The sequence below is a fragment of the Glycine max genome, chromosome 4 (genome assembly GCF_000004515.6).
Source record: "Glycine max cultivar Williams 82 chromosome 4, Glycine_max_v4.0, whole genome shotgun sequence".
In the NCBI taxonomy this organism is placed as follows: domain Eukaryota; kingdom Viridiplantae; phylum Streptophyta; class Magnoliopsida; order Fabales; family Fabaceae; genus Glycine; species Glycine max.
The window spans coordinates 49,843,579-49,894,871 of record NC_016091.4 but is presented as its reverse complement, the minus strand read 5'-3'; the positions used below and the strand labels follow the sequence as shown (position 1 = coordinate 49,894,871).

Here is a 51,293-nt window from a genome sequence, read left to right as displayed (position 1 = left end):
AAAAAAAAATCCTTAGAACAAAAATAGGTTGTCCTCTTCTCTGATCTACAAAAGCTTCAAATTCTCCTTAGGTGCGTACTTCAAATTCTTCTTCTCCTACTCCTAGCTGCTCTTTTTTTTTCAAATTCTCTACGTGTTTCTAAGGATTTTGTGTGTTTTCTTCTTCACTTCGTTGCGTGTTTTGACTTTTACTGTTTGTGTGTGTGTGGCAGTTTGGTTTGTTTGTGAGTTTGGAGTGTGATGTCGCTGCTGACGGTGGTAACAAAGGAAGAGGGGCGAAGCAAAGATGTCTTCGTTGATGTTGAACTCGTGGAAGTTGAATTGCCAGATTCAGGGGCTCTTTGTGCCACAAGTAGGGAGGTTCCCGTAGTTATACTCGTCCACAGTTTCACGGATCAATACGAACTCCTCCTTGAGGTTATCGTTCCAAACTTCCCTGATTTGAACCGAATTGCCTTTCGATAAAATCGACATCTCAAACGAACAAATCCGAGCAATAGAGACAAACATGCAAAAATGGTTCAGATCTCAAAATCTAACAAATTCAGAACGAACATCAATGATATTCCAACAAACGAGGAAACAAATCTAAACAAAACCAACGAACTGTGATACTTGAAGAGGATTTGAGTGAGGTGAGCTTCAAATTGGAGGCGCGTAGTCGAGCTTCAAATTGACGACGACGACAAAGGCTAAGTTCCAAAGAGTGTCTAAGACAATGGTGGCCATCGCCTCCCACACCACCATGGACAACCCTCCCTCTCCTTTTTAGCTTTCATTTTTTAAAAATTTTAAAAAATTAATGACATGAATGCTTGTGTCTACATCTTTAGTGACTGAGCATGATGACGTGACACTTCGTTTGTCACGTCATCACTTGACAGATGCAGACTAACAGCATGTATTAAAATGAAAGCAAAAATTTTACAGGTATCTAAGAAAAAAATGAATGTTAAGTAAGTTTTTTAAGATAGACTATGTTCTAGGTATGAAAAACTTAATTAAGCCTTAATTTTTTTATATTCTATTCTATCTTTCTTTGACAAAATAAGACAATAATCTTTATCATTTTTCCAAAATTTTGTGTGTTTTTCAATCTAAATAAATCAAGTTAATGATCAATCATTCTCAATTTTAAATTGATACATTTTAGGTTTCAGTATTTAAATTTTTCATCTATTTTCATTTTCTATTATTATTATTATAATATTATCTAGTGTTATGATATAATTTTTAATTTGGCCATGGTTGTTATATAACTAGTATTTTAGTATTACAATGCATAAAATAAATATTTATTTTATATAATTAAAGTTTATAATAAATAAATAATTTTGAATACATAAATATATTATAACAAAAATTGATAATAAAAAAATATTTCTTACATATAAATTATATGTTAACCCTTTAAAAAAATTATAATTTAGATTTATGATAAATAATTTTTATTGAGATAAAAAATAAATGTTATATGTTAAAAGTGATATTATTTAAAATTAATAATAATAACAAATGAAACAAATAAATAAAAAGTTAATTTCTCTCCCTTATTTTAACCTGAGTTTTAGTTTTGTGTTTTGTTAAAATTAAACCCGACTATTTTCTTTATTCAACGAATACACCAATCTAGCTCATTAAAACAATACAAAGTTAAAGGTTAAAATCGTATAATAATTATATTCATATATTGATGCTCATTGATTTAATCCTTTTAATTTTATTCTCATTGGTACTGTCGACTAACTCTGATCTTGGTGCGTCATAGACTAAGATTTGAATATTTAATAGGGTAGTGATTGAAAAATTCAAAGTAATTTTTTTCATAAAAAAATATAACACTTACTATTGTTATTTTTACCAAAGTTTCTAATAAAAATTCCCTACAACCATTTGTGTAAATTATAATAAATATCTTAAATAAAAGTGTTTTTAACTTATCATTCTTGAACAGGAGCATTTTTAGTTGTTTTTCTTAGACAAAAACATTTTTACTTTTTTAGGGATTTTTCTTGACATTTTATCTCTTTGAATCTATCATTTTGAATATCCTTAATTTTAACTTAAATTATAATATTTTTTAAAAGAAATTATCAATAATTAAAAATATTATTATATCATAATATAAATCATTTATCATAAATATAAAATATAATTTATATATTAAAAATATATATTTTAAATAATTATTTATTATGAATTTAATTTTATAAATAAAATTTATTCTGTATAATGTAAATTCTAAAATAATATTTATTTATTTTAATCAATATCTTAATTAAAATATTTGTTTTACTTTACGATATTTATATGTTATTTTCCGTTGTCTTGAATAAAATACAATTCACCAATCGAGTTGAAGAAAAACAAAAACACAAACTGTTATTACTTTTTTTGACAAGAAATTGTTATTATTGTAACTTGAAAATATTCAATTGAATTATCACAATCATAAACATAATTCTCTACCCAAAAAAGGATAATAAATATAATTATCGGATAGTAATATTATTCAAATATTTATTCTCTCTAATTTGATCTTTAATTAAATATACGGTGGGATGTGCTAGGCGAGGAATTCTACTTTCACTGTTTACATTGGTTTTTGTTCTAATGATATGATTATTTATCTTGAAATTTGCACAAATTATTGGAGAGGTGAAAGTAGGGTGCCCATGGTTTGGTTATTTTGATAACCATAAAAATAAATTTGTCATTGATGACAAATAAAGCATTTTCTGCTATATTGTTAAGTATCCCCCTAAGTTTTTCTCAAGATTTAGCTTCTAAATATTACTTCTATACAATTTTATTGATTATTATCCTAAAATGACAATTAAAAGATTAAAAATAAAAAATATTAAAATTTTAAACATTTAATGTTGTTAATATAATTTTATTATAATTTTTTATAATTGTTCATAGAGTAGTAATAATTAAGTAATGGATGTGAGTCTTTAATTAATACTACATATGATTAAGATTATCTGATGGATGAATGCCCTCATTTTAGGTACACGTTGGATGTCTCCAAACATACATTTCTGCAACGACAACTTGATTGACCTCCACAATGCAAAAGCAAAGCAGAGATATTAAGTCATTCACACAAAACAAATTGCATCATATCAATTCTTTTGCATAAAGATTACCAAGACGCCACCTCCCAGCAAATTTATGAAATCCAGTTTCCTGGTAGATTCTGTTGAGGTAATAAGTTATGGTTTAACCAATGGATGAATAATTGGTTTGGTTTAATTTAGTATATAATAAAAAGATAAAATTATATATATATATATATATATATTATAATTAAAAAAATTTATTTATATTTTAAATTTTAAAATAACAATTAAAATATTAAATTTGATAACATAAATTTATAAATAATAATTTAATAATATAATTACACGGGTTTCAAACTTTTTTTTGGAGTATTTTTTTTTTGTTTTTTTCTTGTAAAATGAGTTTTAAAAATCAATTTGGATTGTCAGATCTATTTTAAATAAGTCAGATCAGGTTAATCTAATAATTAAATTAACCTGATTATCCTAAGTGATTTCAATTAAATCGGTTTGATCGGACCAAATTTTTAAACTATACCTCAAAGTCGCCACCCAAGCCGTCCAAGACATTTCCATGCCAACTTAAAATGCCCACACGAATTTTTTTGGTAATGAAATGGTCACACGAATGAACAAGCTATAATATTCTTTTTTAAAATTGACATTCAAATAATTTTCCATGTCCTTATTAATAATTTAATCAGCTGCCGAATAATTTTTTTATTAATTTTTGTAACTTTCATATTTTAGTCATTTTTCAAGATTCGTTAGAAGTTGAGTCCTCTAGTGTATTCTAATAAACATCAACGCAAAAATTAAAATAATGTTTTCTAAAAAAAAAATCAACTACCCTTGCCATTGAGCTTGAAATTCTGTAGGGCCTTATATTCAGGTGCTTCCAAGACATGTTCTATGATTATTTTCAAAGGAGGAAAAAAGAATCTAGCCTGACACAAACAAAAAAAGTTGTGATAGTATATTGCTATGTTATAGAAAAAATATCTGATATGGTTTTTAATTAAAGGGCATCCCGAAATATTCAATTAAAGACGAGCTAAATCCATCACTCAACCAATTAATTTAAGAAACCATCGACATGGAACTGATGTTGAAGTAGAGGACACATATGGACATAACATAATAACTACTCTATCGTCTATACCGTTTGTGAACATGATTACAGATTATTAATTGGTTAACTAATAATTAGAGGGGTGACCTCCATCACGGAGTGTAATTGCAATTTGCAGCCCTGAGATGTGACCTTGCTTCCATTTTTGATAAGGAGTTGATTGATAGTACTCATAAATCATAATATATAGCACTGGCTAAGTTCACAATAATTTGCAATCGAGACACAAAACCAAATCAAGGAAATTGTGTTACAGCGAGCCAATACTGCCCCTTTTTTGGGTTTGTTTCTTCCATTCCCCATGCTCGGCGTTTTCTGCTTTTCGGGGCGGTTTCGGTTTTTCACAAACACAAACTTGTACTCCCAATAATATTTCATCAATCACTCATTTTTATTGACTCAAGTAACATACTTTTTTTTAAAAAAATTTATTAAATTTTTTCTAATATGTTCTGATTTTAAGTCCACGAGACATTAAATCTTTAGTATTTGATGCATTATTCGTTTAAGCACTCGATCAACTGTTATGATTTTATTTTTAACAAAAAATATCTTATTAAATTAAAAGAAAATGATATTTACAAGCTGGAGTCAAATCTAAGTGAATTGAGATTTTGTTTCTATTAAAACATGAAAATCACTCTAAAAAGAGAAAAAACCCTTTTAGCAGTACCTCATGTTATAAACACAGAAAATTTATAACCATAAAAACTATTCTATATAGATGCAATGCAACTATATAAAAAAACATATTTTTAAATCAGGATTATTAATCTTTGAAAAACCACAATAATAAAATATTAAACTTGTCTTTTTTAAATAATGTATAAAAGTTATAGTTCATCATATTCTCCAATAAATCAGTTTGCATATGGTGAATCACTTAATAAGTCTCATTTAAAAGAAAGAGATAATTTGAGAAATTTCTTTCCTTTTTTTTTTCTCAACCAGACTACTGGAGTCTCCGGTGCTGACCTCCATTTTGATAAAAAGTAGATTGGAGTACTTTACTTGGGACCCACTTAACCTGTCGCTGCCGCATTGATCATACGTACACGTGGCAGCCTAACATTGCTTGCCTCTTTCTCTGGCTCTCCCTTTCCTCCTTTTTTAGAGCTTCCCCTCCCACACTCAATTCCAGGGAAGCACAACCAAGCTTCTCTGTTAGAACAAAAAAAATAAGAAAAATTGGCGTCATAAGGGCCAAAGGTATGGCCTTTGTTCCTCTCTGATCACATTCATAGTCATGTAGTATTTTTGTTTTCTGTTTTCATGTCTTTGATCACAAAAAAAAAAGTTTGGATTTTGATTTTAATTTACCCCAGTTTCGTTTCTGATTGTTTTTTCTTTCTTCCTTCCCCTTTTTATGATTTTATTTCTCGGTTTTAATTTCATATTATGACAAATCTATATAATTATACAAACTTTATTATAAAAAAGGGGCCTTTTGGGACATCATTCCTATGAATTGATCTTTCTGTTTAGCCTAGAAAGCAAAGTTTGAGACTTTCAGTCAAGTCTTAATCATGTAATTGAGAAACAAGTGACGGGTATTTATGTAATGTGCTGAATCCCTCTAATAAGATTATGGCCTTTATTTTATTTTACTTTATAATTGTATTTATCTTTCTGTTGTTTTCTTTGCAAATTGCCTCTGGGGGACCTTGGATTTTTCTTGGTTTGTGGTGATTATCGTTTTGCTACAAGCTCTATTTTTCGATACCTTAAATCCAAGGACTCCCTATGCCTTATCCTTTGTATATTTTCTTTTACCTTTTGTGACAGGTGGGAAAGTTGAAGTTTTTTGTTGAGGTGAAAGTGAAATGGTTGGCAAGGATAGTCTGAGGGCTGAGGACTTGAACTTGTGCTTTGAGAAACTTATGATGGTGGCTGGGAGTGGGAACGGTGAGAAAGGGGTGAACTCGAAGGTTGGGGTGATCACCGAGTGGAAGGACATTCCTGTGGAGCTTTTGATGCAGATTCTGTCCCTTGTGGATGATCAGACGGTGATCACAGCTTCTGGAGTTTGTCGTGGATGGAGAGATGCTATTTACTTTGGACTTGCTCGTTTATCACTCTCATGGTATATTGTTTTCCTCTCTTGAGGATGTGTGTTGGCCTTGAGGCTCCTTTTCTGTTTCTCTCCAATTGGGGATTTTGTTATGGTGGAAGTTTTCTTGGTTCTTTTTGCTTGTTTGTGTGATTTGATTTTGCCGTGCTGTAATTTGTGATACTGGTAGAGTAGTAGTGTGTTTTTTTTCTTGCTTTTATCAAGATTTCTTTGTTCCCTTTTGCTTGGCATGTTTTCAGTTGTTTAAGAATGAGCTGGGATTTTCTGTTGAGAATGTGATGTAATATATATGGGGTTAAAAAATGGTGTTTTACTTCCTAAGTTTTTATTTTATTTTATAGACGACAGGTGTTCTCCACTTCTAAGTCGATTTAAGAGGTGTCTTATAGGTTTAAGCTCTCTAATCTATCTCTTTCTGCCCCATATGAATTAAAATATGCAAAAGTTGTGTGTCTTCTTGTTGATTTTTTAACATGAAAATCTTGAGTGTTTTTTTTTTTTTTTAAAAATAAAATTCTAATGCTCCTTGCAAAACATGGCTAACCGTTTTTACTTTTAAGTTTAAGTCAATTTGGTATTATGACTTTTTGTTGGGTAAGTAAAATCTATTTCTTAAAATTCCTTCATTTGTCTCCAATTTTTGGCCACTGGTCAGAATATCTTGATAAAAGTAGTGGTTTTACAGAATATACTTATTTTGATTAAGTGGCATGAAGTGTTTGTAAATTGTAATTATTCTTTGTTGGTAAAGGTACTGATATTTGAAGTGCTTGTAGTTATTGTGGACTTAATGGAATGTAGTAATAACAGGTTTTTGTAATTTATCTCTCTTCAGGTGTAGCAAGAGCATGAATAACTTGGTCCTATCTCTTGTTCCGAAATTCGTAAAACTGCAAACTCTAATCCTCCGTCAAGACAAGCCTCAACTAGAGGATAATGCTGTCGAGACTATTGCAAAATGCTGTCATGAACTGCAGATTCTGGATCTCAGCAAAAGTTTCAAGCTAACTGATCATTCACTCTATGAACTTGCCCTTGGTTGTCGTGATCTTACAAAACTCAACATCAGTGGTTGTTCAGCATTTAGTGACAATGCTCTGGCTTACCTTGCCAGTTTCTGCAGAAAACTGAAAGTTCTAAATCTTTGTGGGTGTGTTAGAGCTGCATCTGATACTGCATTACAGGTATGAATGATTGTGGTAAACTAGTTGGTTTCATAATCATATAAGAATTATAACCCATTGAGTAAATGAACTGCAGGCTATTGGACAATACTGCAATCAGCTACAATCTTTGAACCTTGGATGGTGCGATAATGTTGGCGATGTTGGAGTAACTACTTTAGCATACGGGTGTCCTGATCTTAGGATAGTTGATTTGTGTGGCTGTGTCCGTATAACAGGTATTTTCTTCAAAATTTCAGTAGTTTAAATCCGGAGTTCTGTAGCCAAACTCACTGTTTTTCCTGTGACATTTTACAATATCTGATTTTCATGATATTACCAAACTGACATGGAAAGCCCCTCAGAATTTGTTTAGACATGCCATTGAACTAGTTAGAATAAATCTTACAAACTAACAAGTCACAAACATGTGAGTAAGAAAAACTCACTCAAGAATAAATTGGAATTGAGGTCCATCTTTTAGGAAAGACAAATAGGAAATATCTACTTTTTAATACAAAGTTTTTCACAGTTTGAAAATCTATATTCTTTTGGTCCTTGAAGTTCTTGCTTTATGCAAATGATAAAAGTTGCTCCATTTGGTTTTAACACTTTCATGGTTCAATGATGAGTACACTTTTAAAATTGGATGTTGATATTGCAGATGATAGTGTGATTGCTTTGGCAACTAGATGCCCCCATCTGAGGTCCCTAGGACTGTACTACTGCAAGAACATCACAGATAGGGCAATGTATTCCTTGGCACACAGCAAGGTGAACAACAGGATGTGGGGATCTGTGAAAGGAGGAAATGATGAAGATGGGTTAAGGACTTTGAACATTAGCCAATGCACTGCACTCACCCCATCTGCTGTTCAAGCTGTTTGTGACTCATTCCCTTCCCTTCACACATGCTCAGGGAGGCACTCACTCATCATGAGTGGCTGCCTCAACTTGACTTCAGTGCATTGTGCCTGTGCTGTCCATGCACACCGTGCATTCACCACTTTCCCTCATCCTGCTCATTAAGAAGCTCATGCTTTGATGTTGAACACACTTCGAGGATGTGCCCTTTCAAGGGCTCAGAGAAGTGAAAAAGTGAAATCCCTCCCTGGTAGATATATGCCTGCAAATAGAGAGACTTGAATCTAGTTGAAGAAAAGATGTACATATATGTACATCTTTTCTTCAACTTTGTGTCTTAAACTCGGTTTGTTTTAATCCCCGAATTGTGAAAGCTCGAGACATTTTGGATGCTAAAACTGGCTTGTACCTAGTAAGCTATTTGAGTTTATGGAAAGACATGGACTTCTAAATTTGTATGGTTTTATGGGAAGTTTATATGCACATTTTGGTATTTTGTGTCGTCGGCCTCACTTCAATTCCAGAACACTTAGGTGGGATTAGCATTTGACTAAAGTCCAGATAATTTTTTCTATAAGTATTTTATAGGAAAGAAAGGAAGTAAAATGATTCAACTTTTGGATTTCAAGAAGTTAAAATTAATTTTACATTTCAGCTTTTGGAAAAAAATGATGAGTTAAAAAAAGAAGTCTTAGGGTATTGAAAGATTTATTTTTATTTTTATTCCTTTTGTTTTCTTTTATAAAACAAGTTGAAGAAAAGAAAGTCATATGCATGCGGAAAAGTATAAGGATATCTCATGTCTGTTTATGAGCTGTTACAGTAGGTCTATAAGTCACAGAAAATTGACTTGAAATGGAAAGGAATAAGGTCTACAACTCATGGAAAATTAACTTAAAAAATAAGGAAGGTAAATTTGAGCAATGATATTTTAATACCCACTTCTTTTAAACATTTATTCAATCATCAATTTCTCCGTATTTCTCTTTTTCTATCATATTATATTACCGATATTTTTTATATTTTTTTTTCTATTTTATCACTTTCTTTAAGTGTATAATAAGGTTTGGGTGTCAAAATATTTACTATTAAAATTTAATATCATAATATGACTTACAAAGTCATGTATATCAGTAATCTAAAATCGTGCATACAGAAAACTCTTTCAAGGAAAGACAAAACATGAGATGATTAACGGTTTGCGGCATTTTATTACATACCTATTAGTAAAATGTTGAAAATTAAGGGCTGATTTGTTTTTAAATTATAATAAAATCAGAGCCCCTTCTGCTCAGCACTGCTTCGGAATGTTGACGGTTGACCATTAAAAATCAAATATTTTGGACAAAATAATAGAAAAAGGTCCTACCGGGAGTCGAACCCAGGTCGCTGGATTCAAAGTCCAGAGTGCTAACCACTACACCATAGAACCAGTTTGTGTTGGCTTGGCGACACTGATTATTATTATAAAAAATAAATCTATTTCCTTTATGTAGTAAGTAAACCAAAATAAAACAAGTAAATAATCCAAATCGCTAATCATTTTTAAAATATTAAAATTAATGAATTATAAATAACTTTTATAAAAAAGTTCACAATTAAATTAATTTATGTAGGAACAAACAAATGCTGAAAATCACTTTGAGAGATGTTGAAAGCTCTATCCATACACTAAGAGGAATTTGTTTTAATTGTTTCAAGTAATTGTTTCCATCTAATCATCTCTATAAATTATCTGGTGACCTGCACCCAATTATTAGAGTTTTTTTTTTTAAAAAAAAAACATTTTTCGTAGTACTCATATGAAATGTTATTGTAATTTTTGTGCGCCTATGATTATATTCTTTATTAATCAATAATAATTTTTTATATGTTAGTACTAATAAATGAATTTGCCCGATTTAAATTTGGTTATCCTAAAAGGCTTGAGTCCACCATCAATTCAACCAATCATTTGTTGGTAAATGTTAAAATATTTGTGCATTGAAACCTAGTATTTAATTATTAAGTGAATTCACTTATAAATATTACATTTCTTCCCTTTTTATGTTAAAATATACAATTTAATCCATTTAAATTAAGCACCACAAAAATAAACTACACCCTCTTTCTTGAAAGATGTTGATATTATATTATCATCCTCTCATATTAAAATATAGAATAAATTACACTTTCTTCTTCTTCTATGATATACAGGTATTATATTCTCAATCCATTCTTATGTATATAATATATAGTCTAGTCCATCTAATCTAACAATTAACACCATAAAAGAATATTCTTTAAAAATTCAAAGTATAATTTAATTAAAATATAAACTAAAATAATTTTAATTTACCAATTTATCCTTTGTCACTCACTGAAGATATTTTAAATTATGTAATTTATCATTCTTTCAAGTCACACAATCACCCTAGAAGCCCATATCAATTAATTCTCCCTTCTATAATAATTTTGAATGAATCCATATCACTTTTTGGGGTTGAGAAGAACATGATCCTAATTGATCATGTTGGCCTAAAGCATAATTGAAATCATCAATTATATCCTAGGGATAAGAGTTAGCAACTAAGATATCCATAAGATTAAGGGTGACAAAGTGTCCAACCCAACCTATTATGGCCTTTCTTACCACCAGTCTATCAAAATTAAGTCGGGTCGAGATGACCTATTGAAAATGAAAAAAAAATTGTTTTTATTTCATGAAACTAACTAAAATTTACAAATTTAGCTAAAGAACCTAAAATATATTAATAACTTAGCCTAAATTTTTTTTGAATATAAAATTTCCTTTTAGTATTAGAGGAATTGAGTTTATAAAATAAACTAACAACAATAAAAAAATGTTTATTTTGATTTTGAAGAACACTAAAAACATAAAAAAAAATACATAGAGAAAACCCTAAGCCTAAACACCTAATAACATTTACATATATTTCTTTTTAATAAAAAAATACATAATGGCTTGGCAGGCCAATTCGCCCCTGCCCCTCGATAGGCTACTGGGTTGCTAAGTTAGGCGAGACATGCTAACAGGTTGAACCACTTAGCTTGACCCACCATTTTTTGCAAGTTAGGGTTCTTACCACCCGATGAGTTACAAACTCTTTGATTCCTAACATATGACACTTGTACCTATTGACTTGTAACTAATTCCTTATTTTGAAAAAGAGTAGACCCCACATGATCACCAATGACATTGTTGATCCTAGGCATCATTTCTTCAACTTTATTGGCTATTTCTCTAACCTTTAATGACTCAGCCCTAACCTTACTGACGTACTCCTTTGACTTATTCACTTCTGAATCTGTCATGATCCTATCTTACAATCAAATTAAACACTCATCGCTTCCAACAATGTTCTTGACAATTGCATGTGAAATGATGTTGCTAACTTCCTTTTTGGGATTTTCTTGTTTTTATTTTTGCTAAACTTGCAAACAATCATCCAGGGCACATAGGTACTATGTCAACTCATTGGCAAGTGCATTAAATTGTCACAACTAGTAAAATTACTCGAAAGTCCGAGTGTCAAATCCATAAGGACTTTGTTTGTACTTGAGTTGGTGTATATACCAATTTTTAAGCAAGAGAAGAGTAAAAAAGATAAGGAATTGTAGATGTAAAATTTAAAGAAAGTAAAGGATAAGAATGATAAGAAATTTAAAATAGAAGATAAAGAGAGGTAGGAGATAAGATAAAAATTTAAAGAGATAAGAGATTTAAAGATAAAAAAGTAGAAGATAAAATAGATAAAAGATTTTAAGGTAAAAGATAAGAAAAGTAGAAGATAAAGATAATGATAATACATTTGAATGCTTAAAGATAAATTCAGAATTTAAAATATGTTGGGACCTAACATGCCAAAATTACATGTGATGCAACTTTAATAATTTTTCTCTATCTAATATTATCTCAGTTTTGACCCATATCTACTATGGTACTCTATCTTTGTTTCCCCGCATGAAGAACCTAATTTATCTATTTTCTCTTCCAAATTTCTTTGCAAAGATAAAATAGTAAATCACATTAAGAATAAGATGCATGAAATAGGCTAAACAAACATCGCTCGATTCCTAGCAATGATTTCATTTAGATGTTCTTTCCCAATTCTTTAGAAACAATAAAGTACAAAAAAGAACAATAAAAACCAGAATTGCATTAAATAGATAGTAATAAAGAGTTACATTGCAAGAGGTTGCCCTGTCAGGCTTCCAACAATGAGAGTTTAGCCTCTCAAAGTCATGAGAGACTTTACATTTAGGGATTGATGAGAATAAAAGAAGAGGGATGGATAGAGGAGGAGAAGGAGATAATGGATATAGTAAGAGAGTTTTCCCTATCTGAAATACTCATGCTTTGGATGTATTTATTAGAGAGCTTTGAGTCTCAGTGTGTCTTTTTCCTTTGCGTCTTACTCATTTTATAGGCAGATAGCTTAAAATTCACGCGACCTCGTGATAAACAGGCCTTTTGGGTTTAGTGAGTATGACGATGATCACGTGCCTTTGAGCTTCTTCTTGGGCCTTTTTCGCGTTAAGCTTGTGCTAGTCCAATATTTAACTTTTTCTTCAAGGTTTTTTCTTCAAGTTTTTGCATCAATTTTTCCTCAAAAGCACTTGTAATTTCCTTCTTTTGAATCCTGCTGGTAAAAAATTAAAATAATATTAAAATTCTCATTATTTCATTAAAAATAACAATAAAATAGAGAAATTTTAATCATTCTTAATCAAAATTGAATATCCATTAAATCTAAATTTCGCATTTATCATAATGCATTCCTCATTTAACACATAATTAATCTTGTTGCTCAATAATTGGTCTTGAGGAATAACTAGGGCTTACTTCAACCTTACCATTACCTTGACTTGATGTATGCTCTTGCACCACTACCTCATTGGCCTTCGTACATTCCTCCACATGGTTTTTCCTTATTTCTCCCCTAAAACAATTCATTGATCCTTTTAGTGAACGAAGCAACCCCCACAAAAGCAAATTGTATGTAACCCTTCATACTAAAGTTGTAATGGTAATCCTTGGACAAAAATATGTCTCCAAAGGTTTATCGAGGTCAAATATGACACATATAAGTACAAATTTGCCATGAGAATGTACGAAAGTCAAATGATCAACTTTAAAAAATTGCCTAAAGTAGTCATACCCACCCTTTTGAGGAGATTTTCATTATAGAACCCAATAAGAAGTTTTTGAATTTAAATCCACATTGTCACTTTGCAAGATTTTTTTTTTTTTTTGCATTCATTAAATAGAAAAATTTCCATCCTTGGATAATAAGATAATGATCCACCACCATCCATAGACCTTCAAACAAGACAAATTTATAATCGTCCTCACTACTAAAAACTAGTTGATTGTAAATCAATTATTTGAATTTTGCAATTCTTTGTCCAACTTATTTGTAGTTTTACCTCAATAGCATGAAAACTCACCATTTTCCCTAATACATTCACCACCAAAGTGTTGCATCAAGGCTCCACTCAACTTAATAGTTTTCCATCTTAAATAGGAATCACAAAACCATATGCATTTTCACTCCCTCCTTGCTTCTCTTTTGGAACATCCTACAACAAATCATTGTCCATACTCACGTATAATAATGTTCAAGGGTCGGTTTGGTTTAAATTTTGGGGAAAATGAAATCAAAACAAATTGATTTTCATTGATTTGGTTAGGTTTGGATTTATGAAAGTTTTTTTGGCCTAACCTAAACCAACCTTATGAAGAACAAGTTGATTTGATTTGGGTCATCAAATTTCTAATTTTTTTTAAAAATATGTTTTTGAAAAAAATAAAAGCCAAAATTCACAAATAATGATGTCATAAAATAATGTAAGCAACACATTTATAATGAAACACAATCAAAATGACACAACAATGAGTTACATTGTTACAAGCATTAACAAATATAATATAAATAATAATAGAAATATAGTTGGTTTAGTTAAGGTTTGTTCAGGTTTGGAAAATGTAAACTTGATACCTGAACCAATCAACATTGATTTTTAATTCATTTGGTTTGGGTTGAATCTGAACAGAAAAAAATCCAAATTAATTTAATTGGTTCGGTTTGAATTATCGAATTTGTTGAGTTGATTTGAATTGATGAACACCAATAAGTGTTAGTATTTTCATGAATAAAACCTCATCTTCTTACAAGTTTTAGTAATTTATCCTTATACAACCTTGTGATCACCTCTGTCGTGCATCCCCCCACCCTCCTTCACCTTCTTCGTGCTAATATTGTAAGAAATCTTCTTCTTGATTAGAAACACCTTTACTCGCCTTGCCCTTCTCTAAAACCCTAGCAAAGTTCACTATCTTTTTCATACCTTCATAATCTAATCTCATCATCCTTCACTTTATGGTCAATCTCATCTAATTATCATTCAAGTTTACAAGAATACATAGGTCTAACTCAATTGCTAGGAATAATTCTTTTTCTGATTTATTTAGAACCCTAACTCCTTTGGGTGGATTTTAATTGAAGAGAAACATTAAGTTCTAGATGTCAATTATAAGAATGCTCATGAATCCTATCCTATCCCAATTAAGATGTCTGAAACATGTGATTCCTAATTTACATCTGGCCTCGTTAGCAATTTATATTGCAATATATACAAAGCCAAAGCACAAGTAAACTATATGGTAACCAATCAAAGAAAAACATTAACAACAAATGATTCAAATCTACACGATTAATTCAATTTCATCAATGATCGTTAGAACTGATCCTAACCTTGAGAAATCTAAATATTTTCTTTGGGTGATTGACAAATTTGGCGCTCTTTTGTAAACTATATATTTACAAAAGTGAGACTATTTTTATATTGAAAAAAAGTGAGATTGTTTTGAAACTAGTCACTGACATATGGTTGTTTTAATTAAACTACTAGCGATTCTTTTTCTGGCAGCAGTCACAAGAAGCTGCATAGATTGTTATGACAATGTTGTGACCAACCATTTGTTTTTACCGGTCTCATAATATTAGTGGTCATTTATTGTCAGGCTTTTTGAGTTTGCCAGAAAATCAGTGGAAAACAACCCTTTACTGGTGGTTAGTTTTAAAATAATTTCGTTTTGGTAAATAATTTTAAAAGCTAGAAACTGGTCAATCAAGTCCCCCCCCCCCCCCCCCCCCTCTCAATATATATACAGGGAATGTATTTTGTTAGAGCTTTTATTTTTTATTTTTTATCCGAGAATGTTTAAAATAAATACTGATTATAAGACTTCATCATCAAAATTAAAATAAATAAGTTGAGAGTTTTTTTTTAAATAACATAAAATCTAAACTATTCATATATATATATATAAAATTGAATGAGACACCCGGACCCAAATGGCATATTATATCCGTGCCACGAGTACGATAACTATGAAGGTTAATTCATTTATGCATGATTTGTGATATACTTTTGACTTACTTTAAATTGTTGGTTGTAACGTTTTGTGTAAAGTTTAGTAAAATCAGGGCATTTATTACAGTGATTTTTAAAAGGAAGAAAAATACGAATCCTGCCTGCGTGTTCCCACTGTTGATCCTAATCGGTAACTCAACTTTGATCCCTGAATCCTTCAACCGTTACTTGATGCAACTTGGCCACCCATACTCAGACTCAGAAAGTAATGAAGGAAAAAGATAACCGATACTCAAAAGAATGAAAATAAAAATCAAAGCCCCATGAGTTAGATAGACATTTTTGGACTGACATATATATTTCTAACTTTGTTTAATTGCTCTCAAACCTACGTGTCTGTCTTTGCGAACAAGATAGCATGCAGACCGCAATGTGGGATTTACTAAACTATACAAGGTGGCCGGGATGCAATCCCTAAATGACGCGAAAGTTTTACATCCAAACCGTAACGATAATCTTTTTCACCTACATATAATATTAATGTATATATTAAAAAAAATACTGATTATCAAATTAATAATACATATAATATTTAAATTATTAATTAATTCAAATTATTATAATTATGTTTTTAAAAAATAAAATAACATTTAATAATCTCGGTATATGTACATGATGGTTAATGTATGTAAATTAATTTTTTATAATATTATTCTTTTCTTTATTACATTATTTATTTTATTATATTTATTTCTTTCTTTTATAAATATTCAACAAATACAAATTAATGTCACTATTTTATACAAGATTGTCTTAATGAATATATTAAAAAATATTGATTATAAAATTAATAATTTTTTAAAATGCAGTCAAAGTATATTAATAATGTTTTTAATTTTATATTTAATCAATATTATAAGGATATTTATTAGTATTTTTAATATTAAATATATGTAAGTGTTAATAAATAATTTAAAAATCTTTGTTATGACCACCGACCGAGGATGCGGACAAATTAATCTAAGATTATTTTAACTCAACCAATATATAAGTTTAAGTTTTAAATATATAAGTGTTGGTTTATAATAATTTTATCTAATTGAAGAAAGATGGCTTCTTGTAAAATATAGTTGTGGCCTTGCATAAAAAGTATCAAATTAAAGTACTAATTATCAAATTAAAATTAATTATTTTCACCAAAAAAATAATATTAAAGTATTTTGACTGTAATTTTTATGAACATTTAATATGATTTTTAATAAAAACAATTTATGTACACCAATACTACTTGCTGACACTGACACCCAAGGTTAAAGTTGGAAGCGAGACTTTGTTTTTATTTAATATATAAAATCAATAAGAGAAATCATAATTATACAACAAATTTTACTCTTTGGATTGAACTTATCAACAAAGTTGACAAATAATTAGTTAGGTTTCTTAACTATAATAATTAGTGTAAAAACGATATACTAATTAACGTTAGATTCTTAGTTGTATATATTAAAAATATTTTTTTCAGAGACAAAATTTATCTGAGTTAATAATTTAATATTTTAAAAATTATTAAACTAATCCAACTGAGTTAATTAATTCAATATCGACTTAAATTAGGTTAGAAAATGAAGTTTATATTTACATTTGATTTATTAATTTTTTATAAACATTTGAATTTTTAAAATAGACATATATTTATTATTTTTAAATACTAAAAATCAAAATAAAATAAAATATATATTTTTAAAAAAATCAAAGGCTTTGAAATGGGTAAAAAATGGATAGTCAAATACTTGATTAAAAATGATAACGTTTCTTTAATTTTTCACACAATTTCATTTGATCACTCAAATTAAATATTTTTATTTATTTATTTAATGACAATAGTTTATTACTACAATCATTTTATTACCCAAAAAGATCTATGCTCATTTATTGTCTTATTTTGAACACATATCATGAGATTTTTCCCATTAATTCAAGTAAACACTAATTAATAATGATAACTTTATCTAAATTATTTTTTAGATTATACATCACTGTATATGCTTTTTATTGTTTACAACAATTTTTTTTTTATAAAAGTACATGGTGTGTAATGTGTTTTTGGTTAGCAATTTTAGTATAATATTTATGAGATACCAATGTAATATATTTCATATAATTAAAGAAGTGAATGTAAGAGTAGAAAAAAGAAGGATATTAGGAAAAAATTAAACTCGGGTGTGTTGGCGTAACTTTTTTCCCAGGAAGAAACTTGAGAACGGCTAACAAATAAGTTAGTTGTAAATAATCCAAAAACAAAAACTAAAAACTAATAAAAGGTTAACCATCATCAAACTGCCAGATGTATTGGAATTTTTTTTGATGTCCAAAGTAAAATTTCTTTTCTTGGCTAGCTCTACACGTTTATATATAGAGCTCTCTCCTGCTGTAAATGCTAGACAATGAAAAAAAATCTATTTTTGACCAAAAGTAATTGAAATAATTAATTCTATTCCTTTTATTGTGAATTATTTTCAGAGTATAATTAATCTCTTAAAATTGAGTAAAATTGAACACATCAGCATAGACAAAAACCTACACCTTTAATTGAATTTTCTATTTGACTCATGCTTTTTGACAAATATATAGATTGATTGTAAAAAAAGTAAAACTAAAAATTAAATAGATTCATCACTCTGGTTGGTGAGTTGGCAACTCAGCAACACTGCCAACCAAACCAGGTTATGAATAGCCAGGCTTATAAAAGCAGCACCCAGCAAAGAGAAGAAAACCACCAAAGCCACTGCATTACCAATTTGAAACCAAAACACCAAAACCAAACCATGGAAATTGAAGTTCCTGTTGTGATTGTGGGTGCTGGCCCTGCTGGCTTAGCAACCGCTGCATGCCTTAACAAATATTCCATCCCCAACGTTGTTTTAGAAAGACATGATTGTCATGCATCTCTTTGGAGGAAAAGGACTTATGACCGCTTGAAACTTCACTTAGGCAAAGATTTTTGCAATCTCCCTCATATGCCCTTTCCTCTAGATTTTCCTACCTTTGTCCCTAGGGTTGACTTTTTACGTTACTTGGACAACTATGTCACCCGTTTTAAGATTTCCATCCGGTATACCCGGAATGTGGAATCTGCTTCTGTGGATGAAGAAAACAATGGGAAATGGAGGGTTGTTGTGAAGGACACAACAACAAATGCTGATGAGGTTTATGTGGCAGACTATCTGGTGGTTGCAACTGGGGAGAATGATGAAGGGTATGTGCCCCAGATTGAAGGGCTTGAAGGGTTTGAAGGGGAACACATGCATTGCAGCCAGTACCTGAATGGAAGACACCTGTATGGAAAAAATGTCCTTGTTGTTGGCAGTGGCAACTCTGGCATGGAGATAGCTTATGATCTCTCAACTTGGGGTGCAAATACCTCTATTGTTATTAGGGGCCCTGTAAGTCTTTTTTCTCTCTACATGCCCTTTACGTGGATTCTGCTTATTACAAGACAAAATATATAAAAAGTCGTGTAAATTAATCTTAAAAAAATGTAAAGGATGATACTTTTTTAGTCCAACCGGATACTAAAATACTTTTTAAAGAAAATTAAGATGGGTATTTTTGCTTTGAAATTATTTAATGATAATTTTGTGAATAAATTAATGAGAATTGTTAAGAACCTAATTGTTTCTAAAAGAGGAGATTCGTGGGAAACAAAAAATAAAATAAATGAAAAACAAAATTATATACCATGTTTTTTTTTGTATGCTTTAGACTAAAATATTTTAAAAAATTAAAATGATTATTTTTGCTTTGAAATTATTTTAATGATAATTTTGTGAATAAATAAATGAGGATTGCTTTGAACATGATTGTTTCTAAAAGAGGAGATATGTGAGAAATAAAAAATAAAAAACAAAAATATATGCCATATTATTTGTTTTTATATGTTTGAGATTAAAATATTTAAAAAAAATTAAAATGAGTATTTTTGCTTTGAAATTATTTTAATGATAATTTTTTGAATAGATAAATGAGGATGGCTTCGAACAGGGTTGTTTTGAAAGAGGAGATTGGTGGAATAAACAAATAAATGAAAAAAAATTATATGCCATGTTTTTTGTTTCTGTATTTTGAGACAAAAATATTTTTAAAAAATTAAGATGGGTATTTTTGCTTTGAAATTATTTTAATGGTAATTGTGTGAATAAACAAATGAATGAAAATTATGTTGGCCATCCATGTTTGTTTTCCTATTATATGTTGGCGATATGCATGCTTCAAAAAGGGCTTTCAGAATTTTATAGATCTAAATTTTATACATCTCTCTTTGTATAGGTTCATTATTTTACCAAAGAAATGGTTTTCGTGGGAATGTCCTTGCTGAAATACTTCAAAATGGAGAAGGTGGACAAGCTTATGTTGCTCATGAGCAAACTGAAGTATGGAGACATGTCCGAGTATGGCTTGGTCAGGCCAAAGGATGGACCCTTCTTTCTGAAGATAAAGGGTGGAACTACCCCTACCATTGATGTGGGTTGCGTTAGTAGGATTAAGAAAGGCGAAGTAAAGGTAGCTATATGGACTCACTTGATCATATATCTGAAAATACCGTTTATTTCATATTAATTCCTTATACTATTGATTTGGTTGTCACTTTTTGTATTCAGGTTTTCCCTGCTATTTCAAGCATCAAAAAGGACAAGATGGTTGAGTTTGAGGATGGACAAAATGGTCAATTTGATGTCATCATCTTTGCTACTGGATACAATAGCACTGTGCTGAAGTGGCTTAAGGTGCATCATAACATATGTTTTTCATAGGAGCATATAACTATTTATGTCCCAATAAGTTCAATTGTTGATTTCAGAACGTGCCTGAGACATGCCCTAACTGTTGTTTGTGTGACTTGGTTGTGTCCATGCAGGATTACAGAGGGCTGTTCAATGAGAATGGAATGCCAAAACCAAGTTTTCCAAATCACTGGAAGGGAAACAACGGTATCTACTGCGCTGGATTTTCAAGAAGGGGATTAGATGGCATTGCTTTTGATGCCCAGCGTATTGCTGATGACATAAAAAAGACTCTGAATGCAAGGAACTTACCCGGTGATGAAGAGGACAATTTTGCTTCCCTCAAACTCTTAGGAAAATAAGCACACACAAAAATAAAATAAATGCTGTAGTACAAGTATGGTTAAGTAATGAGTTTTACGTTTGTTTGTGTGTGGTTAAGTAATGAGTTCTTAGTATAAAAGACATAGCTGCTGAAGTACTTTTCCTGTCGATGGATCTTGAGTGTGGTTAAGTTATGAAGTATGGGATTACATGACCCATATATGTTTTTTATTTGGTGATCAGCTATGTCTCGTTCTAATTAAATAGAAGAAAGAAATATACAGAATGTAGAAGTTGATAAATAATATATTTACAATCCTTTTGTATTTCAATGCCTATGTTTTTTACTGCTACTTGCTCAAATTTCTTCTTATTCTTATAGATAATTAACACAGTTTAATAAAATTTACGACCTCGCATATATGCACAATTATTTACCTTTTCAAGCTGCTAACCTTTTCTTAAATGACTTATGACGACTTGTTTCTACGTGTACATATCTACCTTATATTTGTTCCAGCTGGCGGTAAGCTAAGACAGTTAAATGGAATGGCCCTAATATTACAAATTTAAGAAAGTAGATGCAGCTGCAAGAAAATCTTCTACCACATTTATCCCAGTAAGATTTTTTATGGGAAATATCCTTCACCTCGAAAACCAGTTCAGAATTTTTAAAAATTGTTTTTAATACCCTTAGTTTTTTTGCCTTTACTTCTTCAATAGTGTCATCAGCATTTGAATCCATTTCCTAGCTACATAAAGAGCGCTTCTCAAACTGCGCTCAACCCCTCGGCAACAACTCCATCAACACATAATTGTTCTTTAAATATCGAGAGTAAGAACAATATCAAAATCCAACCATTCATAGCAATAGCGCCACACGTAAATGCACACCTATAATTAAAATTATTACCTGATGATGTGATTGTTAGAAAACACAAAACAATTGCTGGCGTTCATGTATCATGATTTTCCTTAATTAAACAACGTACGTTCTATTGTTAAAATTTGGAGAGAATTAGTTAAGTACTTTACGATCTCAAATATAATCAAAAGAAAAGAAAACTATTTTGATGTTTACTAAAAAAATTAATTAAACATCATTTAATTATATCAATCTCATTTTATTTTATTTTTTCTAAGGTATCCTTCAATATTAAGAATGAAAGGAGTCATTGAAAACACAATAGATAATATTATTGGAAACACTTCATTCTAAATTTTATATTTGATCAATATTATATGAAAATGTTAATAAATAATTTTAAAATGTTATTTATAACCATCGATTGAATTTTCAGATAAATTGATACAAAATTATTTCAACTTAATTAAAAGTATGTTCTCATCTTAATTACACAATTATATTAAATATTGAGAAACAGAGTTTTGTGTGTTATATTCCCTCAAAATCCACCGACAGGGTGGAGAAGGTACTTTATATATATATACAAGAAAAATATTAATAATTCGACAAAATACTTAATTAAAGATACAGTGAATTGATATTTTAGAATATATTATAAGTACAAGCGAATCAATTGTAAAAGATGGGCATGTTTACCTTTCCAAGCAGCTAACCTTTTCTTGAATAGCCTATGGCGACTGATTTCTACGTGTACATATGTACCTTATATTAGCTCCACCCGGTCGTATGTTAAGAAAGTTTAATGGAATGGCACTAATTTGCAATTTAAGAAAGTAGATGCAGCCGCAAGAAAATCTTCTACCACATTTATCCCAATAAGATTGTTTTTGTGGGAAATAACCTTCACCTCTAGAATCATTTCAAAATACTGTAGGAAATAAAGTAAAGAGATAATACTTTTAGATTTGGAGCCTTGAAAGCAATAAAGTACATCAAATTAAAGAGATGACTAATTTTAGCAAATCTACTCTTCTATCTAGAGTGATATATTTATTATTCCACGATAATAATATACTAGCTTTATACAACATCCATGGGTTGTCAAGTAGTAGTCTTTTTTTGTTTTTTTTGTTTTTGGTATGCCTTGATAAGTAATCAAAGATATTTAAAAATTAATGAATCCACCTTACAATTTAGAGCTTTTGAAGCCTCAATCAACCACCCATTGACAATGTTTTCACCCACTAAGCCACTTTTTTGAAAACTAACCTTTGAACCATATATACAAGCTCAATTAATTATACGACAATTTTAATAGCCCAAATATGTCCCTAGCATTTATCACCAATTATGAGAACAACAATGCTATATAGTACAAAAGATTAAAGCACGAAACTTTCGAAAAGCTGCCTGTAATTAATTTTAAAATTAATAAATTAAAAGAAAAATGCTGAAAAGGAAATTTATTAATGGTTTAAGTCATAAGTGTAATTTCAGGTAGTTGTAGAGTCGATCACCAACAAAAGCTACATCCTGTTTGAAAGACAAGAATGATCGAATGACACCACATTCTCTGTAACCTTGATTATTCAATATAAAATCAAACTTGAGATTAAAAATCAAAACTTCTTTGATAGCATATATCAGTGGTAACAAGAGTGAGAACAAAGCTGAGTCATTCAAGAGCATTGAAATTGAAGTTTCAGTGTCACTAAAGAGGATCAAGCAAGGAGATGACCACGGATCTCCGATAGGAAATGAAATTGCCAGTCTTTCTTCTATTATAATTGAAATATCATACAAAAAATAAACTAAAACTGAAGGAGTAAGAGTATCACCTCGCAGTAAAATGAAACCCACGTTGGGAAGACACTCATTCGTGTAATTCGTACTAAACATCATTTGTTCCATTGAGCATTTTCCTTATGAGAATGTCATTAGCAAACTAAAGATTTGAGATATTTAATTAAGATCTACTTGTTAACTAATTGGAAACTGGACTAATTTATCCCAATAGTATTTTAAAATGGTAAAACAAAATATCATCTCCAGAAGGATTTTGTTTGTGCTCAACTGGTGTGTATTCAATTTGTGTGCAATTAATGAATGACTTGGGAAAATGCTAAGTAAATCATTTTTGGTTGCAATTTAGACGATGATGTGGTTTTAGACTAAAACTGAGAAAAGAAAACAAACACTGAGATTGATGACGAAAAGCGAATACAGGAGTTGATTATGTCGGGGGTTCTTTACCGAAACTTCTCTTGATGTAATTAAGGTAATTTTTCTCTATTTGATACTATTCTAGTTACCACCTACATTCGTGAAATTACTCTAACCGTGATTCCTCACACGAGAGAGTCTAATTTCCCTAGTTTCTTTCTTAATCCCTCAAAAAATAAATTAGTTGATCTGCATGATTAATAGAGAGAAACAACTCAGCTAAATTACCTCACACTATCCTTAGCAACGAAGTATTTTAGATGCTCTTCCAAGTTCTAAGGATTAACATCATTTCCCAATGCTTAAATCCTAACATAACATGTCAATGGATGATCAAACAAAGTACATGGAAATAAACATAGGAAAGAACAATGAAACTAGCAATAATATTAAATAGATAGTAAGAGTCTTTACATCAAAAGAGTTTGATGGAAAACTCCCAACAATGGGTTGTTTAGCCTTTCATGGTCATGAAAGACTCAAATGTTCAAAAGGATGTAAAAGGTGAAGGGATAGGGAATGAAGGTGAATAAGGGAAAGAGAATGGATTCCCAATGATTGTCTTCTTCCTCTAGCTCAAACTTTAAGGCTTTTTCTTGTCTCTGAATGAACTCCTCTTATTCTCTCCCATTTTCGCTTAAGAACCTTTCTTGAGTTTGAAATCCCGCAACTACGCGCTGAGCGCGAGTAAGTGATTGGGTGCTAAGCAAACCATGTGCACTAAGCATCCCTTCGCCTGACTGCAGGTTCTCTATGCTATTTCTTCATGCTGAACGGACACCCTCCTGCTAAGCGACAACAACTCGCTAAGCGAGCCTCACGCTCTAAGCGTGAAACATTAGACTTCAATTTCTTTCTCTATTCCTTGCCTACACATCTGCAAAATAAAATCATTAAAACAATATGAATTAGCAGTTTATGACACCTACTGCACAAAAACTCAGAGGATGTTAAAATTCCAACGATTCACACAAAAAGAAACAATAAAAATGGAAGGATATTGTTAATTCTTATATTTTAATTACATAATCTACTTATGCACAATAATTATCACTACTTTCCAATAGAAAAACCTCTAAAAAGGCCATTATTTACAATCTTTTTGAGCATGGCACTCAAATCTCTATTCCATCCCTAGCTTCATTACGGTTCAAAACCCATTTGTTGTTATACCTATTGAATAATACGAACTTCCTAAATCATATTCATACACTTTCTCTGAGTCAAACTTAAAACATACCAATTCTCATACCTTCCTCTTGAATTCATCAATGGTCTTATTTGCAAAGTTTATCTCATCCAGGATTTGTTTGCCCTTTATGAATGCAATCTAGTTCTTAGATATGAACTAGATTTCAATTTAAGAGATAAAATTAATTATTCTCTCATTCCTTCTTAATAGGGACATCTGACGAAGACTAAAATAATAAAATGTAATGTTACAAGACTTTAAAAATTACATATTATAAGAACTAAAAGAAAAACAAGTGTACCTTATAAGAATTAATTAAATAGATATTTAATTGTATTTTTTAATATTTTTTGTAAAATAAAGTTTGATTACTAGTCTGAATGATCTTAGATAATATCTTTTTAAATAAGATTTTGAATTTGAATTTTATGAATAAAAAAAATAATTATAAATAAAGATTAATTATTAATAAAATTAGTGAATATTTCACACATTTGAAAAAAAAAGTAAAGCATAATTGCATACATTCATCTTTAGCTGGATTTAATTCACTACATACATTTGCATATTTATTCTCTGATACGAACATAAATGTGTGTGTATATATATATATATATATATATATACACCCAGAAATCAGTAAACTGCAGAAGATATATGAAGATTCGTATAGATATATGCGTGATGCTTTATATCTAGCTATTAGATTAGACATGGTAATCCAGTTGAACATCTTTAGCCTTCAAAGGCTCATAGCACTCATACACTTCCAAGTGATATGACAAAGCAGACTTGTCAACAATCTCGCGGTGGTAGGACTTGCAAACAAAATACATCACAGTTTGGATAACAAGCATCAGCAAGAACAAATGAGACAGCAGCAAGAAACACACAATCCCAAACACTGTTCTGTCCACCGACCCCAAACCGAACACCTTCCATCCGTTCACCACCACCATCGAGAACAAAAACTGTGTTAGAAAGAACAAGAAGTTGAGCTTCAAAACAATCATCACGGACAGACCCATCTTCCCCTTTATCAACTCCTTGCTCTTCATCATGGCTTCATACCCATAAGAGTCTTCTAACACTGTCACAACACTCGCTAATAGCCACACCACGGTAAGGTACACCGACCCCACTAGATATAATATCGCTAAGACCGACAAAATTGCACCACCACCATTTCTCACACCAATTGTGAGTGCCCATATGCCTAGAACCAACACTGCCATAACATTGTAAACGAAGAAAGCAACAACGGTGCACAAAAATGTTACCATGAGCCTCTTCCATACCTTAGGGACAACGCTTAGGACCTTCTTGAAGGTTACTTCTTTGCCGGTGTAGAAGGAAGCGACGGTGTAAACAATTGCGGAGGTGGAGAGGAGGGAGAAGATGAGTAGGGAAATGAAGTAAAGGAGTTTGAAGAGAAAGAAAGTGGCCCAATCGGAAGAGAATGTGTCAAGGAGCTTTTGGTGTTGGGGTGTGCCGGGTAGGGTTTCGGTTAAGTCCTTGGCGTCGTGTGTGATTTTCCCGAAGAGGAGATCGGATACTTGGATGTGGATGAGGAAGATGAAGGAGAGAGGGAGGATTAGGGTGAAGGTGATCTGGGTGAAGATCTTCCTCCATGAAAATATGAGCTTGTAGGATTCTTTGTAGATGCCCAAGAACCCGAGAAATTGCATGTTTTCTTGTTCTATTGTGTCCATGGTTCTGTTTAATTATGGGTTGTTTGGAGAGGTGGAATGGGTACGGATTTTGCTAGGGACGAGTGACTATGAGGTTCTAAGGTGATTGTTTTATAGTGGAAGGGGATATCAATATGCCAAACAACTATTTGAAATTTGATTTACCAATTCGTTAAATTCATAGGACTTTAGCTTGGTCGACCAAGTACAAGTTGTAATCGACAAGAGGTTAGGTTCTTTTAAATAATATTTTGGGTTCTGTACAGTTGTATGAATAAAATAAATGTGTTGGAAAAAATTTACTTATGGAAGAGACCAACTCCAAAATTAAAACTAGACACGAAATTAAAACTAGACTGACAATGAGGTAGGAAGGGGAAGAGTATTGCCTCCCCGGTCCGACCTTGACTTCCCAACATAACTCGTACTTGACTTCTCAACATAACTCGTACTTGTATTTGACGGATTAAAATTTGTTATCTCATTTCTATACTTGTTGGGTATCAGGTATCTTCGTCCCCATCCCGTTTCCGGTTTAGATTTGTAAAAAAATTATATTAAAAATCTGATTTAAAAAAAATTAATTGTTATACATTTATTTTTAATTATTTGTATTTACAGAACATTTGTTTACAAAAATTATCAAGAAAAGAGTATTAAATTATATAAAAATTAACAAATAATTAATAAAATTTTAATAATTTCATCATGTGGGTATGCGAATGAATATGGGACAGATAGTGACATTCACATCCCCGATCTCAATTAAAAAAGTTGAGTAATCTTCGAATTCAAACCTGTATCTAGTCAACTCGAATATTCTCTATCAAAATTAAGATGGATTTAGATAGATACCCACAAGTATGATTTGATTGTCATGCCTAATTAAAACCAGGTACATTTGCCAGGTGCTACCTATTATTACTTATGGAAGAGACCAAGTCAGACTATTCCGAAATATATATTCATGAAAGGATAGCGAACCAAAGACTACGCCAAACAAAGGCGAAGGTTACGAGTAATAAGTATATGAATGGTTCTACTTACGCTGGTTCATTCCAATACCAAACTAAGGTCTTGCCCCGTTGTTCACGAACTCATACTTCAAAGACAAATTCTGCCGTATCAAATAAATTAAGGACAATACTTCCCTCTCAGACATTGACAATTATGATTTTAAAGAAGATATTTTTATTTATTTATTTATTTAATATACTTGTGTTGGCAGGGAATGATGCAAGCTTCAGATTAGGATTTCATACCAAATATTCAAAGCTCTTATCTCTAACACATGCAACGACTTTTACTTTGTACAACATAAAAGAAGTATTTTCTTCCATTTCTTGCGCGCCACGCTCACGTGGACACAACCTATATACTTGATTACCACATATCATTGCAACTTGTCTCTAATTAATATATAGCTATATACTATCTAAACATTATCGACGTGCAGATTATTTTCTCACTTTATAATAAAAATTTCTATAAGATTTGCTTTTAATCACTAGTTATGTATATATAGGCAGGCCCTCATACCCAATTTCAAATTAACTTGAGTTTAATGTAGTATATATTTTCCCTTTTGTACTTCTATAATCAAAACATATTTATAAAGCTCTTTTAAGTCAGGCTTTTCTTAAACCTTATTCGAATCACTTACAATGTTATAAACTGAACAGTTAACCACCCATCATTCAGCTTTCTAATCGTAAAAGAAAAGCATTGGGCTTTCTAACGTTTTTGAATTTTTGACTTTCTTGCCTTGTTATTCATATCCACCACTGTTTTTAGCTTAAATATATTAGATGCTTATGTGAATAAGGCAATTTTTATGTTTAATTATTGTCATTTTTTTGTTTTATATTTTTATATGTTTTTTTAACTTATTTTGGTCTCTTTTATGAATATGTTAATGGTTAGCAACATGTTTTACATCTCTATAAATATATTAGTTTTTTTATTACAACTTTTTTATTTTTATGTTTCTGTAAAATATAAGAATTTTGTTTTTAATCCCCGTCAGTGAATTTTTTTGTATATGATATTAGTTATTACATTCCTGCAAAATGTAGCAATTTATATTTTTAATCCTTAGCTAGCTAATCATAGGAATAATCAAATCAAGAGAATATTGCACGGAATAAAAAAAAATTATAAAACTAAAAAAATATATATTATATTTACACGGAATGGCAATGCGGATGGAACTAATCAAAAGACAAGTCAACGCCTGTTTTATATGGAATATAAATATATTGTTTTATATTTACAGTTAAATAAAACTTAATTTAAAATAAAGAATTTTCAAATACAGATTGGATTTGTATTAATTAATAGGGTTAATTATATTTTTAATATTTGAATTTGAGGCAAATTCGTTTTTTATCCTTGAAATTGAAAAAAAAAATATTTTAATCCCTAAAATTTTAAAAAATACACTTCTAGTCACTAAAATCAGACAATTTTAACAAACGTTGTGAAAAGTAGCATTTTAGTGTTGTAAACATTTGACACATGCCTATTTTTAAGGTAATACTACCACTTTTGTTAATGTGCATCAATAACTAAAAATATTTTTTAAAAAAAATATTTGAGGAACTAAAATATTTTTTTTTAAAAAAATAGATTCAAAATTGAATTTATCCTCAATTTTAAGGAATAAAAATATAATATTAATATTTGAGGAACTAAAACATTTTATTTTTAAAATAAAGCCTAACTAATATTAATATTAATACAAAAAAATCATTTTTTTTATATTTGTTGCTAGTTGCTACAACTTGCCTGTAGTTTTTTTTAAGTCAACTTTTCTGTAGTCTGAAAGTCCAAAATTAAAACCAGGTACATTTGCCAGGTGGTACCTATTATTACTTAGGGAAGAGACCAAGTCAGAATATATATATATATATATATATATATATATATATATATATATATATATATATATATATGCTAAACTAAATTAAACCAGCCTGCTTAATACCGCAAAAATGATAAAAAAAAAATCACAAGTAATTAACAAACTGCAGGCGTGAACAAAAACTAGAAGAATTTATTAACACTAAGTGCAAAAGGAAAGGCACAGTTATCTGCTTGATTTAATTACACAGAGATATTTCTTATGACGCCAAGAAATTAATTTAACTATAGCAGATATATATAAACAAAATGTATTTATCTATCAGACATGACACTCTTCCATCTGAACATCTTTAGCCTTCAAAGGCTCACTCACCATGATACACTTCAAGGTGATCCAACAAGGCAGATTTTTCAATATTCTGATGGTGGTAGGACTTGCAAACGAAATAGAGCACTGTTTGGATAACAAGTTGCAAGCAGGTACAATTGAGACAACAGCACCAAACACACCATTCCATAAATTGTTCTATCCACAGACCCCAAACTCCACCCTTGCACCACCGTTTTCTTGAACAGAAACTGTATCAACCCGGAAGAAATCATGAGCTTCAACGTTGGTCTTCATCATTGCTCTTACCCCGTACGTGTCTTCTTCCAACACGGTCACCACACTCCCACTTCCCAAATCACGGTTAAGTACACAAACCCCACGAAATACAACCATTACTGCAAAACAGGCATTTAACGATGATTGATAGTGATATTTAACGACGGTTTCAAACCGTCTTTATAATGAACGTCGTTAAAAGTTTACGACGGTATTAAAATAATCATCGTAAAAAAGCCGAATTTTTTAAAACGGTTCTAGATAAGAACCGTTTTAAAAAGTTTGCTTTCTAAAACGATCCAAACAAAAATCGTCTTAAAAAATTTATTTTCTAAGAAATTTCTAAGACGACCTAAATAAAAACCATTTTAAAAAGTCAACTTTCTAAGACGATCAAGAGAAGTCTTAAAATGACTTCTTTCTAAGACATGCTTTAAGTTTGGTTATGGTGGTTTTAAATGGGTAAAAGCACAATGGAAGTAGCAAATACCACTAGTCATTGAAACATAAGAGTAATTAGCAAGAAGCAAGAATCTAAATTTACATCGTACATAATCCAAGTCCTAGACAATGAGAAGGTTTCTTATAAAGCAAAAGTAGAACATAAAAAGGACCTAATATTTTCATTCCACAACAATAATAAAAATTAAAATCCTAAATGTTCCTCAATCTATTACCGTATCACTTGGAGAAAGCAGAATCATCTACTTTGATGCATTCACTTTCATTAATTCTTTTCATTTTGAATATAATGTATGTGTACGTTATGTCATTAGCTTAATCCAAGCTACTTTCACAAAACATCATATTTGACCATATTAGAAAACATTGTAGAAAGGAAGGTAGATGAGTTAAAATTCAAAAGCACTCTGCAACTCAGGGGTGATGGTTTGGCCCGGCATATTGAACCTGACAGATTAATACAATAACATAATTCAATTTTATACTCCAACTTAAAAAGCAAAAGAGATCCCAAAAATTATATCCAATAATCAGGTTACTATCACTACATCCAGCTAAGCTATGCAAAAATGAGATCCGAAAAACTATATCCAATAATCATGCACAAGAAGAATAAGAATCTCAACCAGATATGCAATAGGAAGCACTTCTCATATTTGTGTTTAGTTTCACAAAAAACAACATTGGAATTATGTAGAAGTTAATGGTGGACTATTTGTAATTTGCACTGGTGTCCAAAAAATAGATTATGGATATATGGATTAAAAAAAAAGGGCCAAACAGATTCTGGATATATGGATAAAAAGTATAGAAAAATAAAAAAAGAAATATATATTTCTAGTAGTGTATAAATGACTAAAACGATATCATATATATTTTGTCGTTCTATATAATTGTTTTCTTTTGAGATTATATTTAGGTTTCGTTTTCTCATATGATACGTATCCACCTCTGCTTCTTATACTAATATTTTTTTTAAGGTATATGCTATTGTGTATAGCACTTAACGGCGGGGGACAAACTTTTATAATTCTCTTGAAGCAATAAAAAAAAGGGGCATTTTGTCTATTTATCACTTAACTGATTTCGAGGTTAAGATTGTTCAAATTGCTGCTCCTCAACATTCATCATGTCTCCTAATGCTTGTAGATATTGGGCGGCAAAACTTCTTACGGTATTAATTAAAGAAATAAAAGTATAAATGAAAATGAAAATAGTTGCTATATTAAAAGCATATGTATAATTTGATGCCTATTTTGAAAATAACTAAAGAATCTTATTAATAATCTCTCTAAATATTTAAAATACTTATATACTCGATAAATTTTGTATTTTTTAATATGATATTTTTTAAAATATTTTTCTTAGCTAATAACCTTAAGGGTAACAGTTTTTATACCTTGTTTGCTCTTACAATTGAATTAATAGACGTCTTAAATCTTAATTAAACACGTCTTTAGAGAAGCAAACATGACATGCATTTGCCAAAGCATGGTGAGATTAGATGAAGTTTTTTTTTTTTTTTTAAGAAGAAGAAGTGATTAGATGGAGTTGATTAAGATGTTTCATGTTTAATAAAGCTGCTAGCTAGCTGTTTTCTTAACATATATTTTTATGTCGAATATCTGGCTTTTATATAGTGTAGTTAACTTCATTAATCGTTGATTCCACCATCAACGACGAAGACCAAGTTAACTATTGTATATTAGTTTGATCATTAACGTCTAAGCCTAAAACCCAGGCGAAGACTACGAATAAGAATATTTTTCAATAAATTATATATATCGCTTTGGTTTTGTCCTTCTTGAAATCACCATCAACGACGAAACGTTCTGCCCTTCTTGCAAGGTTCATTTTCTTGGACAATTACAAGTGACAACCTTTCAAATCCTTGAGAGCAATTGCCTGATTTCTACGCTTCATTAATACCGTTCTTTGTTTGCATGAAAGCTCGCATCTAATCATAAATTATAATCTATATTGTAATTAAAACTACTTTCATTTTTTAGGAATAAAAAAATTCTCATAAAAAAATTTTAAATACAAATTTTATAATAATTACTTAAAATTATATTTATGGTGATTTTTAATTGATTAAGAGGGTAAAAATTTGTATATTGATAATTATTAAATTTAAACTTATTTTCTTAAACTTAAAAAATATGTTTTATGATACATTTTTTAAAAGTCGTTTTTATAATATGTTTTATGATAATTTTTTAAAAGTCGTTTTTATAGTTTTCTTAGAAATAAATCAAATCAACAAACTTTTTTTGTTCTGAAATTAGTTATTATAAACTTGACTGAATGTCTATCTTTTTTTTTTCTTGGAAAATGCAAACAATCCGATTGATTATGACATATTAGTCTTTGGGTCTATATTACACAAATAAATAAGTATTCATTTTGAGCTAGTAATACATTCTTATCCCTAACTGTTTTTTTATTTTTTATTAGCTAAAATTGATTGAAAATAATAAAATTATGAGGGAAACACATTAAATAAGGAGTGAAGTTAAAAAAAAAAATTCTGATAAATTATGTTAAATAATGTGTTGTAAAAAAAAATTCATTCTTTATACAAATATTGAGAAACTAATTCATTCTATTAATTGATTGACATTAAAAGATGATATTATATATATAACTCAGATTGTACAATTTGTTACAAGTGAAGAACCAAACAAATTTGAATGGATAAATACAACAACTAAAAAGTAGATTACAATTGTTAGCACGTGTCAATCCCATGCCAACATGTGTATCATGCCATCTATTATGTTAATTAGCATGTTAGAGTTATATCATGACATCAATATGTTAATTAGAGTACTGTCATAAGTAAATGTCATGTAAGCATATTCCATTAAGAAAATGATGATACTGTAATAGATGGATTAAACTCTACGTAATTAAAGGCATGTTGGTAGGAGAAAATTTATTTCAAGCGGAAGATTATGAACTCTGGAAATGATGTTTTTTTTACATGAATAAAATTTGTTTAATTGAACAATTAAAATCTTTATATAAGTTTCCTATGAATTAAATAGTTACACATATTTTTATCTATTATTTTAAACATTTATTATATTATGTATTTTAATAAAAAAAATAATATGATATTTTTTATTGTAGCAAAAGAAAAATTAAACTTGAAAAAGTAAAATTTTCATCACTTATGGAAAAAATTTCGTAAGAAACTAATTAAAAAATATTTTCAGAAAACATTTCTTTTCTAGGAATGTTATTTTTTTAAAAAATACATATCAAATATGAAAAACTAAAATTTTCAACTTATGATTACAAGGAACCAAAAAATTTTCTCCAAAAAATTTTCTCCTACTAAACGCAAGTGCTATCAAAGTCAGTTGATTGGTTGGTTTATCCTAATAATACCATACTATTTAACTCTAATGGTGTAAAAATTATATTATTATTATTATTATTTAATCATGAAATGTTATGTGTGGCAAAATTATTAATTTTTATAATAATTTTTTAATTAAAAATCATATTTAAGATTATTTTTAACTAATTAATAATGTAAAAAATGACATTAATAATATATCAAAATTAAAATAAGACTTTAATTTTAATACATACATTATTAGTATAAAAAAAGTTATTTTATATTATTAATTAATTAATGTTGTTCGGTATAATGTTGTGTTTATTTATATATGCTCCAAAATTGGATTTTCTTTTTACTCAGGAGTTCGACACCACCTATGACACAACAATGCCTTATTACAATTGAATATTTTAACGGGAATCACTTTGTGTAGGTATACAATATTTACTTAAGAGACTTTCTAGTATTGCAAACATTAATTGATTTGTTAACTAACTCAATTATACCATGTTTCTATGATAATATAGAAGTTTTTAAAGGACGTTTGTCCCTTGTCTCTTATTGCCCCACAATGGAGTACACATTGCACGCATGAAGTTCATTCATGATAGAGACCATACCTGCGACACATAAAAAACTCAACTCATTGATGTTTCATTCAACTGCAGGATCTCAATTTCTAGTAGACATCAACTTTTTTTTATATTAAGTATTGTTATGAGTATTCATTTGATACTTGGCAAAACTCTAGCTAATGTTTTTATTCAATTAATGTGGATTATAAACTTTGCTAATTATGTTTGGTAATTGTTGTACGTGATTCATAGTGTGTTGTCAATCTTTTAATGAGGTCCTTAACAATTTAGCAAAAGTTATGGTTGACAAACAAAAATAACAACGAAAACATGATTATGTTTTTTTTTTACAAAACAACTTACAAAATGGAAATATATTTCCGTTGTGGAGGTATACAACAGAAACATATCTCTGTTTTGTTAGAGAGCACAAAAAAAAATTACACAACCGAAACATGTTTCCGTTATGCATTTTTAAGGGGGCAATTTTGGAATATGGACAAAGAGCACGTGGGTAGTACCATTAGCAAAAGTATTATGTGCCAATAACAATTCCCATTTTCTATGTCCCTTCCGAGCTGAGTCGGCGTTGCCTAATTTAGGTTGTCATTTAGTGCACTCAAAAATTGCTTCTTTCACCTCTTTTTTTGGCTTCTGAATTGGTCAATTTGAGATATTAAATTACATTCTGAATTGATTACATGTTTTTCTTCCAAAATGACCGATATGAAAGGAAAGAAAAACGTTTCGGAAAGATGTGGGAAGCAAAGAAAAAAAACATTTCAAAAAGATGTAGGAAGCAATTTTAGGGTGCAGGAAGCAACAACCCCTAATTTATGTGAGCTTGTCTCGACCCAAAAGTATAAGCCTTGGGGTATGGTTATTGCTTCCTGCATTTCCCTTTTTTTTTTCTTTCAAAATGTAAAATTATATTTTATTATGCACTCCTTTTTTTTATTTTTAGAATAATGATTCTAGAGGGCCCAAAGACATTCTAGAAAGACTGCAGAGCGTTGTTACGCGCATCCAACAGAATTACTAGTACTAGTACACCTAACAATTGTGCATGATTCCTGTTTTGCCCTTCCGTAAAATTGATACGAATTGAGAATCCATAAGCCTCATAAGGACCCGTATCGTATGAGGCTTATGCATTGCCCACCCGTAAGTGGCTCAAACAATTTTTAAAAAAATATATTTTACTAATTAATTTAAAATTAATGATTTAAACAGGAATAAAAAACTTGTAACTTTCGCATATTAGTATAACACTCTAACCAATTAAACTAATAGGTCAATTATATTATAAAATAATTAATGTCGTTATATATAATACTTAAATTTTTAATATATATTTAATATGCATGTAAGTTTAAATAATAAATTTTGTGATAATTAATTTTGATATAATAATTAATATATTTACATATATTAATTATATATTAATTATAATGATCGTCCGTATAAGCTTAATCTAACTCCTCAGAGCTAGCTCCAACCAAAAAACTTTTGGCATCATCCTTTAGTAAGTGGAGCAATGTAGGAAATTTAATTTATTGAAGCAAACAAAATCAGTAATAGAACCATACACTGTGACACCGACACACAGATACAGATAATTGGCTCTGAGACTTTCAATAACTTCAAAATATGTAGATCCAATGTCTAATAAGAAGAGCCCGTGACTAATGGACCATTTTTATACTCCCACTACACAACACATACCAAACATAGGAACAATTGATCTACCAAGCCAGCTCACTCCCACTTTGCTTCACAAAACTATAGTGATTAATAAATATATATAACAGCTTCATATAAAAAAAGTACATACATGAGCACACACTAACATTTACTAATGCTAGCTAATTGACCATTAACTTAATTTTCACTTCAACTCAAGAAGTATTAAGCACCATCACACTGCATTAATGGCAACTTTCATCCCAGATTCGCAGTGACCAGGGTAGTTGCATATGAAGTAGTTCTGCCCTCTTGCTAGTTTGATTTGGTCCTTCCCTGAACTGAACACTTTAGCACCCCCTGGCGTTTTGCAGCTGTTGTATCCACTTCTGTCCACAGCAACCACATTGTGGGTCGTTGAATCATAATTGAAGACTGCAACAATTACCACATTCAGAAAATTAACAAAATGATACATGATGAAGAGTATAACAACGGATCCCTATTTCCTGCCGTCGGAGAAACAAACATTCACGGTCAGACAATAAGAACCATCTGATAAAGATATGACTGTTCATAAATTCTTACAATAAATAAATAATCTGAGAGATCTAATTCAATCCCAACAATTAATTCAAGAGGTGAGGATTATTCTTTATTTATATATTTTAATTTGACTTTATTTTTAGATGATGTGAGACTTAAATATTTCTTAATATAAATCATTTTGATAAATTCAACTTAAAAATATTTTTAAAATATCGACTACATGACAATAGAAAATTCAACTTAAAAACAATTTCTCTAACACATTTTTTATTATATGTTTTACATGTTAAAATTTATTGAAAATTATAAAATTATGAGTAAAAAGTATAAAAAGATAGACTTATAAAAAAAATGTGTTACTAACATTAATTTTTGAAGTGACATACAAGGAGTGGAGTACTAATTAAATTTACTTACTTAGGATATCACCAGCTCTGAATCTTTTTCCTTTGGGCCAAGCATTAGTGTTGAAGGTCCATCCCCCAGGTCCTCCAACGGTGTAAGTTGCTGCATCAGCACGTTCCAAAAGAACCAAAAGGCACAGTAGTGAAACCACAGTGACCACAATAGGTAAAGATGCACTGCCTCTTCCCTGAGACATTCTCGTAGTGCAGACCTTAGGTTGTAGTGTTGTGTTGCAAGGTTGAAGGCTTATCCCTTTAATAATGGGATTGATTGTGTCGCATTATGGGCCTTGAGATTGTTTTATATATAAATGGGGACACAGTGTACAGACAGATGGATGGTTTTTCTTTAATAATTAAGGTCAATTAATTCAATAATTAGTTTGTTAAAAGATGGATGCAACTACGAGGTACCTCATGATAACTGCCACCTTCGACATTTTAACCTTTCAATTGTATGATGAGGTGGGGTCTAAATAAATAGTAACTGGGTCTATTTTGTGCCCTAGGCATTGGACACATTTTGTGAACTTTATTTATATAAATGCAATTTTAAAAATTTAATAGCAATACCAATACCACTGCTTATACTAGCTTTAGCAGTCCCCCAATTAATAACCTCCAGGTACACAATAGCTGAGTTTTTAAGTATATATTGTAAGAGTTTAATTTTTTATTATGTGTATGGAAAAAAATTGTAATTGAAAGAAGTAAAATTTATTTTAGTGATATTTACGGTTTGAAAAAATGTTCTTCAACTATTGATTTTGGCCTAAACCATAACAAAAATATTAAGACCAAATATCATCATGACTTTTAATTTTATTATGAAAATATCCATAAAAATAAATGATTAAAGTGGAGGGTATAATTTTTTTAACTAATGTATTGACTTATATTTTTAATAGTCGAATAAATATATCCCCTTTTATACAAATTAGTAAATAGTAAATATCATATTAATAGACTTCTTAATAAATTAAAAGAATAAAAAACATTAACGATCAATACATTTAAAAAGTGATTCTAATTAGTTTCTGAAGACATCTTATCTAAAACCTTGCCATAATATTTTAATGAGTAATTATTTAAATCTAAAATAACAATTTAGTACATAAGCAAGTCAATTATTATCCTCAAAGAGACAAAAATAACAGTGCCTAGTGAATGGCTAGGCTAGGTGCTGTGTGTGGTGGGGAATAACCAGTGCCCCTGAAAAGATGGACATAAATTTAATTGAAAAATTAGTCGCGTGAATTTTGGGGGATTAACGGAGGAGATTATGGCAAGGTTTTGGATAGGAAGAAATGATTAAAGCAATTAAAGTAAGGAATGGCAACGTTGACTACACAACTTTGATGAAGTTGCTGTAAACTTACACACCCGTGAAGCCTTCATTGGACAGCACTTGTTTGTGCCAGCCGCTTATCTATCTATCGTTGTCGACTCTCTGACACTACTGACCTCACCTCAAGTATATATATATATATATATATATATATATATATATATATCATGCCCTTTTGGGCTTCCAGAAAGACCTTAACAGATTACTTTAACATTTTTAATATTTAAAAATTTTGAATTCATGTTTTAATTGTATATGTGCATATTTCACTTAATAATAAAAATATATTAAAATAGTAATCAAGCTTAGTTAATAAATTTGCTACACTAGCCGATAGCACTGTAGCAAACTTTGAACCCATCCTATTTCAGTTGGTACCTTTTTGCAATCATTGATCCCCCGGAAGCTTGCAAACAATTGGGGTGTGTTTAGATTGTGATTTGACTTGATAAAAAAACCTTAAATGCAATATAGGTTTCCTTATTTTGTTAAATCTTGATCATCTAATTTTAAAATAAATATATTTGATTTTTTTATTTTTAAAAATTCATAATTTTGATTCAGTGTTTAATTTTGTTTACATTTATTTCTTTTGTTTCTTATATTATATTTTGATTAATTAAATAATTTATTAATAATATTTTAAATAAATATGTAAGATCTAGATTCAATTAGATTAAAATAAAAAAATAATATATACATATAAAATTAAAGATTAAATTAAATTGTGAATTGTTTAAAAAAGAGATGAAGTATTTCTATTTTAAAATGGACGACTAGAATTACATCTTAAGAAAAATAGGGAGAATAATTATATTTAAGCTTAAAATAAAGTTTTTTTCACTTACTCAAATAGTAATTTTGAATTTTAAATTATACTCCAACAGATTTTAATTTTAATTTTGTCAAATAAAATGTTAGTGAATAAAATTATTTTAATATTAGGATACGTTTGATTTACATAAATTTAAGAGATAAAACAACAGCAAATTACTTGTTTTACCTTTGATTTTAAAAAGACTTACAATACAACAAAAATAAAGAGTAGAACAACATAAAAGAAGTCAGATAACATAAAATAAAAATGTAAAATCTTGTTACTTACTAAATCGGACAACTCTTAGTTCCAAGTATAAAACATATAAAAAAAAAACAAAAATTGCTGTGATTGTGTATATCTTGTATGGACAGTTACCATTTTTTTTTTTTTGAGGATTTCTGCATTGTTACTGATATACAATTTTAATTTTTTTATAGCCAAAAGTTGAAAAAAAATTACTTCTTTTATTAGCAATTCTATTTACCATAAAATCAATTTTAAAACCCTAAAATTTAAAACAAACCAGTTCAGTTACTGTATTAGCCGGCTTTGGTTCTCAAACTAATCAAGTATATATGTAAACGAGTTTTCTAAATAGCTAGAAAATTTTAGAGAAATCAATAGATTCCTGCTTTCTCCAACATCATATTACTTTTCTTATTTTCTAAACAGGATTTTGTTACTAATCGTAAATAGACACATGTTATTAGACAATTATCTCAGCAGGTGATTTTACATTATTGAAATCTTATCTTCTCTTGAGGATTTTGAGCAGCCAGTCCCATGATGTGTGAATTAAACATAAATTCTTGCTGGCTGATATATATATATATATATATATATATATATATATATATATATATATATATATATATATATATATTGATAAATATACAAATGCGCGTGTTTAACGGTCATCATTTCAATTTACGTCCATCTAGCTAGTCTTTGGGAGGAAAAAAAAGATACTTTGGAACAAAGAAAGAGATCCTTTTACAGAAAAATTAAAAGCAAGTGTGAAACAAGACCACTGAGGGCATTGCTGCAATGTTGCTTGAGAGAGACCACTCCTTTTCTATTGGCCTCTTATTCTTTCCTTCATCTCATCTCTAGCTTTGTTGTTCTTTTCTTTCTTCGCTTTGCTTATATGCATGATTATGATCAGCCATCTAAATGGAAATTAGACATGGGTGATGTGGTCGGTGGTGGTACCCAAGTGCTTTCGGTTAGGTCACAATTTCGATAGTTAGAGTTAATTAATTATATATATTAGTTCCTTTAACTATGTCAAAAGGCAAGAAATACACATTGATATTGGATGAGAAAATGAAAGAAATTAGATCATACTTTATACGGAGGGAAACAGGCCGGTAGCCATAAAAATTGACACCCCTCTTGCCTAGCTAATTAAGTCAAATATCAGCGAATAGTATACATCAATCAGAAATTTAATTCTGAGGTTATCAATATAATTTTACTATTTTAAACAGGAGCAAGGTACATGAAAAGAATCCTATATGTGGATATCACTCTTCAAAGTGTTTGCAAATTAGTATGTGTCATGCGCAATGCATTTTTAAAAAATTCAAAAGAAAAAGGTTTGACATTATAGAAATATATCTATAATTAGTTCAAGTAAAGTCATGTCTCCTAGTGGGAATTCAAATTTAATTCAGTACCTTGTTAATAAATTATGCTATTTGAAAGTGTTATCAATCTGCAAATTGAAGCAAACAAGATATATAGGTTTCTCCTATATCTTTATTGAAGAACCACTATAAAGTTTGATAAGCTAAAGTGCATGCTTGCTTTATTCTATTTAGTTCCATAAAGTCAGTACAACTTTTTTATAGTGGAAGAAAAAGATAACTGTAAAGATAAATAGTAGGAGTTTATATCCGTGCTCCTTATATTATCCTCGTGGAATTGAACTGATAATTTTGTAGATTGAAAATATCTCTCCCGGGTCAAGATTTAGAACAGTACTTCATTCTATATAGTATTTGACTGTAAAAAAAAAATCTAACTGGTACAAATCTCAAGATAAGACTATTTCAAAATGAAATTGTTCTCAAGGTGAATGAAAAGATTCTTACCTACTATCAAATCAATTTAATATATATTATAATTTGAAGCTAAATTAAAAAATAAATATATCTTTTTCATTTTTTTAAAGTCTTGTTAGATTGAAGATTGCTTATGTTTCCAAATTGACAGATTCTTTAGAGCAATTCGATCAACAATATAATTTTCTATCCAGACTCTTATATTTCTATCCCCAAGACCTATATAGCTACATATGTCAAAGATAGTGGCTATGACTAGAAGCTATGATGCAACGAATGCTGCAATTTAAAGAAAAACATTAATACTATATATTTTATATATTAATAATAGGTTAAACCAGAAGGAAAAGCTGTGATTGGGAATTACATGAGTGTGCATGTGTGACACTTGATTTGGATGGAGAATTCTACTTGACTCATACATAGAAAGCAATCTTTCACTATTTTATTTTGTACTTGCCAACTGCCGGCACGGTGGCACTAGCTATTTTAATTGTTAACGGAAAATTTGGAGGTTTTTTAGTTTATTTTGTTCTAGAAGAATGACACACCTTGTTTGCAAGAAAAAGTATTTAAAAATTAAGTGGATGATTGATTATATATATACATATATAATCCTTTTAGTCCTAATTTTGTTTTTATTTATGATTTTGTTTTCTAAATTTTTTGCTAATTGGTCAAAATCTTTCAATTTTTTTTCCGTTCAAAATTTTGATTTTTTTGTTGTCCATCTTCGCCTTTAACTGCATACGTGTCCAAACATGTGTTGAGTCTTCCATTGCCATGTATTCAACTTGATAAATTCCACATTGACGTATATACAACATGACGTTATATTATTGGTCACGTGTATGAACACGCAAGCAAATAACAAAAAAAAAATTATAGGACTTTGACGGATTAACAAAAAGTTTAGAAAAAAAATATCAAAAATTCAAAAACTAAAAATATAACTTATCCTAAAAAATTATCTAATAAATTTTTCAAATTATTTAATAATTTTTTATGAGTTATTTAATTTGTTAATAAATTTGTTAAATAATGTACTAATGTACTATTTTATAATAAATTTAAATATATTTTTATTCCATAAAAATATAATTAAATTTGATATTAATTCTGAAAATATTAATTTTTAATTTATAAATTTTATGTTTTAAATATAACTGTTGTCATTATTTACATTAGTAAAGTAACATGCATTTAGTCATGTTACATCAACAACCATACTAGGGTGACAAGTGACATGGAATGTCTACATGTATACTATATTATTATAAATTGGTGATAAAAAAATACTATTTTTTAAAAAATAAGTTATGATGATGAAAGCTATTTTTTAAACAAATAAAACTAAATTTAGCTATATTTAAAGGAACTAAAAATGTTTTATAATAATAATATACAATTTTTTGGCATCATTATACAAAAATATTTTATCATGTCACATTTTTTAATTCAACTTAATTTAATTAAAATTTTACGTGCAATTTAAATTAGTTAACAATGATTTTGTTAGGGATAAGAAAAAATGAATTTTATCATGGTATTGATATGATTAATTTTTGTTAGAAATCATAACTATACATAAGATAAAATTATTTTTTTTAACATAATTTATTTCATATTCAACCATCAAGATTCAAATATTAAACTACTTAATGAAAGAACATAAATAGATATTATTTATACCTATGATTATTGGTAACTTATTAATAAACGGATTCAGTTCCACACATTTTAAGTGAGTTAACATTGAAAATGGTAGTTCGTAGTTGGGTCCTGCCTCCATGGGGTTGTGTGGTTGGCTTACCTTTTTTCTTTCCTGAAGATTTAGTACGTAATACATAAAAAACTAATTCTTAAACTTTATCTTTTGACGTACTATAACAATAATGAGATTTAAGTTAGAATCTAATGCAGAATCGGATTCTTGTATTCTGATGTTTTAACACAGCTTGGGTTAAAGCTGTTGACACTAATAAAATGATATTTTTGCTGATAAAAAAAATTTAGAATCTCATGTAAACTACCTAATATTTTCATTATTAAGTTAACGCAAGTGAGCTTTTAAACATCATTTAAACATCTTAGACACCAAGTGCTTTGAGCTTGATAATATATCAATTATTGCTATTATTTTAGCTTATATATTATTAAAAAATAATTCGTTTGTTTTATATAATTAAAACCACTGAATGTTTTGATTTGCTTATTATCCAATTAATCCATGGCGCGAGGGAATGAATATTATATTACAGTTACCATACAAAGAAATAACATTAATTAAAACGCGTACAGTTCATGGTTTCATTTGTTTGCTCTACATTTTAGTTTCCAAACATTCTAATATAAGTTTTTCTTTAGTATCTTTCCATATTATCATTTTGTTATGGATATAAGGTTTATTGACATTAGCGAGGATGTTTATTTTGCTAATACCTCACTAGAACCATTTACACACTATGTTTCCTTTTGCACAAATTTAATTGTGAAATGGATGCCTAAGTCCATCAACTGCTTGCACGTTTAGCACTAAAGCATAAACTTATTTACATATTTTGAAATATATGTTTTTAATAATTAACTTTTTTAATAACACACCCATTGAAAACATCTTTTATACGTTATTCATGGCCTATAACATATACTAATACTTTTTTAATTTTCACACTCCTTCTCTTTACATTTTATTGGCGTATGTCCAAATATGACAGTTATGGCATCATTGTTTGATTTCAGTGACCATTTTACGTCAGGTAATGTGTCTAGAATAGAAGGAAAAAATAATATTTGGGTAGTTGCAACTTCGCAGGATACGATATATATATATTCATAATTATATATTTATTTATTTATTCTTAAAAATTAGTTAATTAAATATATTCATAGGTAGCGATTTATTTGTTCAATTCATATGAAAACAAACGAAGTTAAAGTGCATTACATTTTTAACCAACTGGAATCATAAATAATACTTAAGTCAGCTCTGGTTCATCGAGGATAAAAACAGACAGTAAAATCAGTGATATAAGAACTCTTTTGTAATAATATGATGGATAAAAAAATTTCTAACGAAAATAATAATAATAAAATTTGTGTCATTTTTTAGAGAAATTTGATAAAAAAAAATATAAAAAAATAATTTATATGTATCTATACTTAAATAATAAATATTGTTAGGAAAAGTTAATTATTTTAAAAATCAAACTACCTTCTAAAATATTAATCCGGCATACGAATTCAATAACTGTATAGGATACCAGTAAGATTTTTTTGGCTATAAAACAAACGAATTTAATAACCGTTCTTATGACAATTAGCTAGGTAGAAGGCACTGGCTCGCAAGAATCAATACAAAAAAATACACTTTGGCTCGCAATGTGTATATTATGAAATCTATCTCTGTTATGAATTAATTTTCAACTAATTAAACATTATGGCGTGTTTGTAAAACATAATAGTAAATAGATACAAAAACAACAGTCTCATCAAAAATGAAATGATAATTTTGAAATATCAAGCAGCATGTGTTCTGCAAAACTAAGAAAACATCTAAAGTGATATCATTCAAAACCATTAAGTGATTAGAGTGATTATATTTGCACAACTAAAAATTTTAAACACCCTATCAATAATTATCTTTTCTCTTTATTTTTTTTTTCTATCACACTACATTATCAATTAAATCAGTCACTCTTATCTCTTCTTTCTTTCTTTCTCTTTCAAGTTGTATGTAAACAAGTCAAGGTTGTCCAATAAATATTTTTCTTATAATTAACCTAACCGTACTCACTGGTTCTCATAAAAATAAACAACTACAAATAAAGTATAAGAAACAGCTATGCTATACCTTATTTAATCTCATTTATGAACCTGCTTTCCTAATATGAGATTCTACGTACAACAAACACAAGTAGCAATGACTAATATTCAGAAATCATCATCATCAATTTCGTGAATTGTTGAGCAAGGAAGAATTAATGCATGCATTGTATTCATTAAGAAGTTGTGTACACCTACACACTTGATCACAATCTCCCAATTAGTATAACATATACATGCAAATATGGCATAAAAGATAGCTGTATCTGGCACCCATCCAGTTTTATTCTTAGTGAGAGCTTAGAATCGAAGTTGTCATTATATATATATATATATATATATATATATATATATATATATATATATATATATATATATATATATATATATATATATATATATATATATATATATATATATATATATATATATATATATATATATATATATATATATATATATATATATATATATATATATATATATATAGCATAAGAGGGTGAGATGAGTGTTTTATTATGAGAGAAAAGATGAGTAAATAACAATCCTTAGATCAAAATAGAAGGTTCAAATTTAAATATGTGTGAGAGAGCTAATATTAGATACACATGTATCTAATATTATTAATTAAATCTTCTCATCTCTCGTAATAAAACACTTCTCTCACCTAATATGTCCCTATATATATTTTGATTTAAAGATTATTATTTAATTTTTTTACCTCTCATGATAAAATACTTCTTTCATCTAATATGTCCTATATATATATATATATATAAAGACAGTTAATGTCTTCAAATTTCAATACCTTATATATGCACTTACTATATATTCATACAGCTCCAACTCCAAGCCACGCGCAACAAACGTGTATCTCACACTAATCATTCACTACCCTTAATCAGATCATCAATACTCAAAGCTTTATTCCTCAAACGGGGACAAGAAAATAAAATTAAAGTTATGAACAACAACAACAACAAAAAAGTTGGAAAATTTTCACTCTAAACACAACCTGATGAAACGTTGAAAAGGCCTCATAATTACGATAGCCTTTACTGCAAAACTAAACTAGCTAGAATTGCTATTTGCTAAACGCTAGAATCCATAATATATGGAAGAGTGAAAACTAGAAAGCTAAACAAACTACAGATCATATATATATATATATATATATATGAGTATCATACGAAGTTAAATAATTAAACCTTTTGATTGGTCGTCATTATGATGAAGAGACACCAACACCAAGAAAATCAATGAAAGGAACTTCTTTGGGCTCGACATTGGTCTCATCTTCATTTGTTTGTTGTTGTTGATGATCTTTCTCCGTGGAAGCCTTCAACTTGCTGAATGTGGATGATGAGTTATTATTATTATTATCACAGAAACTCATCAAGTCCCTCTTTATGATCCTTCCATCATGATGATCAGAAGAACCAAGGAAAGTTCTAAAAGGACTTGTTGGAACAACTCTCTTGTAGTTGGGAAGAGAGAATGCGGGATTTGGATAAATTCTGTAAAGAAACGATCTATCTGAGCTTCTGGAACACTCTGAGAGATAAACACTAGAAGAACGAGAAGTGTTGAAATAGTCTCTCGCGCCTTTTGTGGTGGTGGAGGTGGTGGTTGGCACAGAAGCAAAATTCCAAGACGCCAGAGAAGTACTAGAGGTAGTATCTGACACTATCCTATAATTATTATCATCATCCTTATTGTTATCGAGGCTTCGAAAGTCAAAGAATCTTCCATTCTCTAACCCAAATCTCGTAGTACTAAACAACATGTCTTGATGATGAGATTGTGGTGTTGTTCTTTTTTCGAGGAACGTGTTGTTGGAATCGTTGTAAACGTCTTGGAAGCTTCTCTTCCCACATAGCTTGGACTGTTCCCTTTGTTTTCTCGCCATTATAACGTGCCAGTGGTTCTTCACAGCATTATCGGTTCGACCGGGGAAAAGTCTCGCTATGAGTGCCCACTTGTTCCCGTGAATGCGATGAGCCGCGAGTAACCTCTCTTCTTCCTCTTCCGTGAATGGCCTTCGGTTGATTCTTGGATCAAGCTGATTGAACCACCTTAATCTGCAACTTTTCCCTGATCAAGGAATCGTATGATTAAGGTTTTGTTAATCAAGACACAGAGACATGCATGATTTTTATATACATATTAAATATATAGTTCTTAAGGAATTAATCAAGTTGGCTCTAGCTAGGTGCAATAGTAATATTAATTTAAGCTAATTAATAATAAACCCTTGAATTAGATCTTCCACTATTCCACTAAATTTTTTATTAATTAACAAGGAGGATGCTAAGTTGATAATTATTAATCCAATTATATATACGTATGAGATTGATATGGATTAATCCTATGATATGTATTTATGTGTACCTGATCTTCCTTGGAGCTTTTCAGCGATTGAATTCCAGTTTTGGGCACCATATTGTTCAACAAGTTGTCTAAGTTTTTCATCCTCAGCGGGTCTCCAGTGGCCACGGGGACAAGTCCTGGTGTCTTCACCAGCTGAAGAATCCTCCATGGGAATGATGAAGAAGAGAGGGGTAGCGATAATATTATGTTGAAGATAGCAAGCGGCGAGAAATCTTGAACATCAAGCACATAAAAGAGAAGTCTCGAACAAGATATATAGGAAAGGAGAGGGGTTGGTTTAGGGTTGTGGATGGTAAGTCACTTTTGTTGTCTTCACACGACAGATTGTGCCCTCTCTACATGTACTTAAATAGAGACCTTATATTATACTATCTCATTAGCTATTCAACTTCTTTATCAAATTCCTCTTTACCTTTCACAAGGAACATAGATTTCGTAACGCATATTATTACCCTATCATTTATTTACAAGACATAATATATAATAAATTTATTTATTATTGTATCATATAATCACAAATTATATTAATAATGATTTTTTATTAATTAGCAATTTGTTTTGTCACTATCAGTGTATTACTATTAATTAAAAGAAAAAGGAAATTAAGTTCCTACTGCTGTTCCTTTTCAAATTCCTTCAATTATTATATAAACCATCGCACCACGTTAATAATCAGATCCACTTGTTTGGTTACCGTAGAGTTTTTATTAAAGGGACGTCTCTCCTTGATCGAAGACTGTGGTTGATTTCCCACATCAGGTAATTGCGACCTTGATAAAATGAAGCGGTTTCTAAGCAATATCGATAGATAAAGTTGTTGGAGAATTATCAATCTTAAAAAATTATTATTTTGCAAAACAAATTCCTTCCAAAAAATTTCTTTCTATAATTAATGGTGGTACAAATTAACAACATGTGAAGGGTATAGCTTTTTATGTGTCTTGTATACAGGATAGGTAGCACATTTGTGTATGTATTTTTAAATATTTTCTAGTAGTACTGTAATTAATATGTTAATTTTGTGCTTCTGTTAAAAAAATAATATTGCAATTGTAGTTGAAATAATATAAAAAAAGAATCTTAGTAATTGGGGGATAATATTCACCTATATTTTCTTATAAAAGAAATTATTTTTTCATCAATTTAACTTTTTTTCTTTCGACGTTCATCCAACTATTAATTCTAGGAATTCATGCCTTAACACGTGATTAATCGATATAGAATTATTTTAACTTAACTAATAATCTTGAATTTAAGTCATAGGTATATCATTTGCATTAAATACTTCAAGATTTTGTGAAACCCAAACTGATACAATAGGTCAAGTTAGTCAGAGACTCAAACTCGTATGATGAAATGTAAGATTTGAATTAAATGTGAATATTTTTATCTATATTTGATTATGGCCTAATGTATAAAACCCTAAAAATAAGCTTTTACATAACTTGATTTCATTTTAGAGACCCGAATTAAATTTGAATTTTTTTTTGCTCAGTTCATTAATAACTCGTATCGAGCCGGCCTCACATTAGGTCGAATAACCCGTTTTGCTTCATCTACATCAATGATACATTCTAATAATAAAAATAAAATCACATATCCATTAATTAAAGCAAAAAGAAGGTTGGCAAAGCCAAAGACATCATGCACTAAATTAGAAACATTATAGTATTAAATCTGGTGGTATACTCATTAGGGTTGACCTAGGCCTAGTGGTAGGAGATTTAGATAGTTAGCACAAGGTCCTAAGTTTAAATTTGTATCCGTTATATATATATATAAAGAAAGGCACAATTTGTATCCGTTAGTTTTTATTAAATATGAATGTATTTATAATTAAATAATGAAATTTATTCAAAAATAAGTTAAAGAAAGTTTATTAAAATATAGTAAAATAGTGTATGTGTTATAAGTTCAATTAAACTCTTTCAATTTTATTTTTTAAAATAAAAAATTCTTTGAAATACCACTTACCTCATCTTGTCAGTGTTCAAGTGCAATTTGCTTACAGTGCCTTGTCAAAAATGAATTGAGCAATAATCAATTTGCAGGATAAAATACGATTCAGTGAATACATGGACAATAAATTAAAATCATACAGATGGACCAGAATAAACATTGAAGTATTACGTCTATAGGGGTAGTGAGGCTTAGATTCAAGAGAGTTCAACCTGCATTAATATTGGGCTTTGGTTACTTTATTATATAAGTTAAAATCATACAGATGAACTTAGGTCATTCAAGTTAATAATCAAGTGGACACCTATTTTCATGTGTTCATTAATTCTCTTTCGGAATCTTGTAAAGTATAGCCACAAATGGAAAGAATATGTTTCCATTTTTTTCAGTTCAAGATAGGACTTGTCATTAAAGTAGTTCAGGAAATTAAAAACGCACGTGAAGCCCAACAACGGAAAAGAAGAGGAAAAAATGGAGTGGAATGCATTGCGTAGTTAATTTAAATCCAAACACATTTGATTCCTTATAATTATCATTTATAAAATACTTATAATGGGTTACGACAGTAATAGCTATCTTGTAGAGAATTAATCTCCATATGATGTAAGATTGTTTGAAAAAATTGTTTTGATAACAAAATTAATAAACGAGGTTAACTAGGTTAACGATACTCTAATTGATTATAACAAAAAGATACAGCAAACCCGGTAAACACGACCTCAATTTTATGAAAATTTATCTGTTATTAATGAATGGGATCATTTTTATGGCCATGAGAGAGTCAGAGAGCTGTCAAAATCAGTTAAATTTTAATCTTTAGGATTAATTCAAATACCGTGTAAGTATGGCATCAAGAAAAGTACTTCCAAACCGTCTGCCTTAGTTTTTCATTCTTCAATTCCATGCAGATGGCAAGTCAAATAAAACATTGAAGCACGTAGTAAAGTAACTATTATTCTAATGTGTTTCTTAACCGATTGAGATTTCATACCCCACGAAATCAAACACTTATCTTCCCATCAAAATATGAATACAGTTTGTCCGTAAACATCAACATATATGTTGTTGACAGTAATATTACCTTACAGTTCATTGGATATTTAATGGATATCTAATAGTAATTGGTATGTCTACCCATCCAACAGTTGAATCACATCTTAAAACCAAATTGTCTCCCTTTCTTATAATTCAACTAAGCTATACTGGAATATGAACGAGATGGAGCTTGGATAGCAACAAAGGTTTCATCTCAAACCCTCAGGGATTAGTTCAACACTCAAAGGATGATATATAGTATACACTTAGTGGGGGTTGGGCACTTGGGCTATTGAATAATAAGTTCACTTTTTATTATATTTGATTTGTCTTAGTTAATCATCATATTAGGCTTGATTTTTGGAAAGTTCATTAATTTACTTCCTAGCAATGTTCACAATGTGATTTGATTTGTATGAGTTAAACCAAATTGATCTTTTATGGCTTGGTTTGCATCGATATTATAATTTTTTTTAAAAAAATTAATTTATTTTTACATGACTTTCAATTTTTTTTAATTTGGTAAGTAATAAATTAAATAAATTGACACAACATAAAATCTAATAATTGATCGAGTCATTATCAACCCTTCAAAATG

General features: G+C 29.6%; 5 protein-coding genes, 1 non-coding gene and 1 pseudogene across 6 annotated transcripts; 2 read left to right on the top strand and 5 right to left on the bottom strand.

The window, feature by feature from the left end:
* The first annotated feature begins 5,266 nt into the window (after positions 1-5,266).
* Positions 5,267-8,788, top strand: LOC100818928 (F-box protein SKP2B). The gene is made up of 5 exons (XM_014774974.3): positions 5,267-5,406; positions 5,983-6,280; positions 7,104-7,452; positions 7,529-7,670; positions 8,096-8,788. Exons 2-5 carry the CDS (start codon positions 6,021-6,023, stop codon positions 8,458-8,460), a joined length of 1,116 nt encoding a protein of 371 aa, XP_014630460.3. The 5' UTR covers positions 5,267-5,406; positions 5,983-6,020; the 3' UTR covers positions 8,461-8,788.
* An 867-nt stretch (positions 8,789-9,655) lies between these two features.
* Positions 9,656-9,727, bottom strand: TRNAQ-UUG (transfer RNA glutamine (anticodon UUG)). Its single transcript has one exon. It is a non-coding gene; the product is annotated as a tRNA-Gln (tRNA).
* Positions 9,728-18,380: 8,653 nt separating this feature from the next.
* Positions 18,381-21,078, top strand: LOC100818396 (probable indole-3-pyruvate monooxygenase YUCCA10). Its single transcript, XM_003522511.5, has 4 exons — positions 18,381-19,118; positions 20,002-20,235; positions 20,334-20,459; positions 20,591-21,078. Exons 1-4 carry the CDS (start codon positions 18,402-18,404, stop codon positions 20,816-20,818), a joined length of 1,305 nt encoding a protein of 434 aa, XP_003522559.2. The 5' UTR covers positions 18,381-18,401; the 3' UTR covers positions 20,819-21,078.
* Positions 21,079-25,556: 4,478 nt separating this feature from the next.
* LOC100817862 (uncharacterized) lies at positions 25,557-27,010 on the bottom strand. Its single transcript, XM_003522510.5, has one exon. The coding sequence runs from the start codon at positions 26,773-26,775 to the stop codon at positions 25,771-25,773; it is 1,005 nt and encodes a 334-aa protein (XP_003522558.1). The 5' UTR covers positions 26,776-27,010; the 3' UTR covers positions 25,557-25,770.
* Positions 27,011-29,789: 2,779 nt separating this feature from the next.
* Positions 29,790-30,333, bottom strand: LOC113001436 (uncharacterized; annotated as a pseudogene).
* A 5,822-nt stretch (positions 30,334-36,155) lies between these two features.
* Positions 36,156-37,534, bottom strand: LOC100788635 (basic blue protein). Its single transcript, XM_041015061.1, has 2 exons — positions 37,265-37,534; positions 36,156-36,733 (listed from the first exon to the last, which is right to left on the bottom strand). Exons 1-2 carry the CDS (start codon positions 37,446-37,448, stop codon positions 36,534-36,536), a joined length of 384 nt encoding a protein of 127 aa, XP_040870995.1. The 5' UTR covers positions 37,449-37,534; the 3' UTR covers positions 36,156-36,533.
* An 8,699-nt stretch (positions 37,535-46,233) lies between these two features.
* On the bottom strand, positions 46,234-48,017 carry LOC100817328 (transcription factor CSA). The gene is made up of 2 exons (XM_003522509.4): positions 47,702-48,017; positions 46,234-47,404 (listed from the first exon to the last, which is right to left on the bottom strand). The coding sequence occupies exons 1-2, from the start codon at positions 47,847-47,849 to the stop codon at positions 46,536-46,538; spliced, it is 1,017 nt and encodes a 338-aa protein (XP_003522557.2). The 5' UTR covers positions 47,850-48,017; the 3' UTR covers positions 46,234-46,535.
* Positions 48,018-51,293: the final 3,276 nt, after the last annotated feature.

Bases quoted from the DNA above. Each gene is read 5' to 3' on its own strand.
- LOC100818928 (XM_014774974.3), top strand. From the start codon at position 6,021: ATGGTTGGCAAGGATAGTCTGAGGGCTGAGGACTTGAACTTGTGCTTT. The intron at 7,453-7,528 runs GTATGAATGATT...AATGAACTGCAG, and splicing joins CATCTGATACTGCATTACAG to GCTATTGGACAATACTGCAA. The intron at 7,671-8,095 runs GTATTTTCTTCA...TTGATATTGCAG, and splicing joins TGGCTGTGTCCGTATAACAG to ATGATAGTGTGATTGCTTTG.
- LOC100818396 (XM_003522511.5), top strand. From the start codon at position 18,402: ATGAATAGCCAGGCTTATAAAAGCAGCACCCAGCAAAGAGAAGAAAAC. The intron at 20,236-20,333 runs GTAGCTATATGG...TTTTGTATTCAG, and splicing joins TTAAGAAAGGCGAAGTAAAG to GTTTTCCCTGCTATTTCAAG. The intron at 20,460-20,590 runs GTGCATCATAAC...GTGTCCATGCAG, and splicing joins CTGTGCTGAAGTGGCTTAAG to GATTACAGAGGGCTGTTCAA.
- LOC100817862 (XM_003522510.5), bottom strand. From the start codon at position 26,775: ATGGACACAATAGAACAAGAAAACATGCAATTTCTCGGGTTCTTGGGC.
- LOC100788635 (XM_041015061.1), bottom strand. From the start codon at position 37,448: ATGTCTCAGGGAAGAGGCAGTGCATCTTTACCTATTGTGGTCACTGTG. The intron at 36,734-37,264 runs GTAAGTAAATTT...TAATTGTTGCAG, and splicing joins CAGAGCTGGTGATATCCTAA to TCTTCAATTATGATTCAACG.
- LOC100817328 (XM_003522509.4), bottom strand. From the start codon at position 47,849: ATGGAGGATTCTTCAGCTGGTGAAGACACCAGGACTTGTCCCCGTGGC. The intron at 47,405-47,701 runs GTACACATAAAT...TTCCTTGATCAG, and splicing joins AAAGCTCCAAGGAAGATCAG to GGAAAAGTTGCAGATTAAGG.